The sequence below is a fragment of the Homalodisca vitripennis genome, chromosome 2 (genome assembly GCF_021130785.1).
Source record: "Homalodisca vitripennis isolate AUS2020 chromosome 2, UT_GWSS_2.1, whole genome shotgun sequence".
Taxonomy (NCBI): Eukaryota; Metazoa; Arthropoda; class Insecta; order Hemiptera; family Cicadellidae; genus Homalodisca; species Homalodisca vitripennis.
In genome coordinates, this window is record NC_060208.1 from 195,217,779 (window position 1) to 195,289,867 (window position 72,089).

At 31.2% G+C, this 72,089-nt stretch overlaps 1 protein-coding gene across 1 annotated transcript; it reads left to right on the forward strand.

The window, feature by feature from the left end:
• Positions 1-19,503: 19,503 nt before the first annotated feature.
• Positions 19,504-51,690, forward strand: LOC124355951. The gene is made up of 3 exons (XM_046807100.1): positions 19,504-19,720; positions 39,457-39,545; positions 51,523-51,690. Exons 1-3 carry the CDS (start codon positions 19,504-19,506, stop codon positions 51,688-51,690), a joined length of 474 nt encoding a protein of 157 aa, XP_046663056.1.
• Positions 51,691-72,089: the final 20,399 nt, after the last annotated feature.

The following is a 72,089-nucleotide window of genomic DNA, read 5'->3' on the forward strand; positions in this document are numbered from 1 at the left end:
CAATAACATTTAATCAGCTTTATAAATTCATAAATAATTCATTGACTGAGCACAGTAACCACTCTAAATCAGGTAGGAACACATATAATTCCAAATTATTTTAATTCCAATTTAATTTACTGCCTACTCATGAATTACAACCCTGGTAAATGTATCAGTCGTTGTGAGTCAATTTTCTAACTAAAATGAATATCTCATAAGATGGTTCATATAATTTTTGCAATAAACTACGTTGTTAAGATATGACAACTTCGAAATTGGCCCTTCAGTTAGTTACGTAACGCTTCGAACAAACTGTGTAGCTTTTTATGAATTATAAATTAATGAGAAAGTCGAAGAAAAATTAAATTTAGTTAATCTTTTTATTTTGATTTTTGCCTATCGATTGGTCTCAAAGCACTTGGGAGAAGATTGGAATGCAAAAAATAGAGAAATGTCATTCGTTTATAAGATTCAAGTTGAAGTGTCTAGTCAAAACCATTTAATCAGTAATTTTAATTAATAATGTAATCGATCCTGTTTCTACAAAAAATATACTTTACTATCGATTCTCATTCCACAACACTGAATCATTCAGAAGAGTCTTTAGTGTAACCTTAGTGTTTAGCAGAACGCCGGCCTTTAATGTAAAAGTGTAAATTAATCCCTAATTGTCATATAACCAAGTCAAATTTTTAACAATTTTCTAACAGAAAAACACTCATTTCACCACCTTTAGCATGCGGGAGGTTGTAAACGTGAAATATAGATCTCGGTCTAACACAACGCTTCCTGGAATCGGTACACTATCGTGCTAATTAAGTAAATTTCAAATCAGTTTTGCCGGAAGTTTAAACGGTTCCGGAAGCTATAGCTCGAAAACTACCTTGACAGGAGCTTCAGATTCAATTACGAACTCCTCTTACTTGTGACAAAGTGAGTCGTGTTCAAAACTTTAAATCCTAAATCTAATAAATAATTAATTTCTTTAATACGGTGGCGTTACACAATATGTGAAGTGCATAAGGAATTTATACATTTTATTTTTGTATGTTTACGTTATGTTCTTATTACATAATCAGAATTATTTTATAGTTTTCTTCATGTATTAATGGGAACGCAACAATTAAACCTTTTTACGATTCCTTGTCCTAATGCACGAATTCGTTAACAGAATTGGTAAATGAATATTGTACTATGGCTGTGAATATATTTACATTATATTATATTTTTTATATTTGCATTGAAATGGGTCCATTTTAAAATTAACTCAGTTTTATTAATCTTAAACACCATCTTTAGTAAACAATAAATAGCTTTAGAACTGCGTTTTACGTCTTAAAAGTAATGCAATTTATTATACAATAATTTTATAATATTATTGTTACCTGATCTTAGTTTTGAGCACTAACTCAAAAAATATTATGTTAGTGTGACGTATGAGCATTATAATGATTCCTAATAATTAATAGATAGATTTCAAATAAATCTGTTTATGTATATATATGGTCTTATCTAATATAAAGCTTGTTAACACAAAAACAGCGGTAAGTATTAATAGATCCAGACTAAAGTTTGTACAGAGTTAGGATGTGTACTTAGCTTGAATAAGTTCGCTAGCTAATATTAACAAATTAAATATTTTACGATGACGCCCATTATATTAGACTAGAAGACAGAACAAAGAATATGATAGCATAGTAGAAGGAATTTTGAACGCTATAATCATCATAAATTCTTGCCGATTCACACTAAACATGGTACTAACATACTACTTACACATTAATTTAATAATTTGTTAATTCTTTCTCAAGCTTTCAAGTATCGAGTATTTACATTTATGTATGTTCTTACCTGTTCTTTGATGCCATGTAAGATTTTCATATTAAGATCGACAAAGTATATAATAGCATTTTAGCACTGAGAGATGAGATAAGGGAAGAAATCGTATATCATTGTGACCTGCCCAGCAGATATAAGGAGCCACAATGATAGTAATGTCCAGAAGAGAGTAGCGGCGCGGCGGCAGGCTGACCTGCACGCGGCGGATCACATTGTAGAGGTAACGAGTTTTTGATGAAGCTCTGCTGGTCATTAAGGAGGGTAATAATTCTCTTTGTTAGATTATTTCTACTATTATACGCAATAAAGGTTATTTTAACGTGTATGATACTATATCTTTTTTCCTGTTTTCCTTTACAGTGGTTTCTATGTTCTTTACTTTAATGTTATATATTAGTCTCATGAAGTATTAGATGTTACATAATAATTATCCACATATTATGTTAGGAATAACTTAATGATTTTCATGGCAACAACAACGGGATTTTCCAAATGGAAGGGCGAGAATATGGTTGAGTACTTGATAACTTAATTTAGTAATTTAGACCCAATAATGAAATTTAATTCTTCCAAATGAATAAATTATGTAATATTCTTTCCTAAAACTGCTTTTGGTGTTTGCCTCGAGTGTTACATGAAATCGAAATATTATAAATTGTTTTGCTTTATTGCTTGAAATATTATGTGTGTATTTATAGTTAAAAAAAATAAAATAAAATAACCTTCAAACAAAGAATATATATATATATATATATATATATATATATATTAATAATTGAACATATATTAATATATATAATTTGAGTTTTAGTATTAATAAGTGGCTTGATGTTTGTGTCAGTCATAGCTACACGTATCAGTCGCACAATCGCATAGGAATAAAAAACAATAGTAAGAAGTCTTTAATACAGTTGTTCCGTTTCAGGTAACCTTTATCTAGGAAATGATTCTTAATAATCTGTCACGATAATCGATGTATTGGATTTTGATCGCTGATATGTCCAGAATGTCCTTTTAAATTCGTATTGTTTTGTTATAGCATTGTTATATTAATGTAATCCTCTGACCTTCTAATCTGAATCAACGCATTAGTGAAAAATACAGTCCAGGAAATAACACCTGAACAAGCAGCATCACGATGAACGTAGTCCTCCATGCCCTCTTCACCACACGAAAGTAGGCTATTTATTAATTAATGGCAATGAGAAACCTGGAACAGTGTTAATGTAGAAGTCTTGCTTAAGTTTGGCAACCCTAAGTAGGTCTAAATCTAAGAAGAAATAATTACACAAACCCTACAGGTGCCACTTGCTACAAAAAGTATTAATATATAAGATTTTTATTACGTGTCAAATTTAAGACTGAACAAATGAGGATTTGATAAACTACGTGTTGAACATACCAATCGAGGCTAACTGGACGAACATTTCAAGTTGTAGGTATGTAACGGGTTTCAGGTAGGTGTGAAAAGTGTACAACACAGAGAAATCTGAGTAAGAAGCGAGTGAAGAATACAAATCACGAACGTAAAGTAAACAAAGTTGTCTCTGCTCTCGAAGTTTGTTTGTAATTATTCGCAGCGCGTTTGCAATTACCGCATCCTTTGTTTTGTTTAACTAGAAACAAACTTGTTTATAATTCGATTAAACTAAAATGTTCATCAGGAACTATGAGATCAATCCGAGCTATAAGAATATCATCCGTGTAAAGGTATTAAAGTTATGAAATACATTGAAATAACACGTTTCATTAGTCTTGTACATGGAATTTAAAACTTAAATTTCTGCTTTATCTTAAAAAATAAGTATCATGAACAAAGCATAGGTAGAAAACTCCCAAGGCGTATCAGCTAGTGTCATTCAAAAGAATAATATAAAAATTTTACAAAAATGCCTAAAATATAACAAAAATTATACAATACATGTTATTATTTGATTTGGAATGACTAATTTTGTATGTGCTTTGTATTGTTTTCATATGTAACTTAAATTATATTTTAGTCTTAAATAAACATTTGTTTACAACAACAACGATTCTTTCAACCATGAAAGACAGTAATGAAAGAAAATTAGTTTTTAATAGGCTTTTGTCACTTATCAATATAAATTAATAAGATTTGGTCTTCTTAATCACTACATATTTTAAAAATTTTCGAGTCGTTGATAATGAAGACAATATTTGGGATTTAAAATTTTAATCAACAATTTTATATTGGAGTAAATATTTTTTAAACAGTTAATACTCAACACATTGAGAAATTGTTTTTTGAGATGGCTGTTCTAGATACAAATTTAATAGTGTTTAATAAACGCAAAAGAAAGCTGTCAGAATCATTTACAAATTAAATCAAAGAGAGTTGTCTTCTGGGAGCTTGGATTACTTACTTTGCCTAGTCTCGATATTTTCCACGTCGTGTTGATACTGCCGATTCAAGTGTGTCTTACTTCAGAGTAGTGACGTACACCAATATGGAACTGATGCCGGGACAACATCACAGAACTACTGTTTTTGAATACTTGCCATCTCAAGTTGGTGTCAGGCTAATCGATAAGCTCCCTGAAGAGATCAAAACGTCATGAACCTCCAACAATTTAAATCTGGACTAAAACACCTCCTAGTGTCTAGGGCATTTTACTCAGTTCACGAGTTTGCCACTGGGATAGTCTTCAGTAATATTTAAGAAATAATTTTTCAAACTACCCTCTTGATATCCATGGGAATTCGGCCACAATCGCGAAACCGGCGACAGGTGTCACTCACATAAAGTTTAATTTTAATGTGATATTTATCTATTATTTACTTAAAATTAAATGGCTTTAGTTATTAGATTAGGTCTTTTATTTTGTATATGACGCTTGCAATACAATTTTATTGTTAATAGTTTCCAGCAATAAAGAATATTATTATTTTATATTTTTAAGACATTTTTACCTCTGCTTATTATATATGACTTTACTTTTAAAAGTCACTGTAAATTAAAAATAATTACCTAAGAAACACATTTAATGTATATTTAAACAAATATTGTAATGTATATATCAAATTTCAATAAGTTTTTTGTATTGTTCCTCTATTAATGTTATTTACTACTTAAAAATTTAATATGGTAAAATTTTATAAATTAAAATCAAAAGTTGACTTCATTGAAACTGAATAAAATAGCAATACAGTTTGTATGTGCGTATGAAATTATTCTGATAAATATTACACTTGATTTGTTACCACGCTAAAAAAGTGCATATAAAATATATTTTAATTACACTTTTCTCAGTAATAAAATAACGGCCCTATTTCTTTTTAGTTTAAGCAATATTGATACTCTGCATTACCCATTTCAATATGAAAAACTCTCACTTACGCAATACTTTACTTTTAGGTTAGTTTATACTACTTTGGATAGCTTATGAGCTTTCTTAATAAAATTATCACGCTCAAAATGTAATGAATAATATTATATTATTCTGTAACATTTTGTACTGTATAGGTTAATGTGATTCAAATAATACTTTAGACTTTTAAAAAGTAGTTTCTCAACAAGTGATAATTAATTAAATATTTAATATTTTTTTACTGCTGATGTCGGTTACTAAAATATTTATCTAAATTAACAGACTCAATGAAATATCTTATTATATTTCAGTTAGTAGAATCCAGTATTAATCGTATTAAGTTAAGGGTTGGCTATAAAGCTAACCTTGGTGGTACAGTGAAGTTTAACTAATGCAAAAGCTTCCGTCCTTAGTTTATTGCTTCAGTTTGGTCGGTATGCGTGGTTGTACTGGGTTTACCTTGCCTTAATAAATATACTCGTGTTTCTACCACATAAACCGCTGTCTCTTCACGTCTTCCTGAAATATCAATTCGATCTTCTGTATTTAGATGGCAGGCAAATACGGTATTATATAGTTTTTGAAAATATACCTATTTAGTATACATACTTTAAAGTAAAATATATCAAGTGTGTTAATTAGATATACAGTGTTACTTATTAATTGTTTTAACTATAGTTCGCCAACAGACCACCACTAATTTATAAACTTATACATGTACATTATTTTCAGTAAATAAAATAAAATGTACTTCAAAGTTTAAGAACGCATAAAACATAAGCAACATTGACATTATTTCTAATATTTGGTACTAAGAGAATAATTGGAATTTTTATCTTAGGAAAAGTTGCGAAGACATGCAAGTTTTTTCCAAGCAACAGAACGAAACTGTGATATAATCTCATTGAACGAACGTATTATGTAAGGTTGGTCTGAGGAAGCACGGGAGATTAACAAAGTTTCAAGTTCCAGAGGAAGTGTTAAATGACGTCATTTGTTTCGTGAATAATAACGCTTACTTTTACAAGCCCTCCCTTTTCACCCGAGGTACTTGAGTTTCAACCATCCCTATCCTTTGTCATAATGATTATTTATTTTGTAATGTTATCAGTTTTGTGATGGCCAATAACTGTTTTAAAATATTGGGTGTTCAGGTTAGAGGTATCAAGAAAAAACTAGCACTTGAGCTTAAACAAACAACATTTTATTTTCAGACAACCATGCTAACATTTTTTTAAATAAAACAAAGATTTTACAGAGTAAAGTTCAATGTAATCACCATAAATCATTCTCACGCGGTCCAATCTAAATTCAATCTCCTTTCATGTCTCCGTGAGCATTCTCACGATATGCCCTCAACTGCAGCCACAATCCAACTCCTTAGTTACCATAGAATCTTTAAAGAATAGGCTACCCCGATAAATAAAACTAGAAGGGTAAGATCTGGCGATCCCACTGGCCATTTATTAGTCCCTCTCCTACTGATAATACGGCAAGGATATGTTTTGTTTACAGAATCCCGAGCATCATTGTGGTAGTGTGCTGGAGCACCATCTTCCTTGAATATGGTTTCTTTGAACTCTTTTCAGTTTTACGAATTAAAGTTCAAATAACGTAAACGATCTGTCCCACAGTAAGATTAACTTTGAAGTCTATGGGATTTGAGGAAGTTATATATTTGTACTTTTCAAACACACACTATACATTTTGTCGAGGCGTTTTAAATATAAGAATCTTACAACAGGATGCAGTCAATGGTGTAGATTTTAAGTCAACGTTAGTGCTGTAATCAGCTGACCTCTCAGTGAACGCCTAATCATAATTAGGCCGAACTCACGTCAATGGCTACGTTGTTGTTATGATTAACCCTGGAGGGATAATTAACCCTTGGTGAACTAAAAGCGGACTACCTGGAATACTGAACCTCTCCTGTCATATTATGGTACACATTTAGTGTACTATAGGTAACATCATGTTCTAATGTAAAGGAAGTACAGTACTGTCAGTTAAGTTTGGTTTCGTGAAAAGATTGCATGTTTCCTAATTGGTTGTTTTTTGGCATTGTGCAGGAAATATGAACGGCTCATTAAACTTTAACAGTTTTTTTCCATACTTTCATTTTGTGATACAAATCTCAAAATATATATTTTATATCACTAATGGAGTTATTTATTTCGTAATATCACTATCCCTAGCACAAAAATTAATACAAAACTAACACTGAACCAATTACTATTTCGTAAATAATAGCCATCGAATGCAAACTTAAATATAATTTAATGTGGTAGGAGTAATAAGGGGTAAAATGTAAATACATTTAAAAAATTATTTTTTGAAGAAAAACTGAGACTTACGTAAAAGCATGGCTAAATAACTAAGACATTATAACTGTTATTAGGGAATATAAGTCAAGTCTCTTTAAAATAATAGTAGATAAAAGGCTAAGAGAGAAATAGAGGCAAAGTACCACATAATCATATCCAGAAATATATGCCTGTAACAACAATGCAGCGTGATGTTAGGGATGAGTCCACATAACAAAAATGACACCAGTTACATTTTCCCAGCGTAATAACCTGTTCCTTGCTATGGTTTACTATTTTATTTTCATTTGAATTACTGTGTTAAACTTTAATAATAACAATACAAAAACTTATTTTATTTGTGATTGACTCAACATTTCATTTTCTTTTATTGTTACTACCTGTTTCTTGTTATTAGTAGTTTTAGTGATTAAGGTTTGAAACGACTTAAAAAAAAAACAAAAAAATGTTATAGCAGAATTTGAGATACGTTGCAGAATACATTATGGCATTCAAAGTCATTAGTAAGGCGATATTTCTAAGGGTACACAAAAATGTTTCTATAGAATAATTACAATGCCAGTTAGTTTATTAAACATTTAAAAATAATATATAATACGAAACCTTAATAACATTCACGATAAAGGTTTTCCAAACATACTACCAATATCCATATAGGTCAAAACATTACGAAAACGGAGGAAATTATTTATGAATCAAAATTCCAGTTCCTATAGCAAAATATTGCTTTGATATGCATCCTAATTCCTGGTGAAATGTTTTACAAACTATATAGACAAAACCTTAACGATTTTTGGAATTTAGGTATAATCTTAGTATTGAACATATGTTTAAAGTCATAAAAAATATTCCTATACTTAGAATGAATTTTTAAAGAAAATATCTAAAAGAGCCGAAAAATCCAGAGGTGGAAAGAAATAATTTTGAAGCAGAATGATTCCATAGCCCATATACTTCCATTTATATACAGTTAATATTAGTGGCTGTTATCATATACAAGCTGGCATATTCCTGATATTGTGTGCATTTAAAGGAAAATCAGAGACCTTAATGCTGTTTAAAATGTTGCGTTTTAGCTCTCAGAGATTAAAACATGTCATAGTCTGGAAACTTCTACTTGTTGGAGCCTCTTCTTTGTTAGATTTTTTAAACAGCAGATTCTACCTGAGGTTATGAGCCTGGTAATTATAAATGCTTTAAGATGAGAGATGTCAGGATTGAAAGCTACAAAAAACGTAATAAATACATAAGTAAGCATATAACACTAGAACTGATAACCAAAGGCCTGAAAATCCCGGCGTTCTAATTAATCTCTCGATTAAAAAAATATATAATTAATAGATTTAATAGAAATCCTTTCGTTTCCAGAAGTTTCTAAAGGTCGTGTACCTTCCTGAGGATACGATAATCACATTCCTAATTAATTAAAGGTTGGTACTTTCAAAACTTTAGATGGGGTAATTCTTGTTTATGTTAATCACCATCATATAAGTAGACCTGGAAGCTTATAGCAGTCGGATGTTGTCAATAAACACCAGGAAGGTTCTAAACTGGACTAGTCAACACAATGAATATGTTCTACCTAGATTAACACTGGTAACTAATTGTTATTTTTTCGTATACCAAATGTAGCACAACACTTAAGAACAAATATGTTATTCAAAATTCAACAAATGTTTATGCATTTTCTTTGTGAATTACTATTTACGATAATTACTCACACTCGTGAAAATACAAAGATAACTGAAATAAAGTAAAATAATAATTTAAGAATCATATGCTGCAAGTTTTTGTGGAATAATTTATAAAAGTGTTTCACGTAACAAAGTCCTAAAAGGTCAAGTCATAAAATTGTACAATCGACAGGAGTTGATATGAAGTGTACTCCCAAGGTACCATAGTGGTTCTGTTCGGTTTGCCCACAGCAATTTCTAACGTGTCTTCAATATTATGTATGGCACATTGTTCTTCATTGCTCTACCAAACTTACGTTTTTTTTTTAACTATCATACTTTTTAATATAATTATTTTTATGAATTACATTTGATTCACTATCTTTATATTAACTTTATTTATTTCTATATAAATGAATATGTTTTATCTAAGAAATCTTTCTTAGAAATATGCTTTTCTCATTTGCACAACTGAGTATTCTTCTTTAAACGGACATTTTTAGATTTTTAATAATTTATAAAAAAGCACCATCATAATATTGGGCTTGTTAATACTATAAAATAAACTGTTAGTTTGGTAAGATACCAGTTATTTCAATGAAATATTTTATTTTAACCTCAGCTCTTGTTCACTTGAAATTTCTCTCGGAAAATATTAGTTTCATAATATATTACATTATAAATAAAAATATGATTTAACTGTTTTGGGCTAATGTTAAAAGCCAAAGTTTTAATCCATCTTTAAATATCTGAAATTTTATTTGTAAAAAAACGTTTACCTAAAATATAGGTAGAACAATATTATGAATAGACTTTTAACTTTACGTAGCAAAAATTAAAACAAAGAAATATAACCATATGGAACGCAATATATAAGAACCAATACATTTGATGAAAAGCTTAAACAGAAAATTAATTAATTTAAAAATCTAATTAAAAATTTAATATAAACTTGCATTTTTTATATCTGTCACTATAGTACACCTTATATATTTATTCGAAATTTAATAAAATGTAACTAGAATTTATGGAAATAAAATAACTTTAACCTACAGTGAAATCGAATTTAATATGAAATCGGATTCTTAACATGTTTAGGAAATAAGAGGGAAATGTACTTAGAAGTCAGTCCGCATAATAAATTAGAAAATTTGAATAATGTATGCTTGAATGTCGAATATTTTTTTCAGGACGTCGACCAAATTATATTGCTTGATGAACTATTCACGACACGATGCAGGCATCAATAACGTTGTTGGATGTGAACTCAGAACAATTAGGAAAGAACTCACGAAGTGCTGAACAACGTTCATGCCGCGGAACATAATTGCGTAATGGAACGTGACGATATTCCCGCTCATCTGCAGCTTTTCACACTAGATAATTTCATTATGTCTCTCAGCAAGGGCAATAACTAACTTTTATTATACAACAGAATACAAGCAAAAACACATACATACACACACACACACATGTTGTTTTGATTGGTACAAGCCAAACATTCTCAATATATATATATATATATATATATATATATATATATATATATATATATATATATATATATATATTCTGTTGGTTATTATTTCATTGTCATTTCTTAAGGATTATGATTTACTATACAAATATTCTAACAATTAGGATAAACGCGTACCGGGACTAGGTGAAACTTCCATAACTCATTTTATTAGGCTGTATATATTACTATATATATATATATATATATATATATATATATATATATATATATATATATATTTTAAATTATCACATTATTGCACTCATTATATTAAAACTTTAGTTAGTCTGACGTTTTTAAACTATGGAAATTGTTGAAAATTTTAATTATAACAATGTATTCAGTGAAATATAATAAAATTTATTTAAAATTTAATTTGATGTTCACAGATATTCACGGTTGACCTCGCATTACAGTTCGTATGGCTGAGTGCTGCGCGCCCACTGCACACTGTCACACTGTAAGTACATTTTGTTGTGTTTCAAAATGTTAAAGTCTGCAATTTTTATGTTATATGATAACAATGTTAGAACAATAAAAGTCTAGATAATAACGAAATACTGTTTTTTATTAACCTTTGACAAGATATATCTAAAAATGCAGGCAAAAGATTATATGAGAATTTTAAGACAACTTTTAGAAACGAAGGTACGTGCAAATATTCAGGTTATTATCTTTAATTTCAAGGTTTACCCCTTTTTTTATGCTAAAATGACAAGACTATACGTAAGTTCGCACTTGATATATATGTGAACAGATAGTAAGATAGACAACAGGTAAAAAAGAATTATTCCATCCCCTCAATTGAGACTTCGCCAACGGTCAGCTAATAAATGCTTAAAGTAAATCGATAAAATTTGTGTTTGTTGTTTGAGCTCCATTTCTCGCATAAATAATTCAAAAGAAGGATTGCTATATATACTTAAAAAGCTGATTAATCATGCTGACCTGTAGGTCGAGTACACGTGTATTGATGTTGGAATACGTCTTATATGGAGTACCACAAGTTTATATATTGTGCTTTTACATATTTTTTACTGTACGTTATGAGTAATAATTAAAATTATAGAAAATAACAATATCTTAGTCTTCATACCAAATATTTCTAGGATTACAGACTAACTTATGAGTAACTTTTCAAAGGCTCCGAGAGACAGTCTTCGCTTACGCTCAGTCCTCTCAGAAATTATAGCCATAGCGTACCATTGCATCATCTGTCATGCCTCATCTTAAACTGACACTGATTCGTACTCAAACCGATTTAGAATTGCTTATCCCAAACGAACATTACAGTAATTTATTAGAAATACATCTTTTCTGCTTATTACCTACCAAAATATTTATGAAATAAATAATATTTTTTTATAAAAATTAATAATTTTACACCCAAATTAATTAATATTTAAATTACTCTACAATACACTAATAACATTAAATTAGCCACATTAACGAAACCTATCACTCGAGTGGCTGTAAATAGTTAATTTCTGTCTGCCTGTCCGCACAATATTTCAAAAGTAAACTCACCGGTAGATTGAAAATATTTGAATCAAGCTTCTTTTATCTTTAGGTAACACTGAGTATAATTATAGTGCATGTAATTCCATAAGACATGCCTGAGCGCTATCGAATACGTTTACGTTGCTCTTAGTAACCATAAATTTAATTTGTAAATTACCTGGGTGCCGAAGATAAAGTTTGAATATGTAACATATTAAAAGGTTTATCAGTAGCTTAATTACCTCAACACACAAAAGCATCTTTTGATGTCTAGAACGAGTTCTATTTTGAGACACTTTCCACCATGGAATTTGGCTGAATGTAATTAAAGGCTATCACTCAGCAATGTGTCACAATGTCCAATTTTTATGATACGTTGATGTAAGTATCTTCAATATGATTGTGTTTCTGGCCGGAGCACATCTGAAGAAGGAAATAAACTGTTGACTAACATTTTGTATCAACCTCAACGAAGTCTATTATGTGACACATGGTGTGGAGTACTTTCACTGTATGTTTAGTAAAATATTTAATCATATTCATTGGTTGTAATGTATAGAATTGTCAGATAGTAAGAAATATAATTCACTAAATATGTAAATCGGTAAAAGAATATATTAGTCTTATTTTTTTTTCTTTCAGAAAATGTGAGACAAGTAACAATACCATTAGATAGCTATTAATAGTACTATCAGGATTGTTTAAATAATCTCATTAATAATTACGCAGTTTCTCACTGGTTGTATGCTTATAAAAATAAAATTTACTCCCATACATCTGGATTATTAGCTGATTTAGGGATGACCTTATAGTAAAAGAAAACTTATAAAGATACATAAAGGAAAATAACTAATTGTTTATTATTAAAAACGATTGATGGTTAGAGTTAATTCATATAAAGCACTTCGCCTTTCACTGATCCTGCCGTTGTGTATTACTAATTCAGCAAGAAAACCAGTACATTTGCCATCGTTCAGTGTTACAGTACAATAAGTAGCAAGATAACTGACTAGTATCGGAAGTTTTTCACGTTGTCAGAGTTTTAAATTCCAAACTCTTAGAAATCCTTTTAACATGTGAAAACGTACGGATTGTGTCAATGTTGATTGAATCAGTTTTCATGAAGAATTATATTCCTACAAAATAAAATATGCATTGGCCACTATATTTACGTGTAATAGACCATCTAAAAAACTGTACGAAATAATTTTGCTACTTACAGTTTTTGAAGTATGAAATATAATATTATAATTTGTAGTTAAAAAAGTTTAAATTTAAATTAATTTATAATTAAAACGGCTAACTGTTATATGTCCTGTTTGTTTCCACCACATTATTTTATTTCATGACATAGGCTACCTTGAAAACTTTATGATTGTTTCTTTAAATAACTTCGATAGTAAAACCTTCTTGGGAACACAAATTAAAATTGTATTGCCTGATATAAATTTGTCTGCCTTAGAAAACATGCGTCTTCATTGTTATAATGCCAAGAAATATAAATAAACCGTAGGCCTTCTTATTTCATTGATTTTAATCGTAAAATATAATTAGCCTTTTCCTTTATATATTTAAGGCAAGTATATAATTCCTGATTTTTATCATTTGCAAATAATTAAGGGAATGGTTTAGGTATTTGTTATTTATAATTGGCATCATTAAATAAGTAATGATGGAAAAAGTAATCTTTACAGAACAATAAAGACAAAGGGTTCAAATTGCCTGTTCCTCACATTTCTTCTGTAAAAGCCACTTAGCTCAGCCGTTGCCTTGCAGATGTCTTTTTTATTGTTTTTATCTACATCTTGACCAATCTTCAATCTTTCAGAGAAAGTTCAATAGCAATTTTATCAACATTAAATAAACGATTAATAAAGTTTGTTAACATTGATTTTTAATCTATGATACTTATCTCGATTAGGTTGTAAGTACATTAAAAAAATAAGTTACAGAATGGTTAAATTAGAGAAACCTTCGATATAATTAAAATCAATTCCATTTTGTACAATTTACGCAAGAACAATGAATCTACAGACGATAATTATTTTTACTAGTATCATAAAACTAGAAAGGAGACTAAAATCTGCAGTTTTCAGTATTTCTTAAACTTGATTTATTTTCAATTCCGTATCTGACGGTTGGTCTTTGAATGTTTTAAGCTAAACAATATTATAGTTTTTTAAGCCTTTCAGTAAATCCTTATTTTGAACACTCATCCAAAACAGCCACTTTACTGAACGATTTGTTCTTATTAAGTATTCATAAAACGAATTAGAAGATTACGTTTGCTTCTTCAATGTATATTTGCGCCTTTAAATCGGCCAGTAATGATAATTCTTACCAGTGACTAGTAACTCGGAGTAACTGTGGAAAATAGTTATTAAATATTTCTTAAAAATAACAAATAAAATGATTTTTTTTGTAAGTAACGTTAGCTTGTTATTACGGTGATATTGTTTTTGACGTACTATAAAATTAAATTCATTACCTTTAGTTACTACCTTATTTCTAAAAATTTACATTTGATCACAAGTAAGAATTTGAAAGAGTGAAATATGTTTGTCTTATTATAATGCCTAAATGTTAATCCTCTATCAATTACGACATAAATAAAGTGATCTATAATTTGGAATAGAAGACTTCTCTTAATTAAATCCAGAGATAACATATAAGTCTATTTTCAGTACATTATATTGTAGTTTTTTTAAATTGTATTCTTGTTTATTTGTAGATTAATTGTTGTCTAAATAAATATTACATTATTGGCATACATAAATGGCACAAGGTGATTTGTTAGACATTTGTTAGAATGCACCGTAATATAAAATTCTCTTAAATAAACATGTCCATCAATTTGTCTCGAACTAAACCTATTTTTCAGAATCAATACCAAAGCGTGCTGTAAAGAGACGATAGATTGGAAATAATACGTCAGGTGAAACATCAGCGCAATTACTGATGTAAACGTAACATCAATGAAAGAATTCAACGGTGCATTTAATGTTCTGACAGTCCCCTCGTTTGCCTTGATATAGCTAGCGTTTGTACGTGTAGACCTGGACCAATTAACCATGGAAGTAGTAATGTGAAAACTCACTGAGAGAATTCAAGCATTATTCACTTTGGATAGTTGAAACATCTTCAATACAGACGAATGAAAATGTCTTGAGTTAGCTGGATATTTTAAACCGAATTAAGTTGTAAAAGTGAAATATTTTACATAGAATAACTGAATTGATTCATTATTTGTACTATCAGAGATTCATCATCTTCTCAGTGTTAAGCTCCCACTAGGAGCCGGTGAAAAATCTCAAACGAAAGGAAACGTAAATTAAATTAGTGTAATTTTCTAAAAGGTACCGATTGTCGAGTGCGCAAAAAGGATGTTACAAAGAAGAATACAATATTAAATTAAATACAATAATAAAGGGTTGCTGGTACTTGTTTCGACTTTTTTACTACGGATATAAAATATTTCCTACACTCACGATAACGTATTTATACTTAAATTGAAAAATAATAATCTGATTTGTTTAATGTTTAATAAGGTGCCCAAGATGGGAGTGTATCGACATAGGCTGGCAGCATTGCAAACTGTGCATTTAGACATTTAGGCACCCTCGTTTCACCCGTTCCACGACCGCTCTGAAAGATCTTAAAACATTTGTCTTTAAAAATGTCTTCACAATGTATTATATTGGATTTTCTCTAAAGCAAACCATTTAAATTTTTATTGTTATAAAATTTATCCTTTTCTTTAGTTAGGTATAAAGTGTGTGAACTTGTACAGAGCATTATTTTTATTTATTAATTTTTTATTAGCCTAATATTCTTGTTTAAAGATTTTTCCTTTGTAATGAAATTTATTGCATTTTGTTTAGTTTTATAAAATGTCAAAATATCTATGAGGATAATTATTGCATTTGTGGCTATCGTATATATATATATATATATATATATATATATATATATATATATATATATATATACGATAGCCACAAATGCAATACTATATATATATATATATATATTATAATATATATATAATTGAAATATTACATAACAATTATTATTACCTGAGATCGCCATACTTTAGTGTTTTGGTCTCGTTTGTAGGGCTAATTAAAGGAAAATTTCAGAGGTATGCATCCAATGAAGTCTGCATTATTACCGTACTACAATAAAATACATATTTCTCAACAAATTGCTCTTTGAGATGATATATTTTTATGCTACATAAACAGTTTTCGATAATAATTTTATTGCCATTTTTATTATTGAAAAGTATTAATTACTCAATAAATTGTTCATATAATTTGAAAACTAAGATATGATTTATTTTATGATTGTATTGCTTGTATAAGTGTTTTAACATTGTACGTAATATTGTGTCACTAAATGTTTATAAAAGGTGATGTTAAAAATATTACAATGCAAAAATGTTTTGCTAATGGAAGGTTTTACTATTAAGATATTCCCTTACATTACCTTACCAGAAAGAGTGCAATAAATAATATTAAGTTTACAACACAATTGAATAACACACACACACACACACACACACACACACACACACACACACACACACACACACACACGCCGGGATGGAGGACAACATCGACAAGATCAGGAGGACAACCAAAATGACAAATTGTTGATAGTTCTTGACAGAAAGAATGGGGACAAATTGGAATCACTGCAAAGGAAAGTGAAGGACTTACTGGGCAACGAAGCAGTAGTAATTGGCAAGTCGCATGAGGTAGTAAAAGCGGCCCTGCAGAAAGCAGCAGGCAGTGAGTCCACAATAACGGACAAATTGCATAAGATCGTTACGAACTGCATACAAGGGGACCCAAGTAGCCTCGGTCAAACTACCAGAGAAAGTCGCTCAAAAGGTCATGGGCGAACGGGGCAGAATACGTGTCGGTCTGGTGAATTGTCGAATAAAGGAAGTCATCAGACCGACAAAATGTTTCAAGTGTTGGAACCCAGGGCACATTGCCAGTATTTGCCGTAGTCAAATTGACAGGTCAAACAACTGCCTAAAGTACGGCCAGGCATGTGACAAAATAGCCAACTGCACGAAAAATCCGCGCTTTTACTGTGCGCCGAAAGAGGCAAAGACCACCAGCACATAGTGGGTAGTTACAAATGTGTTGTCTTTCATGAGAAGAAGAACAAGAGCAGCACTGCCAGAAGAGAATGAAAGGATTACAGCACAATTTAAATCATTGTGAGCTAGCGCATGATCTGCTCACCCAAACGGTCATAGAGATGAAGATAGATCTGGCCATTGTCGCTGATCCCTACACTAGACTCAAGACGCAGGCATGGATGACAGATCACAGGTAAGGGCTGCCATCTGGTCATGCAGAAATCGGACCTTTGAGGACCAAGTCGACAGCACGCAAAGGTGGTTTATCAGGGCCAAGGTTGAAAATGTACACTTTTACAGCGTATATGCTCCTCCCAGTTTAGATATCAACGAGTTCACGGATTTACTTGATAGACTGGTCGTGGATGTTAAAGAGCACTCCCCCTACGTGATAGCCGGGGACTTAAATGCCTGGGCAGTGGACTGGGGCAGTAAGAAAACCAATACCAGAGGAACTGAGCTGCTGCGAACGGTGTCCTGCTTGGACATGGTTTTCCTCAACAGAGGGACCACGCCGACTTTCGAGACGGACAATGGAAGCTCCATCATTGATCTGACCATAGCCAGCTCTAACATCGTCAGAAGAGGGAACGACTGGACAGTCCACGACCTTTTCAACGAGAGCGACCATCGGCTCATTAGCTGGACAGTAACAAGAGAACCAGCAAAAAACAGATCTCCGCACAAAACGACGAACCTCCGAGGATGGAATACCAATAAATTTGACGCAGAACTATTCCAAGAAGCATTCAATAGTGAACCCATTGTCGCTAACAGCGCACATGGGGAAACAGAAGAAGTAATGCTCAGAGTTGCTCTTGCCTGCGACGCCACCATGACGCGGAGACGGCCAAAAAACGAACACCCGCCGATGTACTGGTGGAATAGTGACACTGCCGAAAGTTGCCAAGAAACCATTCAGGCAAGAAGAAAAGCCACGCGAGCTAGGAAAAAGCCGAACTATAGAGACCTGAAGGAGTCTCATAGAGCAGCGCGACTAAAGCTAAAGAAAGCGATCAAAAGCAGCAAGGCACATTGCTGGAATGAACTGCTTGAAGAGGTGGACTGCGACCCATGGGGCAGACCATATAAGGTGGTGTTGAAAAAGGTGAAAACTCAGTCACAGTCCTCACCCACTTGCCCGGACTTGCAGGATAGGATTGTCACAAATCTTTTCCCACAACACTCGGAGCTTGAGATCGGTGACCTCAGCTCAGAGCAACACCGCTGATATCATTAGAGGAGCTAAGCATCGCGAGTGCAAGACTGGGAAACAAGAAGGCTCCCGGACCTGACGGCATCCCAAATGTTGCCCTAAAAAGTGCGATAAAGCTGGCACCGAACATGTTTCTCCACATGTACAACAGATGCTTGGAAGAAGGCTACTTCCCAGACAAATGGAAGCTGCAGAGGCTGGTTCTTCTCTTAAAAGGGAAAAAGTCACCCTATGAACCATCGGCCTACCGTCCTCTCTGCATGCTTGACTCAGCAGCCAAGGTCCTCGAACGGATCATGTATGCGAGAATAGAGGTGATGGCTGAGGGGCACCTATCGGACAGACAGTTTGTATTCCGCAAAGGAAGGTCAACTGTTGATGCTATAACCTGGTAGTAAACACAGCGAAGGAAGCCATTTCAGGAGATAGATGGAAAAACGGCAAGAAACAATACTGCGCAGTAGTGACGCTGGACATGGAGAACGCGTTTAACTCTGCGAGGTGGGACCGAATCATGGAAACACTCGACCAGTTCGGCATCCCAAAGTACCTGCAAAAGTTAGTGGCAAGCTACTTCACAAACAGAATTCTGCAGTATGAGACAGATGATGGAATCAAGAGATACAGGGTCACTGGAGGTGTCCCACAAGGCTCGGTATTGGGACCGCTTCTGTGGATCATTATGTACAACGGCCTACTTAGATTGAGGATACCAAGGATGGTAACGTCCGTCGCTTTTGCAGATGATGCCGCCCTCGTCATTGTGGGAAAATATCTGGAGGACATCAAAAACCTATTCAAGGTGGTATTTGGTAAGTACGCCGTCTGGATGAATGAACAAGGACTCAAGATTGCCAAGCACAAGTGATAGTGCTCATTACAAGCAGTAAAGAGCTCGAAACGATTACGCTGCAAGTTGGTGAGCACGAGATCGAGTCAAAACCCTCCATCCGTTACCTTGGGGTGATGATCGATGCACGCCTCAACTTCAAATACCAAGTTGAGCATGGAAGCACTAAAGCAGCAGCTGTCAGAGGGGCATTATCCCGTCTCATGCCAAACGAAGGTGGGCCAAAACCGAGACGACGAGCCCTGCTAGCGTCAGTAGTTACATCGATACTGACCTATGGCATTGCCATCTGGGCAAGTGTACTAGAACTGCAGGAGTGCCAGAGGATGATACGTATGTTGGTAACCACATGGACCAAAAATTCATAGGCCAAGATCGAGCCCGGCACTACGTGCGTAAAGAGCATGTTTTCCTCTCTCTCTCTAAAACACACACACACATGAATTAAGGTTATTAAGGATATTGAATAATAAGTTGCGGCTGAATGAGTGGTGCTGTTCCACTATAAATGCTCACTGTAGAGCTCTTCTTCTTCAATAGCTCTCATTAGCTCTCAGTGGCGAGTAATTTTAATATGTTAATGTTGCATAGTAGAAGTTTTCTAATCACTGAGTATATCGTCTTTTAAAATTATTTTGGACTTTTTGGTTTGATATTGATAATACAAGCAGACTCAGATATTCTTGAATTTCTATGTGACTAATAATATGAAGCGAAATGTAAAATAATTATATTATATGCCTCTGAGAAAAGAAGACGACATTGTTCCTTATATATTTAAAACATTTGTATGCTAAAAATCTTGCATGATGACTTTAACAATGTTCATATCGTTGACAGATGCTATTAATCTCCTCTCCTCTGTATTTTCAAGAACATTTATGGTTATTTTCTAAAATTATATGCCTCATACATCATTTTCTTACGATATAAGTTATCTAAACTGCTGTTAGGAATATAATACATCGCATATAAAATTCAAATTCCAAGTAAATACCGTATACAATTGCTATTATTGACCTATCCGGAATATATCTGTATAAGAATCCTTGGGTAACACTTGTAACTACAATATACATATCTTATGTTACGCAAAAACTTTTAAATTTAAATCATATCACATAAAAAACACGAAAGATTGGTGAAGAGGACAGACACAATGTTTAACTACACGTGAATGACGCGGCTTGTACCGGCTTGTTCTCTGGTTCACCTTTAACTGATTCTTCTTATTATCTTCATTGCACTTCCCACCCTACTTTGTTTTCAGTTTCCTGATTCGTCTGACTTTCCCATATGTTACATTTGTATGGAATTGTTCAGTTGTAAGTTTACAATGACACTTACACTTTACTGTCTCTCATGTTGACAAAACTATAGTGTTGGGCTTCCTTGAAAAAACTTGATGTAAATTTATATATTGCAATTCATTGCCTGTAATGAGCCGTCCTATCACTACCATGCGGACAAGTATACATTCTAGATACTTCATTTCACGACCGATTTATTTGAAGGTTTACGTTCAAACATATGATTCTATTAGGTTCAAATATGTAAGGCGCTCTATTTGTATTATTATTACACACTGCATTGATCACAATTACTTCTAACAACCAGTATATAAATGTTTGCTAATCGTGTGTGTGTGTGTGTCACTCAGGTTGCTGCGTCAACACTTTCAATACCTTAACGTTCTCCAAATATTTCGAATTGCAGAACTATCTTTTACCCGGGCAATAATTTGGTGAACTAGAAGTCAGGCTAATGTCCTTACCTCAGATCTTTTAACAGAACTGAAATTTCAATTACAATCTGTACAGAACCACACATTTCCCTGGTTTCATAGTAAACAAAATTACTACTAGAGATGTAAACATACACAACGATCTACTTAACTCCTTGATAAACCTCATTTCCTAAATCGACTTATCCTCTAATATAAAAAACCCGTTGTGTTTGAGGCCATTCCCAATGGATCATGCAATCCCAAGGGCAATTATGTGCTATAGAAATATATTATTATAATCAGCAGAAAGTAGTGATCTATAATAAGTTAAAACTAAAATAAAAATAGGACTTTTATATTTCCTACTAGTTAATTTGTGTATAACTTTTATCAAAGGCATTTTTACAGTAAGTTAAATGTAACTTTAAATTTTGAACTAAATATTTGATATATTTCACGAAGTCAGAAAATACAAGCATCTGGTATCTTAACTATTTTGCATAGTTATCAAGTTTAAGTTTATTTACTCACTTCTTTAATTATAAATTATAAACCCTGGCTTTCATCTTTTTGTGTTTGTTTTCATGTGTTTCTTGGTTTACGAAAACCTCATTTACAAAACCAGCATTTACAAGTCAAAGGCGACACGACTGTCTGTATGGCTGACTGAACTCTAATGAAAGCGTTAGTGTTCTGATCACGTTATCTCCAAGCACGGTGCGATGCGGTGTGACGTCAGAGGGGAATGTTTAGTATCACGAGCTTCACTTTTCCCTGAGAATTTAAAAGTCAATATTTACAGACGTTTTATATTGGCTTTACACGAAGAATAGTCGTAAATTATTATAAATCTTTTAAGTACTTTTTTATTTTTACGACAATTCTTTATGGCCACAGTAAAATTGTGGTAAATTTATAGACATTTGTTACTGATCGATAATTGCTGTATTTAGTGAAATAATAGTTTTGTTTGCAGTTGCTAAATTATTATATTATAGTAAAATAACTGTGGAATATATTCATCAAGGAGTAATTATGTTGCAAAGAGTGAGCTATATGTGTTTCCTACTGGAATAGTTTTTTATCTATATATTTACCACTCGGATCTCAAATATTGCCCCAAAATAAGTAAAATATATATTATTATAAAGCATAAGTAATATATTCAACGTATTATGTATTTCAAGATCTATTACTGAGAGTTACAGTATGAACTAATAGATCAAATTCGTGTAGATTTTCTATTCGAATAAAAATAAATTATAGATAAATTAAGATAGTTTTATTGGATTTATGCATTTATTTTTCTACATTCGCTTTCACATGGGTGATGTTGTAATAGCAAAGATTTTACTCAGACAGCCTGATGAAAACTCAAGTTTTAATCGAGTTGTGAACAAGTTTGATTTTAGTCAAACAAAACAAAGGATGCGGTAATTAAAAACACGCCGCGGATAATTGCAAACAAACTTCGGAAGCAGAGACAACACTTTGTTTATTCTAACTTTATGATTTGTATTCTTCACTCGGTTGTTACACGGATTCCTTCGTTTTGCACATTTTTCTCCAAACTCGTTCCCATTTACTTAACCACACTTGATGTGATATTCCCGTGGTTCCTTAATGAGGTTATTCATAAGTTTAATGTGAATTATTTCCGTCTTATGTGAAAATTATCTTTTAAGAACATTGCTTATAGTTTTAGGAACAGTTAATTTAGGCTATTTTACTGTCACATACATTAAAATTAGTATAATTATATTATTTTTGAATAGCCATTATGGCTAGAGTTAATTAGGGAAGTAAAAATAAACATAAGCACAATAAATAATTACACACAAATTTAAGATTATAAAACAAGCACGTTCCATGTTCCATAATATTTCTATGGGTATAGTGACGGTACTACCGATAATAATGTTTATGTTAATGTTAATAATGTTTAAAACGTAAGAAAGCTTTCTTCTCATACATATTTTTGGTCATTCAGAAGCGAGGATACCGCTTTTATGGTGTCAGTATGCTGATAAGTCAAATCCGATATTTTATTACAGCGGGCTTTCTTGCAAAGCACAGATCCCATTCGTTGTCACTGCTTGCCGAAGAGTTATTGTTAAAGATTTTTATGTAATAATTAACAGCAATTAATATAATAATATCCTATTTACTTTAAACTATAGATTTCCATTACGAATGAAGTCAATTCATACAAGTTTGTGACTTGATTTTCAATCGAGTATCATGACTGTTATACTATAACTTTAACCAAAATTTAAATAGCAATGATAATATTATGTTTATTTTTAATGAATTTACGTATTATTGAGAGTTTGTATTGATAGGACTTGGGCAGATGGTTTTGTTCTAAATTTCAGAAATTGAAAGTTGATTTTTCTATTTATATCACCGTTTAAATTATTCCCTAAACTCAATTCTCGAAAACGAAGCAAAGATTTACAGCTAATTCTGGCGATGGTCATTTAGATCTGAAGTGTCTGTGATTTAAAGAGATCGAATTTGTGAGCTTTCACTCTAGCGTTAGGAAGTATTGTAAATTGTGACATAGAGATAATGTCACTAGCCCGGAGTAAAATATTAATACTGGATTCTCTTTACAAGCGAAGTACATTAATGTAACTGTTACATATTTAGCTTTTTATGGCCAACTGTGGAGATGAATGATAATGAATTAAATAATATTAAAATGTGACTTTACTCCGTATAATTGTATAATGAGTATTAGAAAATCTTATCTGATTTAGACCGCATCTACTGCAAATACTACAAAATGAAGAACCTGTGACAGTGAAATATTATTCTCAAAAATATAAATGCTGGATAATCAGGGATCCAACATTTATAAGGAAGCAGGATTCTTACACGTTTTCCAGGAATGTGTGTGCTCGTTAACCTTGGACAAAAATGAATACATGAACAAACGCCAAATATAGCGTATATATAGTTGTATCGTGACTATTACGCCAAAGATATGTCAGCATGACAGGTATGTATATACCTCCGACCAATTATCAGTAAGACCCAGCTATTGACATACAAAATACCACATCTATATGCCACAACAGTTAAATGGGTTTATGTCCCACAGTGGGTAACGGACAAAACATGACTCGCTTTATCGGTCAAATTCTTCCAATATAAACTAACTTTAAACAATCTCTAAGTGTTCTAAATATTAAAAGCCTCATATAACAAAACAATTATAATTAATTATAGATTAATGATCAATAAAGTTCTACAATATGCTAAGCACATTTGTATGCACTTTTAATTGTCTGCTTTAAATAAAATAAGAATTCTCGTATTTTATTAGATTATCTTCAACTGTAGTAATGATGTAAAATAAAAATTGTAAAGAAAAACTTTACATTATATTTAAAAGATATTGTAAGCAAATGATAAATCAAAATGTTTATATATTGTTTGGAGGGTTTGAAAAAATATTATTCTTTAACTCTAGGGATCAAATCGTAAATACATCAACAAACGAGCTTATCATATCATATGAGTCACATAAGACTCTTAGTAAATATCAGTTATCTATAAATATCAGTATAAAAATGGTATTACAGATTGCAAAGACATCTTGTTTTTTTCGATAACAGTGGAATTTTGTATCATACAAAAGATACTGAAAGGATCTTTGTGACAAAAACCTTTTCGAGAACGGTTCAAGTTAAAGAAAAGTGTGTCAGCATTTTAGACCCAGTTTGTGCGATCCTGTTTTAGTCCTTTTGGAACCCAGCAGCATTGCCAAGCAGACATGGAAATTACTTCCAGGTGATAATGATCTACTGATTATCATTATTTGAAGCCGATATTCAAGTGCCTTTCGTAACACCACGTATCGAGAATTGTCATTGGATACGTAACTATGAGCGTTACCTGTTTTTACTTGGAATACCTTTTTAAGCTAAGTATTTAATGTAGAGTCTACAAGTGTGACATATGATTGATAATGAAATTAAATTCAAGAGTTTATTTGAATATTTTACATTTAAAAATCTAATCTTATATTTAAATTACTCGTATTAACTGTAAAAATAACAATTGTCACGTAAACCATAGTCTGCAGGATTTAGAGCTGCTAACAAATGCAAATGATAAGGGCGATACTGCAAGCGATCAGTAAAACTTTCCAAGAAGTCTTCACTGAAAATGCTAATTCAAGACTAGTCTTCCGAACTGATTTGTGTGGGATACGTGTGAACGTTTCTCTCACTCGCTCAACACTGTCTTCATTAACTGGTGGTCGTCCCGTACCCTTCCCTTTGCAAGAGCAGCGAGTATTTCAAACTGATAATACCATATATGGATGTCATTATCACCTGGAGGATCACATCCGAACTTTGTATGGAACGCACGTTTAGTAAGTGTGGGTGTCATTCTTATATTTCCGTATATAACTTTCAAACCGATTTTCTGTACTAGACGATTGAACGCGAGACGTTAATTCTGAACGAGATTGGCCAGGTTTTTAAGATCCTTATTAAATCCCCAAACACTAGTACAAAGCACATAAAATGCTGACTAAACGATTTTAATAATTCAGTGATTAACACCTTAACAATGGTTGAATATAAACTTACACTAAGAAACTAAATATTGTTTGAAGTCGTTGGGATCTCTGAGTTTACTTTTCTTCACTTTATCATACTCATAGCGTGTGCCTGTTCTAACATTAGAGGTATAAAGGGACTATTACGAAAGTAATGACGTCATAACAGTGCCGCCAACGTGACGTGAGCACCATACAAGCAGTGGCTGGTGCATTACTACATGGTGCACTTGTGGTCTGTTAATAAAACCTCTCTTGTGAAAACTAGTTAGGAATCTTCTCACATGTTTCATTCTCCTTCTTCATTTATAACAGAAATAGTCGTACAACTTTTCTGTAATTCGTTAAACTTATAACATTAAACTAATTAACACAATGTCTGGTTATATCTTTACAATAGCAATTATCTATTAAGATACATCAGTGACATCCTCGTTATGTACTGCCAAACAGGTAAACTTCCAAAACTGAAGTAATAAATTTCTCTTTGCATAGAACGATTTAATAAGTTATAATTATTTCCTTATATATTTACAGCTGCAACGGAATAGAATCATAACGTAACAAGTACCGAATGGTTTAAGGTTACTCTTTGTAAATCAGTAGGAGGTTGTGATCTAGAAAACTTTTCAATTAGGCTACTAATACTTTTTACTATATTGACCTTAACTATTTTAATAATGATCTCATCGGCTAAAATAATCTTAACTGTGCGTTGAAATACATATATAAATATCTAGATGTGCATTGGTACTAAATCTATGTATTGAAATATTACTAGTTCCATAGTTAAGTTTAGATTTGTTACTCTTAGCAACTTACAAAATGAGAAACTGATTATCCTTTTGTACCTACCCCAGTAAAACCGTGGGATACACCTTTTCTATAATTTCTAAAGCTTATAAAACAAATTTTTCCATTTATATAAAAGTTCTACATTAGATTTACAAAATTTAAACGTGTTATAATCAGATCAAGGGTTTTATATTGCAATTTACATTTTAAAATAACTTGTACACAATTATACAGAGATGTATTATCTTGCATAATTTTTCTCTAGACTTCCTAAAAGATTTCCAAGGACTACAGTTTCTTAAATTAGTAGTTAAATGTTGTTTTTCCATTCTGTAATGTTTTAATGTTGCCTTAATGGGTTGTTACAATTAAGTATTTGTCTGAAAAATTTACTATATATTTTTTTCTATTACTTTATCAAAGAAAAGACATAATTATCCAATAATTTTATTTTTATACACGATTTATTTCGACATCAAAAATGCCATTGTCAGGTGTGAATCAACAATTGAAATAATATACTTTACAATTTTAAAACAATTATCAGCTGAATAAACCTTGATACAAGATGTATTTATTATACTATATAGTTTCTTAATATCAGGTTATAAATTTCCTGTTAAATTTTAGTTGTAAGACTGACATTATAAGATAACATTATTGTATATTTTTTAGTTTATGAATATTTCTTTACTCTGTATCTATCAATGAATTGAAAGCACTGGCTTTACTTAGGGCCCTTGAACTTTATTATCATGCATTATTAACAGCACAAAGTCTTAAATATAAACTAACAGATAAATAGATTTCCATAACGATCCAATGAACTAAACTATGCCAAGTTAAAAGGCAAGACTTCGTATTAGTAGGCAAATTGACAGGTTATAGTGTTTAAAGTGACGCTATTAAAGTAATATAAATGCATTAGTATTAACATTCTCATCATAGTGCTATATATTTACAACTAATTGAACTAATTATATATATTAAATAAGGGTTTTCTAAGAGCGTTTAAGTTTTAAACCGAAAAATGGAGAGATCCCTTGAAGAGCAAAGAGAGCAATTCGTTATAAGATATTCCCTTTGAAGTCTAATGGAATTACAAATGTCTCTCCCTTACTTGTACCATCAGTATCTGCTATTTAAACGATAACTTTTGTTTTATCTTTCTTAAGATACCCGGGTAGCGGGTACTGCAATAATGTATATAGTTATTCTTAATATTCTTAAAGTAAAATTTGTTTTCTCGAAAAGTCACATAGTTAAGTATATCCTTAACACAAAAAATTAAAATATATGCACGATTAAATTATGTTACTATTGGAAATAAAGTTATATATTTTCTTTATTCGAATTTGAAGTAAATAAGCATTCTGTAATTTACACGTAATCTGATTGTTTTCATGTTTCATGGTAAAAACACATTTTGAATATTGTCTGATGTTTACTTTAATATTAAATCCTAGTAGTTGTACTTCCTAATGCTTCTTTACTGAGAATTGGTTATTACCTGCCATTATTACAATTTTGGGTACTTCTGTTTTGAAAATTTGTCTTATTACAATTTCATTAAATTAAAAAAGAAAAACACGGTTCTTCATACTGTAACATAAGAAAATAGTAGTATATTTTATTAATGATTTTGTATAAACTAATAATATAGCATCGGTACAGATCACACAACCATTCTTGTAATGCTCGTTAGCTGTCCAGGATATCCCCTGATTGGGTTTTGTACTGAATAACGTATTATAATAGTTTAATTACGCTCCCACTGAAACGAATGATGTTATGTTACTAATAAATAACTGACTAATCTTTTCTTGATGTGATACTACAAATATATATATATATATATATATATATATATATATATATATATATATATATATATCATATTATCTGTGGTTTAAATTTTGTGTGTTCAGTACAATATGATGGCACTTTCTGAGTCTATATACTACATAGGAACTTATGTAAAAGATATCCAGGTCTTTCAAAATTGTTGCCTTGACTGTTTTGTTTTATGATGTAACCAAACGGTTGTTTTCATTTTAAAAGTTTTGGTATTTGATTTGATTTAAACTAAGGGTTTGACGGTATCTACTAGTATACGTGTCAGACTTCATGATTTACATATCCCATTTTAAAACCTTTATTCCTAAAGTTGTGTTTTAATCTATGAAAAATCAAATTACTTATGACCTAAGAAACGTAGTAAATGAGCACAAAAATCGGTGGTGCCAAGTTGCATAAACAGGAGTTGCGGAATAAAATCTGTTATAAATCTCAAGCCTCGAGCACTGAGACGACATTCATAATAGATGACTGGAGACATCTAGCCCCCTAGGTGAAAGTATCCAATGACACCACTCTTAGAGTTCCTGAAAGTTCCTAAAATGAGATACAATTAAATGCAAGTATTTGAATTTATATCAATAACTTTCATTGAAGTAATTGATATAACTTCTAACAAACTTCTAACTTCTTACCTCTAACAATGTTTAGAGGTACAGCTATCCAATTGAATCTAGCCATAATTTTTCACCTGTTTGAGTATGAAATTTGTTAATGGCTTGTTCAGCAGAATTAAATTTGTTATGGAATGAAAAGTGCTCTAAATAATTACCTTAATAAGCACCATGTACCATATGACATATGTCCATGTATACTTAAGGAACCTGTTGACTCCCATATTGGAGTCTACATGACCTACTAGAGGGTGAAATTTTTGTTCACTTTTTCATTCTAAGTACGGCAAAATGTTAAAAATGTTCAATTTTTGTTTTTTACAGTTTCATATTTCAGGTTATTTTTTGAATTATTTGTTGCAAATTGTATTAAAATTCCATGTCAGAAACTATTTAATGTAATTTTATAAGTATATACGACACATCGAACATTTTAGGTAACCAAGGAAAGTACCAAAAGTTCATTGCTTCAAATGAACCGTACGACTACTCAAAACATTTCCATCGCTCTCCTGTCATTATGAAAACAATAAAACATATTTTTACTAACCCGAGTTTACTAGAATTGCTTTAAAAATTTCTCCAAGGTAGATTGCAGAATCTAAATGAGTCTGTGAACCAAATAATTTGATTTCCCAAAAACCGCTTTCGTAGACATACATACACTACACCTAGGAGTGTATGACGCCATAAATTCCTTCAACAATGGAAATATTGCGATGCATGGTTTTAAAATACCTAGGAACGATAGTTGGACATAACTTTAGTGAAGCAATGAAAAAGCTGGATATTACTCGCTTTCAAAAAGCCCAGCGCATGGTTTCCTATGTAGCCAAAAAGTGCCTAGCCAAGCTCGGTCAAGTGCTAAAAGAAAGCTGGAAGACAATTAGGAAGACTTAGAGCATCCTTATAACCTCGATTATAGCGCAGGGTGTCATTTAACCTATGCTACAGGTTAGTGAACTCACTTCTAAGCATATGCTTGGTTTTTATCTGCGAAACTTAACTGTCTTTCCTCTTATATACCTTTTTCTCTGGATCTACTCATTAGATTAGGATGAAACAAAATTAAATTTGTACTCTAAACTAGTACATAGAGAGCGCAAGTCATTTAAAAAGATAACAAGTCTGAGTAAAAAATAAAATTTGTTATAGTTTTGTCAAAAAGTATATATAAAAATATTTTTAAAACATATTTAAATGTTTTTTCACTCTAATTGTTAAGGGATGTCCATATAATATTATCCTATAGTTTGATTATGAGAGGCCAAGAAGTTAATGAGGAAAGGTACACAAAGTTAAATAAATTAGCATTAAAAGGATCGGCCGTACCGAACCCCCTTAACCAAGTGCAGAAAATCAAATAGATTGCATTATCTCCTTTGATAAGCAAGTACAGCTACCATTGCGTGATGATAATAAAGATTGAAGTCTATTATTTTAAGTGAGATACATAGGTCGTTATTGTCACACACATTTAATTTACTAAAGATATAAAGCGATTATACATTTTATCAAATTTAAGTTGGGCTCATGTTAAATATTTTCTTTACAACATCCACTTAATTTTATTGCGTTTATTAAAAAATTTAAACAAATTTTATAATTTGAAACTTTTTTATTCAATGTAATAAAAATAATACACAGAGTTATTATTCAAAGAATAGTATTAATAATTGTTTGAATCGTTTTTATTAATCCAGTGATTTAATTACAGTACAATTTTGAAGGTATCCAAGATATAGTGGACAATATAAATAAAGCAAAACCACTATTGTCACTCAGTAAAGATGAAGTAAATAATCTGTGCCAATTCTTTCTTGATTTGTGATAATCCAATTATCTTCGTAACATAGACACGCTCTTTCAAGAAAGACCAAATGGATTTGAATCTTTGTAAACGGAAATATATATGAAATACGAACATATTCGTTAGGGGATTAAAAGTTTCAGTTGGGCATTTGAATATGTACTTTGAGATTTCTAGGAATTTTAACATGCATATATTTAAGTATATACAATTCTTTGGATCACATGCATGGACATCAATTAATAAAAACAGACGTCTATTTACAGGGCACAGTAGTATTTGATACTCAGCAATGTAATAATATAAATCACAGACACGATAAAACTACACAATAAAGGCATACTCTTGATGAGCACTCCACAGCAGATAAGAGGATACTTTATCGGTACTCGTTATCGCTAGTCATTGTAAACATCAAAAATTTATATTTACATTCAAAGGTTCAAAGGATCTTCGCTCTCGCACAATATAGGATTTTAAATTTTGTTGCCATAGCCTCGTTAACAACGTTTTGATATAAAAGGTTGAATCGATTTTAATATCGACAGACATCCAATTAGTAGCATAGCATTTTATTGTTTTATTATTAGGTTTTCACAGACCTACTTCCTAGTAGACCGCTTTAATGATATCTTAAACAGGCTCAGAACTGAACGTTGGCCAGACAATGGAGAAACTTACTGCTCTATGGGAAGTGATATATTATCATATAACCGTTTCACTGCAACGTGTAAACCTTTACAACAGCAATAAGCCATACTGAGAACCGTAGTCGGCAGACAACGTAGTCATGGGGAGTTATGTGTTATTTTGACAGTTCCATTGTCACGTGTGTTAATAGTGGACATTACAATAATATTAAGGTAGTCTCAAATACGCAGATTGTCAGAGGAAGAAGCAGACTAATAGTATTTTTGTATTCGTATCCCGTCAATATTTACAGAAATTTAGCAACACAACCAAAATTAAGTAATTTAAATAGTATTTGAAGCAGTAATATCACCGATGTGTTCTTTAATACCGAATATAAAGCTGTGTTTAAAATAAGCAACTTATATTTTTTTATGATAACTTAAATTAAATGTTTCAATGTTACTTTTCATGGCTGACAGATTTATTACCTTATTAAAATATACAAAAGTCTCATTTTACTATAATTGAACTATATAAATCGATCTTGAAACATTAATACATCTTGATCCATTCAAAACTCTTTTTCTATGAAAGATTTTAAGGCAAGACAGACTTAATACAAGTTGTGGAGAAGTGATTATAAACGAAAGACCAAGTTGCATAAGTATTGAAAAAGTTAGGGTAAACGTTGAATTTATTTTCATCGATGCTTACGTACATTTCTCACTCTTAAATGATAAATATGACCAAAATATGTACTAATTGAACTGAATTGATCTCATATAAATGATATATGTGGTCAGTATACTCATCCTAGTTAGAAAATACATTTTAAACAATAAATTAGCAGTGTGCTAAATGATTGGAAGTCTTGACCCACAATTTATGTAGTGTAACTTAAAATCAGAGATAATGCACACAAAGGAGGTTGAGTATGAGATGGTTCATCATCAGGAATTTCATCTCTACAATGTAATTAAACAGAATTCAAGATACAAGTTCGTTATAAACCTTTGTTAATCGTTTATTCCCTTGCATCACAGTGTCTATTACTAGGAACTGCGATGCACACACTAACCTTGGGCAAGAACGTCTGAATATTAATGATTGGAGTTTTTATTAGTAATTGATAATAATAAGTACTTTGGTTACTGTAAAATGATAATGTAAAGCAAATTTCTAATCATTGCTTTACTTGAATATAAATACTATTTGTGAAATTTCTCGCTTTCTCAGGGAACATTAGCAATGAAATTATGATTAATCACGTCGTTGAAGCAAAGAAATTTATTTTCCTTTAAAGTTTTATAGTTTAAGAAATATCAAAAAGCCTAATTTACAAATTATATTTTGTTCCATTATATGTAAAATACACGTTTTGTTGTATCTGTTCTCACACTTTGGGTTTTCCTACAGGATTTTAACGTACACCATATACTACAGAGGGCCATTTGAAATAATTTGCATATTTTTAACAAAACACTATGGAAAGCACAGAGGTTTTTAATCTATATTATTTTTCGTTAGTTAATATAATAAATTATAAAACATATAGTTAAAGTAAAGTACAGTTGAGATTAGTTCCTAATTTAAAACATATAAAAGATATGTTTTAACAACATATATAAAAAACATACATAATATATATATATATATATATATATATATATATATATATAAACATATAAAAAAACAACAAAATAAAACTTTTTCATTTTATTGGAGTGTTTGATCATATATTAAGCATATAAAAGATAAATTACAAAAAGATTGATTTATTAGATAACACCAATTCTTTATAAGGAATTTTAACTGCGATTAGTATGAAGTTCTTGTTCATTAGTCAGTTACGTAATAAGTTATAAATCTGATAATATTATTGGTTGAGTATTAGTTTACCCTATTAAGTGGCTGGACAAAATTACTTTATGAATAAGATGCTAAAAACTTTAGATATTTAAGAAAATTCTAAAATTTCTTTTCAAGCCAAGAGGAATGTGTATGCCAATTTTTCTGTGATATCTGGAAGTTGGGGAATCAGTGATGAGCGTTTGAGTCGGGGAATTTCCTTCTACATATATAATGCTTTATAACGGGCGACCAATATGTTGGGAAACGGTTCGGGACATCGAAAAAATAAAAAAAATTATACTGAAGATATGTCCGAGAATGCTTAGTTTTTGCCTGTGGGTCCGTATGTATTTTTAAAAATAGTATGAGACATAATGTTAAAATTTGGTACACATAATCTAAAATTGGTATACTATAAATGTACAAAAGAATAAATATTTAGTTTATTATTATAAAAATGGTGGTGGCTCAAATTCTTAGTCAAATTAGATAAAAACTAAAAGTTAGTACCAAGTAAATTGAGGGTAGCTGAAGTTGCTAAATTAAGTTTTTCTCAATCTAGTCAATACTGGATTGATTCTAATGTGTAAACAATGAAGTGTTACAAAGACACTGGATTCTAATTTGAAATATGTGTTATTAAGTTCATAAGGCTGTTACATATATAAACAAAGTAACGTTTTCTTTCAGTACTTAATACTTACCCTAATTTAATTTTACATGCAACTCATTTGTGATACAAAATCTAAATACCAAGTATTATAAAATTAAATAATTTTTTAAATTTAGGCTTAATATTAGGATAAAAAATAGTATTAGACAAATATTTAAAGTCGAAAAAGATGTAAAGAAATACTTACGAAGATTCAGTAAGAAATCACACATTTTTTGGACGTATTTTCCATTGAATTTCTATTGTTTTATACCATGAACTATCAGGCCATGCACATATGTAAGTTTCATTCAGCTCTAAGACAAAATTTTGGTAATGAATGCATGCCAAATCTAAATACATAATAAGTTGCTTAAAAAAGAGCGTAGCATCAATAACAAATTAGAAAAATTTTTCTTGGTTTAAAAGTTGAAAGCACAATACATGAATAAATATGGTATAATATCTTGTTGTTATACATAAAATACTACAAACATAATTATACCTATAGAGCACCAATCTTCTATAAAAGCATAAATTTGCTTTATTATTATTTAGTTGTTATTTAATAATACATTAAATACTTCCACCTTTACAATATATTACAAGATTATATCAAGAAATTGGATTTAGTTAGAATTTAAGTTGTCTTGTATTTGAAATTATATATATATATATATATATATATATATATATATATATATATATATATATATATATATATATATGAGGTCTCAAAAAATTTATTTTTCATTAAAACTTCAAATTATAGATTATCTACGGTTGTTAAGAGTCAAATGAAACTCTAGACCTCATATCGCGCTGGGTCGGTTACATTTAGTGTTTGGGTATGAAGTTTCGAGTGGGAATAATAATTGTCGTCACTTTTCATTGCAAAGTTTATATGAAACAAACATTTTCTACCATTTTTAAGTGTCTACTCTGCCTTACAATTCTCAGTATGAAATCGCTAAAAATGAAATTTCTGTCTCAGTTATAATCCATTTGCATCCCTCATGCTTATCGAGGTATCGTTATTCTCAATTTTACTCCCGAATCGAAAATTTTGAAGCGCAAATGATTCAATTTTAAAGCAACTGCATAATTTACTACACTACTGGAAATTCGATCTGCACAGACGATCCACCCAATTGTGTGTTTGTTATCCATTTAAAGAGACAATACATGAAGACACAAGTTAGAACCGAGAAAGCACCTGATATATGGGACAGGACGTTCTGGGAAGCGGGTTCACGCAAACGCGATTCCAGTCGTTGAGTTATGACTCGGTCCCAAGCACTTTGCCAACAGTGAGATCTGCTTCGGTAAATCTTTGTAATCCTTCAAATCTGCCTTCCTTCCTCTACAATAATAAATTACTTTTAAATTTGTGCTTTCTGAACTTAAGCGGTTTTTCATTTCAAATTAAACGTTTCCACTAAGATGCGGATTCCCGTGCTGTTTAATAGAATGCTACACACTAAGTATTTTTTTTTTATTTCCATGTTGGCCAGAAGCAATTTGTAGACGATTAAACTATGTGAAAACACCACCTTTAAAACTCATAGATTCCTAATATAAGACTTTCAGGAAGCTCACATTTATAAGATTAGCCGAGAGGTTCTGCTTGTATAGAAAATAAACAGTAATATTACTGTGGCATAGAATTAAATATGATCATACATAAAGAGACTGAAAATATAGTACTTACAAATTACAGAGGTAACTGTATTTGTGGTGGCATAAAAACACACTAAAAATATACTAGTGCTAGAAACTTCCCTGATGTACTCGTATTTAGAGAACTTGTATTCTAACCAGCACTGTTCTAGCGAGAAGTTTTATGCCACTTACTTAGTTTCTGATGATGTGCAACGGCTAATGGTTTACTTCTATCTACTCTAGTAATGCTCTTTTAATGGTTAGAAACTTGTGAATGTAACGACATTTTATGTTAGTTTTGCGGTGCTCTATGTAGCGTAACGATTATTACAACTAAGTATGGTTACACTGATGACCTTACCGCTTCCAGTGTTAATTAGTAAGGGAGTTACACATTTGGAGTTTGTTAAATTAACACTTTTGATCAGATCGCAAATTCAAGTTGTTGAATATATTTAAAATCTAACGTTTCTGTCGAGAAGAGTGTACGCTTTGTGAACTCACCGAGAAACTGCTGCTGACTGACTCTTGGGCGATTTTATGTTTCTTAGTTTGCAGTAGACAGCCTTGTTTCATAAGTAATCCACCACACCCCTGGGTATCAAGGGCCTTATGATGGTTTAGTAACCACCGCAGTATATCGATTAGGACCCACCACCGCAATAGTACTGTTATGTGCATACAATATCATTACTATAACTGCAAAGATAATGAATGGCCTTCCTAGAAGAAACAAATAAATAATAATCAATACATATTAAATGAAATAAAAAAATATTAAGTTAATTTATTTGATAAAAATTTAACGAAAAACTTATTTATTAGGCTCAATGTAAAAAATCTACCTTCCTTACAGATTAACTACCAAACTATTAGCTCAAACAATCTGTAGCTTTAGTTTGATTTACCTTTTTGAGTGACTTAATTAAAAAATTTAACGTATATTCAATGGATTATCAAAAAAACATAATTAAAAACTACAAGATTTTACATTTAAAATTTAGAAGCTTCTTTAATTAAAGTGTTTTACCTAACTATTAATAATATACTCATATTCATACATTTATTCTAATTGTAGTCGGTATGATATGGTGGCTTGAATAAATAACAATGAAAAAAAAATTAAAATTAACAGGCAATTAATAATAAGAATGATATAAAGTTTATACGACAAGAAGTTTACAAGAAATACTAGACAACGTAGAATGCCTATTTAATATTTTAACATATTGGCACTGTAACTATGGCTATAATGAAGTTAAACAAAAACCAGTTCAATTATAATTTCACTAAAAATTGTTAGTTAAAATTTTGTCTTTTCTAACCATTAAAAGCTATGTGCTGTAACAAGAACTGTGTGTGAAAGCGCCGACACGTGGGTATCTAATGGCACGAACTGTGTACTCAATGAGTTATAAAATTAATTTAAAACTGCCTCAATCTTACTAAGAGCCATTACTTCAATGCGTCACATCCTTTGCCTCATTGGTTTAAGAGAATTAACGCCCTTTTATTGAACTGAGTTCAATTGTTCTTCTGTAACCATTTCGCTACACGTCTTTAAATATTGTCCAGATGTTTATCTACGTAGTATCTGTTATAGTAGGGAAGTAATATTTTATTGAAATATTTTTTTCCAATATATACTTGTCAACAAGAAAACCAAATTTAATTTGAATTTGTAATACTTTATAAATCATAAAAAGGTATATTGGTCACTAACCACGTAAGTATACCCAACTAATTTAACTTAGAATTATGTAATGAAAAATAATAATTAGTAGAACGATTAGAAAATTAAAATATGAAATAAATATAAATCAATTAACAACTTTATAGCATCAATTAAATTGTTATGAAGCCCTTAAAAGTCAGTGATAAAACATGTAACTGTTCCTGAACACAGAGATAGATAAAATAGCATATACCTACAGATGGAAGTGTTCCATAAGTGTTTATAAATAGCCTATGTATGTATAAAAAATATATTTTTTATCATGATAGAATGTTTTTTATTGTGTTTCATTGTTACTTTCTCTGTTTTATAACTTATAAGTTTAGAAGGAATCTGGACTGTTTCTATCAAATAGCTCTATGATTGGGATACATCTAAAGAACTTTCTGAGAAATACAATCTCTCTTAAAGTGCTCGCGTGGAAACCCATATCGTTATGCAATACTTTTTGGACTCAACTTATTTATTTTCATTTTTTAATTTAAGTTTATTTCTGTGTCAATAATTTGTTACAAGATGAATATGTAATCTAGGACAAAAGAAATAAAATTTACTAGTTAGAAGTATATTTCTTATGTACGCAAAGCCATAGAAAGTTAATCTTCAACTATGCAAGATTACAACGTTAGTAAACTTACACAGTATTTTACGAAGTAATAAGTTATATTTATCATTTCAATAAAAATCCCTATCAATAAAACAGGAATGCAATATAAAATTTGTCTCAAGTATAATCAGTGAACTTTATAATATTTTCAGTAATAAAATAATTCCCTATTTTATATAATGCAGTAAATATGATCCACATGTTCTATATGATGTTATTACCTATTTTTTAGAAAATGTGAATACTAGTAAAACTTTAATAAGTATTCTTTTTTAGAGCTGTGTAATTGCTAAAGATTTATTGTGTATAATGCACTGGTGTTATAGTTGCAACGCTTCCTCTACTGGTCAGGAGTACCAAATATAATTTTCGTTATTCACTGAAGGGGTATACACGATCATTAACGACGGTCATTAACATAGCTGAGTTGACTTTATTTCTAAATTATGCGACATGAGCACTTAACTCGCCCTTTTCTATTACATTTAAAATGTACTTTTAACTAATTGATTAAAACCAAACTAAGCACTTATATATATAATTATTTTCATAATGCATTTTCTTAATACTAAAACTTTAATTAATATATACAAACAAATGTAACTAGATCAGTTAATATTTCCATGAATCTTTTACAAATTTATATATTTTAGATAAATATTATAAGGTTTAATTTTATATTAAGATTTTCTATTCTACCTCAATCTTTCTTTTGTATTAGTATAAATATTCCATTTACAGAGTTTTAATAACAAAGTATTATTTTTAAAGTTTGTCACACTACATGAACTAAATTCCTCTTTTTAAAAATTAAACACACATGTATACGCATAGATATCTAACTTACCGTAAGTTGTGGTAATACAGTAGTAACTTATAATAAGCACACATTTATCATTGTATACTTTTTTAATGCTTTTCAAAATAAAATATTAGTTGTAATCTAACCGAGTCCAAAGTAGTTGCTCTCAGAAAAACTTAGTGTCATGAAATACAGCTCTCGGTTTATGAGAAGTACTGAGAAGAATCGATATACTACATTGCTAAACCAGTAATTTTCCAATTAGTTTCGCGGAAGTCTTAGCGGCTGCAGGATACTATAGTTCACCTCACTTTGACAGTCGCTTCAGATTTAATTATTTTAGTGTGACAAGACAAATTAATTAATACATTTTTACTTTTTTAACTTTACCTTTATCTTTTATCAAATGAAATTAATTGGTTGTGTTTCTCTTCTATCTGAAGAGTGCAAATAATGCACGATGTATAAGTGAGTATTTGTGTTTAAAACGCTATACGAGTTTTAGCTAAAGCATACCTTAGCTATTTTCTCTTATTTAATGTCTAGAGGTGTATTTCATGATTTATTAAGACAATATGTTATTCATTTTGTTTCTGTAATTTTTTTTTTTTATTATTAATGATCTAGTCGGTTTGTAGATCCAATAATCAGTAAATATGATCCACATGTTATATATAATGTTATTACCAATTTTTTAGAAACTTTCTGTAGAATAATAAAATCTTATATCACTGTGAACTGCCCAGCAGATATAAAGAGCCACAATGAAAGCAATGTCCAGAAGAGACTGGCGGCGCGGCGCCGGGCTGACCTGCACGCGGCGGATCACATTGTAGAGGTAACGAGTTTTTGATGAAGGGCTGCTGGTCATTAGGGGGATAATAATTCTCTTTGTTAGATTATTTCTACTATTATACGCAATACGGGTTAATTGCAAGTGTGGGACACTGTTACATCTTTTTGTTTGAACTGCGTAAACCAGAAATCAGACTAAAAAAGAGTTTGAAATCTGGTAATATTCTTAACTGAGCCCAATAAAAGTGGTTTAATTTATTTTTGTATGCCTGTCTGTATATCTGCACACTGTATTGAAAAGAACTGGTCTATACGTTAGAAACTTTGTATGAAATAGCGTTTTTATATAGCCTACACTAAGTTTAATGATGGTGCATGATTTAGCTCAATGTAGCATGTCATTTTTTATTTCTTCTTATTACTAACCCTAATTTTAATGAGAAAGATCAGAATAAAAAATGTGTAAACAAGCCGAACATACGGTTATGAGATTCTAAAATGTAACATATAACTGTGTATGTACGTTACATATAGCATACATACCCTAACACATACAAATCATGTTTTGTTGACTAGGTTTGTAGACTTTTATTATTTAAACACTGCTATTAATACCAAAAGTTTTGAAAAATATTGAGTGTGAGACTTAAAATTTTGCATAAAAATTCATTTCTACATAGGTTTCTGAGTTCTATGATGGTGAAATTCTAACCATTGTATTTGGCTCAGCGTTATCGAGAAATAGAGATGAAATAGAGATGCTGATACAATTTCTGTTATATCTGCCAAAGGGATTTACAATTTCTTTTTGGTCCCTTTGCATGTCTGTAGGCCTATATGTGTCTGTAGGACATCTCGTGAATAAAACAAGCTATATACTTGAAATTTTTTAATGCGACGTCAGCGAAGACTGTTTAAGCGACATGTTGTGTGGCTTACTCTTATCTTGAACTTAAAACACAATAATAGCTTAAAACTTAATCTTAGTCAGTACTTCATCATTCGTCTCCTGAGTGGTAATGATAAGTTCAGTATTCTGCTGTAACGTCAAAATATACGTTGTTTGGAGAGAGTCGAAAGTTAAAAGTGATCTCTTGCTAGAGTTAAAGGTTAGTCTTATATTTTATAGATTTAATATCCTCAGAATGTACAATACTTATCATTTACTCTAGTTTGAAATCCAAAATACTTAATCTTTGAAATCAGAGACACTTCAGACGAAAGTTACCAATAAAATAATTGTCCCTAATACGTTGCTTTTTTTAACAGAATGAGTTTTCGACTGTATATTTTATCCTCATAGAGTAAGAGTAATTCATCAACAAACATCATAAAATATGAGCTAACAGTCAGAAGAAAACCATCTAGCTAAGACTAAGAAGCAATAACACTACAAAGGTTCAATAATATTTTAAACTTGTGCGAAAGAACTAAGAAATCGTATCATTGTTGTTTAAGGTTTAACTAACGCCATAAAAAACCTAATATTCAATCGCAAATCAACTTACACACTTGTATGACAGTTTATAACCGTAAGCAGTGTATCATTGTGGATATATTTAGCAGAATATATCCAATAGGATGTTATTGTGATGTAAATGTTGGTAATTGTTATTGAATAACCTATACCTTTAAATAACATAGATTTATGTCATCAGTGACAAGGAATGAGATCTGTGCTTTAAAAGAAATGTTTAAAGCCGGCTTTAATAAAATACTGGGCTCAACTTATCAGGGTATTGACACGACCAAAGCGGAAATCTCATATTCTTCTAATTCATCAAAAGAAATTGTCGGGAGAAAGCCTTCTCACATTGTGAGCTTAAATATTATTTCGTTTACTCCTATACTGCAGCTAATCCAAATACCAAGACATTGTGAAGGCCTGTTTTTCAGCCTTCATATTTCATAAGTATTTATGATTTTGAGATATATTTTTACTTTTGTAATTAATTTTATGATTGCAACAAAAAAATAAATACTATTATATTTATTTTAGTTGAAATATCTACATTTGTATATATAAATATATATATATATATATATTTATATATATATATATATATATATATAATGTATATATATATATATATGTATATATATATATATATATATATATATATGTATATATATATATATATATATATCTAATATACTATACAGCCGCATGTGAAACTGACTGACTGACTGACTCACTGATATATAGATACAAATTCTAACATAGTTCTAGAAGTGCTGGAAACTTGAAATTTGGCACGCAGGTACCTTTCACAATATGACCCGGAGGAAAAGTCTGAAAAACCGGACTTTTTTACTTTTAAAAAAAACCCCTCAAAAAATTCCTCAAAAATCGCGCATTCTTCACCCCTGCAGGCATTTCTTGTAAGCCTGATAGCGGGTGAACCGTTGGAGCTAGCTTCGATCTGACGAAAAATCGTCAGTCAGGAATGAAGTGAACTACAAGAAAGGTCCAGTGACTTTTTGTCCTATCTCGTGTGGTTAAGCCACAAAACACGGAAATGTTTGACATTCCAGAGATTTTTTCGCTTAAAATAAAGTTTCGAGCCCGATAGTGGCCGAACGGTAGGTCGTAGCTCAAATCTGATTGACCCAATCAAATTAGCAAATTACGTTATCTACAGAAAAGGTCCAGTGACTTTTTTCACTATCTCCATTGGTTTGGCCGAAAAACGTGATTATGTGCAATTTTTTTGTAAATTTTACGTGAAAATTTTGATTATGGGGTCGATAGCGGCGTAACCATTGGTCGGAGGTCAAAATAAAACAAAGGTTAGATTTAGGAAATAATGTGATCTAAAAAAAAGGTCAAGTAATTTTTTACTCTATTTTCATTAGTTTGACCGCAAAATGCGATTAAGTTAAAATATTTGGACATTTTCGCCTAAAAATTTACATTCCGGGCTTGATAGCGTTTTTAAACGGTTGGTCGTAGCTCAAAACAAATTTTTAACAGGATTTATGAAATTGCGTGATGTACAAAAAATTTTCAGTAACATTTTGCCCTATCCTCAACGGTTTGGCCGCATAACGCGTTTTAAAGTATTGATTTTTATGTTTTACGTGATATTTTTTAAACTGCCCAGTGCAGTCTTTTGTCCTATACTCTGTACTGCCTAAATTATAGGTCGCTTACAATGTAAGCTCTTTTATTAAGTAGTGTAAGGACTTCAATTTTGAAAATATTATATATAAATATTTATAATTACTAATCCTAAAAGTTTCTTTGTTTACTTTAGGTTTTATTTCATTATAAATCTCTGATTTTAGCTTTTCTAGGCTTCTGGAGCAACGTCTCCTGATTCCCAATGGGGTATGTTCAATTAGTTGTTGTAAGTTGTTTAAATAAAACAGGAGGTATGGGTTCAAGGAGATCAAATATATGTGATTTTAGCTTTAAAAATAAAATCACACTTTATGTATAACAAAGTTTACATTGTTGAAATGATTACGCTATCATTAGACGTACGGTAAGTGTTAAAAAAGTTATACCTTCGTTATTTAATTATACTTATTTATTAACTTGTTTATATGATATAACCGTCAAAATGTTTGTGATAAAAAGCCGTAATATTTATGAATAAAAAATTGCTTACAAATACCCGTCATATTGTCTCTTAATATGGTAATATAATAAGAATGTTTGTATTAAACTGAGACTGCAGGAACAAAAATTGTATAAAATAGAGTTGTTATCTCTACGTATTTATAATTTAAAAATAAAACATTTATAAAACTATACAGACACACAGACGGTAAACAAAAAGAGTTAGACCATTCATTGCACCTAGTTTTTGGCCCGTGTTGTTCAATGGAAAAATATCCTAAAGTTTGCGTTAAAATCTTGGTAGTTACATCATGTATAAAACACACAATTTGAAATAATATAATACATTTTTTTATTACAACTTATACATAATTATAATGTTAACACGTTTAATACTACATTTTATATAATATTGAAATGTGTTCAATAATAAACTATTTTACATTAATGTAGGCCTATATTTTCCAGCCAAAATGTAAACCTTCAAATGGAAGGGAAGGGATATACATATTTAAAAAAATACAATGTCTGTTAATTTGTATTCGATTAATCTATAAAGGTTTTTAAAAATTAATAGGGTATTCTGGGGATTATTTATTACTATGTACTATGAGAGATAATTAATTGTTGATTTCATAAAATTTATAGTTTGACTTACAAAGAATTATTATTTTTGTACGAATATAGTTGTCCTGATTTTATTTACAGATTAAAATTGAGATGAAAAAAACATAGCTGTTTATAAATGAAATCGTTGAATAAATAAGGGAAGTAGAAATTTACTATTTAGACTTCACTGAACAAAAAGGACGAGACAAAAGGTTCAAATTGCAGCTTGTTCATATTTCTTCTGTAACGACCCCTTAGCTCGGCCGTTGACTTGCAGATGTCTTTTGTATTGCTTTATCTTCCAGCTTTCTTTGTTAAAGCTGCACCATTCCTTAAGAAAAATCAACGTGTATGATCAGTTATATAATATTATCAATAAACTTCACTGATATTGATTTTCTATGTATAGTTATAGATTAAGAACGAAGTCCCATAATAAAGATTTAAGTTGCGGTCAGATCTCAACCGGTTATTGTCACATTATGGACAAGATATACGGATCGGTATATTATGGAGAGGTTTGCTTCTTTATTGTTGATTCATTCGTGATGAACTTCTTAAAATCATACAGTGACTGATCACCGATTTATTTCACTTACTATTTTATTTTACTCTTAAGGGTTCCTTTTTAGCTCGTTACTCAATATTAGCAGCTATACGGCCTAATTTAAAATGAAAGTTGACTAATTAGTTCGTGAGCCAATTATCTGAATGGATCCTCGATTAATTTCCTCTTAAAGACATGGAATTCACAACTTATTATGATTCTTCTTAGCCCAAATTATATGATGATCTCAATTTGCATTAACTGTGCTAGGTTATATTTTACTTTTTGGTTTATCTTTTTCTTGTATTTATTTTTGTTTTCTTATTTATGATAATGAACTTTTTGTCCAAACTGTGCATTCTCTGTTACATTTTATCACAGTGTGTGCAAAACACAGTGTTTAGAATGCTGTGTGCCTTTTTGGTAATTTCCATTAAACGTGTTATTTATTTTAATAGTATATCTAATGCTGTACTTTATACTTACGCTTGCGAAATAGTATATTAAAAGCACAGAAGACAGATATAAACGCCATTTCATCTCTATTCCATTCTTTGACTCAGGAACAATCCAATAGTGCTTGACACATCCGATTTGAATAAATTACAAAATTAATAAAATTAAATTTTTTAAATTAAAAAAAAACGAGTATGTAACTCATCCTTTGTCAACTGTTTTATAGTGGTGTATGCTGGTTGAAATACTTCTCGATTTGTATTTTCTTTTAAAAAAACCATAATACAGCAACATATCAAAACAGCTATTATTCATATACTAAGATAAAAAAAGGTATTCTGTCTCTGTTAAACTACATAATAATTGTCATCATAGCTCTAATATTTCTGTATTTACAATTTAAAAATATTAAAAAATCTGTAAGATTTTATAAAGTCAAACATTATTTTAAAAATCAATATTAATATTAAAACGCATTTTATAATAAAAAATTTCACCGTTTTAATAAATTTTAGGAGCATATTTTATAGTTCCGAGATTGAAAAAGCCATCCTGTATTACGAAGCGCACGTTGGGTTACGACTTGTAAATTTATCATAATTAAAAGTTATCTTTTTCATTTAAGCAAAAACATTATCTTTATCTTTGTATGTGACTGTATCGAATCGTAAAATACTGTAGATCTATTCGTATATACATAGATAATTATCTGTTTTTGGTGGAGTTCTTCAGAAGTGTGAATAACTGTAATTCTGTGAAAATATGCAACACCATATATTTTCTGTTTGCTAATCAATGTCTGTCCGCCATACTCCCAGGTTTAAAAAATTATAGAATTTCAATTATTTTGATACATTTATATCTATATTAAAAAAAGTAAAAGTGGAAATATATTTTTTTACATTACGAAAATTTGAATGTAAGGTGATGTAATCTTTTCCTTGAGTATTAATTTGAAGTGAAATGGGTATTTAAAAATAAAATTTAATAACATATAAGATAACAAGTTATTTTATATATTTTAGGTGGTTTTATTATTATTATAAATTAATAACACTCGAAACATTTCTAATATAACCTTAAACTCTGAATAAAATTACATGTTTAATTTCCATATAATTTTGTGTAAGTTTAATTACCTGCTCTAAAATTAATGTGTTTAATGTTGATCTAGTTTTATGAATTTGTAGCACTTTTTGGCGAGTTATTAGAGAACATTTTATTTATTTATCTCAACACATAATATTATCGTACGGACCAATTATAGAATAAATGTTAGCTGAAAATGATGGCAAAAATCGGATACTGTATCTGGTGGATTATTAGCAAAAGAACTGTTGTGAAAGTATCACCAAATAAAAGCATTCAATGCATTTCATGTTCTAACAGGGACGATGTGACAGACCTGAGCCAATTAACTCTGAAAGCGATGGTGTAAAGCACTCTGTTTGATATGATTTATATATTATTTATTTTCAGAGATACATTAGAACATCAACGATACAGAGTATTAAAAGTCCTGAATGGGTGTATAATTTTAGATGAATTAGTGTGTAAGAGTGAAATATTTGATGTGAATAAGCGACATTAAATTTTACTGATTCGTGCCCTTGATGAGTGAAGTTGTTTATAGTTGCAAACATATCCATAATTCGAGTAAAATAATATATAAATCAGTGACTGGTAGTGAGTTAAGGAGGGGTATAAAATTAACGGAGGCAATAATAGTAAACAGTATATAAAAATGAAAATATAGCACTTTTTAATTAATAATAAATAAATTGGAACGTAAAAATATTTCTTTCCTCTTATTAATTACGTAATAAATAAAGAGTAATGCATAATATCATATAACATAATAACCTGAGTTGGTTGGAGTCTCGGGAAGAACACAGGTGAAAGTTGTCAGTATATTGTTATGTGTTAGCAACATGTAAGACGACACGGTAAAGTTATGTGTTGGCGTTAGTGCAATTTAGACGCATTGACCCGCTCCACAACTACCACCCTATGAGCCGAGAATCAAATTTACATTTCGTAAGTACACAATCTGGTTTCTTGAAATCGACAGAAATTTTCTCTATGACATGTCTATGATTGTCTGTATTTAATTAATTGAAATGTTAATTATACTAAACATATTGCAGTACCGGATGCAATGACCCACATTTAGTAATTAATACTTACATTACTAGCGATACATCGTGGTTGTTCATCATTTCTTTAGCCCGCCGCCATTGTCGTACATCAATTTAGATGGAGAATTTGATAATTTATTGTGAAATATTATAATTTTGTTAAGTTCTTAATTAACCTTAATTTCATATTTAATAAACATAAATTTCAAAAATAATATTCGTTATAATATACATTTTTGAGGGAAAAGGAGTATACTTTGAAATATATTGTTAGGGTTAATTATACTTTCAAAAAACACACAATCTTATAGTTTTTATTTAAAATCGACCTGTTAACAAAGTGTTTGAGCAATAAATCTTACAAGACTACCATGGTGCATATAATCAGCTTTCAAAAACACAAATCATGCAGTGAATATCTTAAATTTGCTTTTAATTGAAAAAGAACAAACCCATGCTTTTCAAACTACGAGAGCAGCCAGTTGGGACATTACTACACCATCACTAATTACTATTTGAAGAGATGTATATCTTTGCACATTATTCACTCGTTATAGGCTCAGATATTCTAAATCACCAGATGTGATGTAAACTGATATCGCCATATAGATACTGAGATATGTCTAAAGATCATTTATGAATAATCATAACACCTATCTCCGCAAACCACCCACGTATTGCTGGACTATACCTACGAGGTTCATATCTTGTGTCACAGGGTAACTCACTATGTACCATACGTCAGGAATGAATGCATGAGTAAGAGAGACCAATAAAAACATTTGATTTCTAATACAGTCTTGTCTTCTATGTATTCAATGTTTATGGTGTGATGGTTTATACATCTATTAAATTTAATTTCTTAACGTGATATTTAAATGAGTAAATGAGAGAGATGATTTTATGATTTTCTTTAAAATAAAAAATGTTTTATATCATTGTTGCATTCCATTGATAATATTATTATTGTGACCCAACTTTAACTTTACGTTTTTTTCTTCAAACTTCTCAAATTAAAAAAAGAATATGAGCATAATAAAGCAATTAAGTTTCGTAGGAACTTACTTGTTTGTGTATTGTCATACTTAATTAATGAAGAGTATGGGCCTGTGATTGAAGTCACCTAACCTCCAGAACAGGTTAAGTAATCAATATATATATATATATATATATATAATATATATATATATATATATATATATGAAAAAATAAAAACGGTTCAGCTGCGGAACTTAAATATGGCTTTCGCTTATTTTAGAGTAGTCCTAATTTCGATCAAAATCCATATACTTGTTTCATAAACCCTTCCAATTAATTTGAAACTATCTCTAGCTTCAATTATGTTTTCCCTGGCTTAACATGGAATTTCCAGACGAATAAAATTTAAGGAGACAAACTATGCAATACAAAAATTACATTAAGAAAAAGATATGTATGATTAAATTAATACATAGATGCAAATATATAAAATCGTTCAAGAGAGACAGAACAATGCCACATAGAGACTGACAATAGTTTGTCTATTATTTAATAAAGGGTTTGTTGACTTTAAGCTGTAACCTTTTGCAGACTTCTATTTGTCATCGAACTTGATTATTTAAGGGAAAACAAAGGTTTCATGTAGGGACATCTTGATTACAGTGAATGTGACATGACGTGGATTTATGTTAGAGCAATAGCAGAGAACTTTATTGCGCCGCGCGGCACATTTTTCACGGTGACATTTAATATCTGGGGCTCGCTCCGTGAAACAATATTTTGTGATATGTATAGTATTCCCGTGTGAAATGAAGATATGCTGGTAACAGTGCTGATGAACTATCTCACTGATATACACTGAAATGACAAATCTGATGGACACACATTGTGAAATGTATGTCTTAGAGCGTATCAGTTTATCAGGAAAGGTTATATGAAGAGGTATTTTTAATAATAAAATTTGACTTACCTAATGTACGTAATAGTTTAAAACGCTTTCACAAGATATATATTTTTCCCCATGAAACAATTCCAGTGTAAACTTTTTGGCATACTAAATATTTGTATACTATGTGCACGTTACCCCGTAAATCGTAATGAATGCCATTCTTAAAAATCTGTTCACAGAAGACCACAATGTATAAAAACCGGAGTAGGCTTTTAAGTTTACATATTTCTTTAAATCAGAGACACTTTGCAAAGGTAAATTATCTATTACCATAAACACTGATCGCATAAACATATTACAAAATAGCTATATAAGCAGTATTGTACAATTAAAGTTAAAACATTACGAAATACTCACTATGTTTTCAATTATTTAAATATATTTTAATGACATGAAAATACAATCTCACTCGCAGAACTAGTTTATGCTTACTTATAACGAGATTATGCTTTGCTACAAATAATATATAGGAGGAACGTAAAGTTTGCAATTACTTTAGTTTTGATAATATTTCTTATAGTATCAATGCAAATTAATATTTCATGTTTACAATATTAAAATCACGGAATAGAGATAGTTTAACAAAGCTAAACACCAAATGTAAAATATTTTAAGATTATTTAAAATAATTGTAAATGTTAGTTTTGCTTATATCATGAAAAAAATATACATGGTTGAAATTAATTCAAGGCAACACTAATATGAAAAGAATTGCAAAAAGACAAAGCATATTTTTGATGGAAAACTTAAAGGAATTGGTTTAACTGCTATTATTTAGAGGAGCGACGAGAATGACGAGGGAAGGAAGAAGAAAGAAGAGTTAAGATAAAGGAAACCATCCGTCATAGTTCATTTCAATTTCCTGTTACGATGTGCTTTAAAAGAAGAAGGTTACCCCAATTATTTAAATGATTATATAATAACATTGATAAATAAAAAATATTGATAAATTTAATGAATAAAAATTATATTTAATCTAAATTATACTAATCATTTTAAGATTGAAGTAAAGTAATATTTACATATTTAACGACGTTTTTACTAGTAAATTTACACACAAATGAGTTAAGTGACAGCAACTGTAAAACAAATTTATGTAAACCCTATAAGAATAATGTTAAACTTCAAGCACTCTTAAGCCTTTATTTGTAGTCGTAGAATTATGCAGTTATGCCTTTTTTAACCTCTTTTTCGTGGTTAAAATGAAACCGGTATACAGACGGGTCTTACATTTAACCTTCACTAGCTGTTGCATTATCTATATTAACAGGTAATTTTATTGCAGGAATAATTATTGGAATAGATTTAAAGGATAAGAAGAACATGAGGTTGGTAAGAATTATTGAAAAAAATATATTTTAGTACCTAGATTCCTTGACAGTAGAATAAAAAAATGTAACAGAAAAAAGGTTGGATATAACAATTTATTTATTGTAACTATTTATATTTGCTGTAGAAATGTGTTTCGCGAACAATAGTTCAACCAAAACATATAGAAGCAGTGACTTTACGTTACAGGTAATGTAAAAGGGGTAAGGGCTTTGTTGAGTTTTCTTTAACATGCTAGCTGAAATTAGTGCTCACTATTGGTTAGTTGGAACCTAATTAACTACTGTTCTGTACTAACCGGTCATCAATACAGATTGTTAACACCAAGAATTATTATAAAACATGATTTATATGGTTATAGTTTCTATTCGTGGATAACAATTATAATCTTTGCAAGTACTTGAAATTAATTATATACTTATTTTTGCATACAAGATATCCAAGAGCGGCACATGACTAACCGCAAATCTCGAGATATTGTATGTATTGGTATGTCTGGTCTATTGCAGGGGGGTTCTGTTGTAGCGATTAGAGCTGATCTATGTTCTGGCTGGTTAGAGCTGATTAGACCTGCTATGGCTGATTTTTGTTGTGGCGGTGTAAGCAGGAAAACTAAAATGATGTCATCATTGTAAAAAATGTTTCTGAGTAATGTCATTTCATTACAAGTGACCTAATTTGTTGCAGTCTAGCGAGTACCGAGTCAAAAGCCAAATTGAACTTGACAACTTGATCAAGTCCGGATGGTACTGCTCATACAACTTTGCTATTAACTTTGGACGTTGTACTCTTTATTGTCCAATGAGTATATGATATCTTAAATAATAACAATTTTAAATCATCATATGTCTTATTTTGTTTTCTGTGACATACAATAATTAACAGAAGGTGGACGTAAGTTGTTTATAGTAAAAATATGAGTATAGGGATAAGAATAGGGCTTGTTGGTGGATACAGTCTTGTAAAAATAATGAGGTTATCAGACTGTTGTTTACAATTTACAGTTTTTTCATAACCTGTTTGTTTCTTAGATGAAAACTTACATTTCTTGTGTTTAAACAATCCCAACTAACAAGGTTTTTGTCGAACTTAATTTATATACATTTTAGATAAGAGCTTAAACTCAATACAACCCTTGAAGAGGCGAACAGCTGGTCATATCTCTATTAAAATGAAGTATTGTGGCTTAGTCCATTTTTTTGAAGTGATTAATCATATAAGTTAATCACCCTTCTCAACTGAACTAAGCGTACTGTAGTGTTTTCAGGTAATATAATTCTTGGTGTTACAGCACGGTCTCCATGTTATCCTCCGCAATTCCAACCGTCAACAGTTTGAAGGAGAGTTTCATTAGATATAAAGTAAAAAATTCACAATTTATATTACATTTTTAAAACACATTGGATTAGTTTTCAGTAATTGACATTGATTTAACTTCAAATATTACAGCGCATGGTTGCACTGAGAGTGTTCAGTGGATATAGGACGATATCCACAGAGGCGGCTTTCGTCATTGCAGGAGTACCTGCAATTGTATTGTTAGCTAGAGAGAGGACAGAAGTTTATAATGGGATGAGAAAAGAGGAGGCCAGAACACAACTCAAGAGACAATGGTAGGATAGGTGGGGATCACCAGAGAATGAAAGTGGACCAGAAAGGATTACCCCTCACCCCCTACTGCAGCCTTGGGTCGTGGGTGGACACGGATATGGTTGCTTCCGCAGCTACCTACCACAAGATATCCAAAAGCCAAACTGCAGAGTGCTGGTGCTGTCATGAGCCTGATGACACAGCGGTACATACAGTAGGTGGCAGGCAGAGATAGAAAATTTGGGTGCAGCAAATCACTGGGGACATCATTGTGGGAAAAGATGTGGGAATGTGAAGGGTCGTGGGAGGTTGTAGTTCGAATGATTAAGGAAATCATAACATGTAAAGTTAGAATTGAGCAATGGAAATAAACCGACCCAGCAATGAAGCAATGAATTAACTGAAAGCTAAAAGACCCTGCAATAGATGAAGTAAGAACGGACTGGTGATCGCGAATCATGCAGGATGAAGATAATAGGGCGGGAGGGTTTTTAGTGGGTGCGAGCCTCACGTGCCGGGGGAACCGTCAAGGATAGGCGGGTACTCTCTAGGTATTTGGTAGAGAATTCCCCCTCCCCTTGAAACAAGGAAAAACCTTTAAACTTGAAATAAAGATATGCAATGACTCTCTTCATGGAATGTAACATTATTAAGAACTCGAAAAGGCCTCTGATTATGACACTTGGTTTAAAAGGGTCCTTGAGGCTTTAATATTTGTACCTAGACTCTTATTGGCCCAGTGCAGAATTTCGTTGAGTTTAGGATCAAAAATTTAATGGAGAGTCCGTCTGGTTGTAAAGATATAACTCTTGATAAAAACATTCTCTATTAGGATTAATTCTTATAATTAAAAACTGCCAAATATTTTTGATATCAAATATTTCTATGCTATTAAAAAATATTTTTTTGTGTTCAATAAGGGCTAGAAGATGAGAAATCTCTCATTGGACTCAATACTAAAAGGACCTTGGGATTGTTTCAGGTTTGACACAATATTTAGGAGTGGGGGCAGCGTCCTCTCAAGACACTATTAGGAGGGATAGCAAAAGTTATACGAGTATAATGTTCGTCGTATAGCATAATAATAATAGTTTAGTGTATAAGTAAAGTCATGTCACTTTAGAACAAGTAAAATTCAGCTCAGTTCCAGCCTTTCCGGTCAAAGTGGGGCAGGAGTCACCATTTCCCTCCATACTAGCCTTAAAACGGTGATGGAGCTCTAATCGCTACAACAGAACCCCCCTGCAATAGACCAGACATACCAATACATACAATATCTCGAGATTTGCGGTTAGTCATGTGCCGCTCTTGGATATCCGAGGTTATAGGTATCAGAATATGTGATACAACGGTTTTTTACTGTGCACATGTAGGTTCCACTAGAATGTATAAGCCAACCAAAAGTAAACCTTCCTTTCGGGGATCTATACATAGGTAACAACAACTGCAATTTCCACACAATATTATTATCTAATAAACCTAACATTCATGAATAAAATAGAAAAAATAGTATCAAGGGTGATTGAAGAAATGTTTTTATAATTATGTGAAAAAACTGTTTTCATATTTTTGGTAATAAGATACACAATGAAGTGATTGGAGTGAGAACTGATTTTTGCTGCAAGAGCGCAAGGTGTGCGGGAATATCGTCACGTTCCGTTCTGCAATTATGTTCCGGCATGAACGTTGTTCCGCACTTCGTGAGTTCTTTCCTAATTGTTCTGAGGCCACAGCCAACAGCGTTATTGATGCCTGTGACGTGTCTTGAATTGCGTGCAAAGAAATTTAATTGGGTTCGACATCTTGTGAAAAATATCCTACATTCAAACATACATTGTTCAAAAGTTAAAATAAACTTTTTCAAACTGACATTTTAGTATAATTGCCTCATAATTTTTCCGCTAAACACCTTGATTAGGCCACTTTATTAATTTATTTAAATACAATAAGAGAGATTAAGACGCAAAATGTTATGAGCAATATATTGCAATCAAATTGGATCTTATTAATCTTAAACTATCTAATAAAACTTTTAATGGCAGTATTTTTACATGAATTAGCACATTTAAAAACTGATATATACAATTAAGCCTCAGAATTTGGTTACCCTTGCTAAGCTAGTAAGGTACTCTTAGTTACCCTTCTACTGTATAAGCGGAAATACCAGAAACAGATTGATAATCTCAGCACGCGTATAATCGCATACTGAGCAAGTAAAGTACTGTTAGTTAACCTTTGCACGGTATGAGCGGATACTAAGAGCACATTTATTATCTCCCCAATTTATTTCAATTGTTCTGGAAAAACTTTAGCAAAGATATCGTAACATATTTGGAACGACATGAATATAATTTTTTTAAAAACCTATTTTAAATAGCTCATAAAAATATAGTAATTTTAAAATAGATAAAAATAAAACAAGAATCATAATTTTATTGAGTACTTTGGTTGAAGAACAGTGATACCATCTTGCATTCTAGAAAAGAAACTTTGGAAACTGATATGCTTTAAATCCTACTGTAAATACAACTTGAGAGTAAATGTAAATTTATCTCCTATCATATTCAGTGCGATTATAACTACATACTGTTAGACTTTGTATAATTAAAACAATTTAACAGAAAAATTAATATGAACTTATATATTAATTCTATAAGAAATGTCGATACTAGTATAGTGATTAAGTAAGTACTAATCTACGTTAGAAAATGTCATAAAGCATAAGATGGTCAGAATTTCACCCCGAAGACTGGCTTTTGAAGCAGTCGACAAGAAATACCCTAAATGAAATTTTGTGGACAGTTCTTTAGAACTAAAGTACCAACTCCAGCTCTAAAGAAACTATAAAGAATTATAAAGAAATATAAAACCCATCTTAGAGCTCTCTTTTGACAGAAATAGGCTTCTCTGATCTGTCGTATATACTTCCTTCATCGGGAAACTACACAAAATTAAGTACGAAATAAAACTGAGAATGAGGAAATTACAATGAATACAATTATACAATTTTGACGTATTTTCTTTGATCTTAGCAACACGGCAAAGTCAACAATGGCGGCAGATATATAATTTACTCTAAGAAAACGTGCTCATACAGGTGCAAAAACCCTACGAAATTGCGTGCGAGGATGCGGCTACTGCTAGTAATTAATGTAGTTCTTTGCACTGAAATAAATAAATTGAATCACTAGTAAAATATCTTCAATTTTCATTGAATTCATTCTGATTTTGGAAAATTAAAAGACAAAAATGGCTAAAAGAATATAAAGAAATAAAATGTATTTAATAAAATAACAATAACAAATGCATAGTAAATTTTTACCACCCTTTTTATAAACGGTGGAAAATATTAGTTATAAAACCTATATATAGCTTATATTTGTATATATTTTGCAAGCAATGTGGTTATATTTTATTTTGAAAAATGTATATTTGAATGTTTGAGTTAATAGCACCAGTAATTCTGAGCTATTACAAAATGACCTGTAAAATACAACTACAGTAAAGCTGAAGATGCATTTACCTTCATACCTTCCTGAAGTTGTACCTTCAATTCAAATACACAAATAATATCGTTTAGCAAGGGACTCCATTAAAGACATTCAGAATTAACTGCAATATTATGGTGGTCATTATAAACTATCCGCTTTATTAGCTGAACACTTGCATTCATTGATCACCTGTACTAAATTTGCTTTACCCGCTCCTCTCAAACATACGTCCAGTAAGAAAGTCAGTTAACTTCATAGGCCAGGATATGTATCATGATTTATTTATCAGAAATGTTGCCAGAAAGTGCTTCCTTTAAATAATTTTAATAACAGTTTAGGAATATTTAAAATGTTGAATCAGGTTGTGTACAAATATAGTATTACAATTATTTATCATCAGTCATAGTATGTAGAGGCTCAGAACAAATACACTGTTTTGAGCGTTAATTTGCAGAATTTAAAAAAATATGGTTTCTACAAAACCAAGATATATAGAGTGATCGTCACCCAGCCCGCAGACAAGTAAATTGCGGTTTCCTCAGACTTTCTCAAAGGTACTTTAAATTATATTTATTATTTTAACTAAGTACAATAACTAAAGAATATAAACACTGCCAGAATAAGCGGCAGTACTTAAGTATAAATGTGGATTTCATGAGTTATGAATTAAAACTCAATTATAAAAAGTTGTCTTTAAACAGAGGCAAAAAACTTAGTATCACATGTACAATCTTTCTAAGTTGTGGTATGTCCTAAGCTGCACTTCTGAAATCCTGTCACCAGGTATTCTCAAGCCTAAAAAAATGTTGCTTGCTTTCTGCCTTGAGAGGGGTTAAGCATTTATTAATTACGATACAAAATACTAAAGAGCACACCAGTCACAAAAATTAAAACTGTACCGTTTAGGATTAGTATGATCCGGTATCCTACATTTAAAAACCACTGGGTTGAACCAATAAGATATTCAAGTAATTAGGTATATTGTTCAAAACAATTAGTAAATATCTTTGTTACCAACACTTTTAAAAATATTTGGGTTATTTGATGTTATCAAAATGTTGGTTCCACAGCAAAGTAGTGGCTCCAAGAAAAGGTATCACTTTATTGACAAGATAAGGTATCTATTTATTCAATGCAGTAGACTACAATGATACATCACTATTCTATCAATAGCCTTGGGGTTTTTCATTGGCTTATACAGTTTAACGACCTTAAAATATTTCTCGTTGCACCTTAGTTGTTTAGATCGTTATTACAACTTAAGAATACGGTTGGTGAAAGAATACAGCCCTGTGACAACTTCTGTGTTGACCTATGACTATGCAGAAGTATAAGACCCCTGTGTGCTTACTTCCGACATTCAATAACTTTTAACCTAATAAAAACGACTCAAAACTATATACCAAACTGGAAAATAAATTATAATATTTAATATTTTTTTTTGATTTAAAACATACATATTTTAATTTATATGACAGATTTCTATAAATATAAATATTTTTTGTTATTATCCGTGTTTATGTGTAATTAACAAGTCAAAATTTTTTACTAAATAAAAGTATAATTAATTAAAAGAAAAAGTTGACTTTTATTCAAATTGAATTAAAATAGCAACACAGTTTTAAATAATGCGTACGAAATGAATTTAGCAAATATTACTGTTGATGATTTAGTATCACGCTAAATATAACGCGCATATAAAATCTATTTTAATTCAATGTTTCTCAAATAATAATACAATGGACTTAGTGTGTGTTTATTTTTAACCAATTACTCATATTTTTAAATGATGAATCATTTCAATATAAAAACTCAAATTTATGCACAATTGCACAAATTGATAACATTGTCGTGCACAAAGAGATATAATAAATAATAACACATTATTTTGTTTACCATTTGCAGGTTAATGTCATTCAAATAACAATTTAGACCTTAATATTTGTTTAAATGAAAGTAGGAGTTACTTAAAGATTCCTATTTATTTAATGCCCGTTTTGAGTTACTAAAATATTGCTGTAGATTCGACTCAATGGACATTTTTTTATGCTATTTCAGTTAGAATCCAGTCTTTTAAGTTAGGGGTTGGCTAATAAAGCTAAATCTTGGCGGAAAAGTGAGGTGTAACTAATGCAAAAGCTTCCGGCCTTAGTTTATGACTTCAGTTTAGTCGGTATGTGTTAGTTGTATCTGGAATTATCCTTGCTTTAGTATACTCGTGTTTCTACCACATAAACTGCGTGTCCCTTCCCAACTTCGTGGATTATATCACTTTCGCTCTCCTATATTTAGATTTTGTGCAAATGATGATATCAAATGTTTTTGAAAAGTACCTATTCAATCCACATTATTTAAAGTCAAATATATCGAGTCTGTTAGTTGGTTGTATAGGTTGTTAATTAAGTTTTTTCACTATAGCTCGCCAACAGACTACCACTGGTTTATAAGCGTATATTTGGGAAAGCCTACGTAAATAGAATAAAAATGTACTTCCAATTTTAAGATAGTACAAAACATAAGCAAGAGTAACATTGTTTGAAATATTTGGTTATAAGAGTGTAATTGTAATTTCTATCTCAGGCCAAGTTCGGAGTACATGGAAGTTTGTTTACAAGCAACAGAACAAAACTGTGATATAATCTCATTGAACGAAACGTATTATGTAAGGTTGGTCCTGAGGAAGCACGGGAGATTAACAAAAGTTTCAAGTTCCCAGAGGAAGTGTTAAATGGCGTCATTTGTTTCGTGAATGATAACGCTTTCTTTTACGGCCCTTTTTCCCTTTTCACCGGAACAACCTGAGTTTCAACCTTCGCTATACTTTGTTATAACGATTAATGATTTTTTTCATATTTTTCCACTTTCTGTATGGTAATTGTGAGAAGGCCAATAACTGTTTTAAAATATGGGGTGCTCATGTTAGAGACATCAAGAAAATAACTAGCACCTTGTGATAAGACAAATAACGTGTTATTTCTAAACAACTATTACTAACATGATATGAATAAAGCCACTACTGAATCTTAGTAATGTTCAATTATGATTACCATAAGTCTATCTCATGCGGTCCAGTAAGTATTTTATTCTCCTGGGAGCATATCTCTCAGTATCCTCTCAACTGCAGCCACAATTAAATGCCTTTAGTTTCCCTCTAGACTTTATAACTTTACATGGTATAAAAACGAAATCTTTGATGATTCCCCATATAAAATAAAATCTTCCAGGGAAGGATTTTTGGCGATCTTACTGGCCATGCAATAGTCCCCTCTCCTACCAATTCCAACGTTCAGGAAATTGTTTCCTTTAGATAATCCCGAGCATCATTGTCCTAATGTGCTGGAGCACAGTTCTGCTGGAATATGTTTCTAGCTTTTGGAAAATTAAATTTCAAATAACGTAAAATGTTGTATCCCACAGTAGGATTAACTTTTAGAATCAATGGATAATTGTTACATTTACGTCGAGTCTACGTTTGAACTTGAGGTACACACTATACCTTCTTTCGTGGCGTTTTAAACATAATAAATCTTACAGCAGGATATCTGCAGGTCATATAGATTTTAAGTCAACAGTAGTGCTGAAATCAGCTGATATTTCAATAAACAATTATTATTAGGCTGAATTCACGTTCGAGGCTACATTATTTCTATGATCATTCATTTAGGGATAATTAACGATAATTACGCTAAAAGCGCACTCACTGGAAACATACTTAATCCTACCTAGTAAATTACAAAATATTACTTTTAACTATACTTTTTCCATTTCCGCAACGAAGAACCATTAGAAAGAGTACTTTCGTAAAACCAAGTCCAAAATTGTAAAGCATTTGTTACAGAAAACAAACACTTATAGAATCGTTATCTTTAGCATGCGTTGAGGTTGTAAACGGAAAATACATCTCTCAGTCTATGACAACGCTTCCCTGGAATCGATGCACTATCATGCTACTTAAGTCATTCTCGAATCAGATTTCCTGGAAGTTTTAAGTGGTTTCCAGAGGAAGCTATAGCTCCCATTATACTTTGACAATAGCCTTTCAGATTCAATTACGAACTCCTATTCACACTTGATAAAGGGAATCGTGTTAAAAATTTCAAATTCTAAAGCTACTAATTAATTACTTTTTCTTGGCGTTTTTAACAAAATTTGTGCTGCACATAGGTAGATATACATAAATAAAATAAATAAATAAATAAATATATATAATATATATATCGTTTTCCCTTTTCCCTAATACAAAAAGAAAACCGTTAAAAATAATTCCAAATATGTAATAATAAGTGAACGTAAACAAAAACAATATATAATATGGATGTTGGATTTTTTTTAATATAATAATCCTAAATTCCTAAAGCAGGAATTCTTTAGCAGAGTAGGTACGATGACTTGTACCAGCTGTGGAAAGACACATTTTTTTTTTCCTCTTTTATTTCTAATTTGTATTGATATAGTGTGCATTTTTAAAGCTAATATAGTTTAATGATTATTCTTTTATTAGTTAGATATCAACAGAAATTGTACGTGAATACTATAACAGCCGTAACTTTTAATATTACCAGCAGTTTCATGCCTGAATTATAAGGAATATAATAAGCTAAGCAATTAATTTAATTCCAAAGCCAAAATTACAATAGCATAAGAAAATGTTGTAGAACAGAGAAATTAAGAACAAGGTAAGTGGCACAGTTGCTGTTATAGCACCGGGTTGACAGTAAGCCTGGCCATAACTTTCTAAGAACAAAAGCTAAGATTATAAAATGGTAGAGGAGCCGGAATGCTTCCAGCAAACCAAGTTTCGAGTTGTTCTTTAATGGAAGTATAGATAATACTTCATTTCAATGATTATTGGTGCGTTCATTGGTGCTTGCTATGAAATGTTAAAAGGAAATACCAATGATAAAATATTATGCTGTAGTAAATTTGTATACGAATCCAGTAATCTGAAGATTGGATTACGCTTATATATAACAAATCTCAGACATATTAAAAGGTTCGACTTTAATAAGGGACGTATGTTATTTTTCATACCAAATCAAAAACTTCAATATTCAGTAATTAATATTTACTCATCTTATCCGAATTATCATAAAAGGAGACTTGAACTGAAAGAGATGGAGGTTAAGGATGAAATCTGTATATCATTATGAACTGTCCAGCAGATATAAATGAGCCCACAATGATAGTGATGTCACCAAAGAGAATGGCGGCGCGCGGCGCCAGGCTTGACCTGCACCGCGGCGGATCACATGTGTAGGAAGGGTAACGAGTTTTTTGGATGAAAAGCCTGCTGGTCCATTAAGGGAGAAAAATGATTCTCTTTTGTTAGATATTATTTCTAAATATTATACGCAAATAAAGGTTAAATTTAAAAAACGTGTTAGGATACTAATATATAAGTTTTTGTTCCTGTTTTTTTTGTATGCAGTGGGTTTGAAATGTGCTTTAATTTTACTCAATTAGTCCTCAATGAATAAATTCCATTACCCAAGTTTCCATACTAGAAAATGTTTGTTGGAATCTGCCTCATGTATTGACTTAATATCAAAAGATTAAACATAACTAGCAAATTGAAATGGAAACTCTATATTTAAGTTAATACAAATAAATTAAGTTTACATTTTAGTTTAAGGGCGAACATTTTTTTAATATCGCTAAAACTTTTCTGCCAAAAGTAAAGTTTGTGTGAATTATGCTATCTTAATACGCAATGAGAGATATAATCATCACAGATTTAAAAAGCAATTATTATTAATTTCATTTTTTGAAAGGAAACGATTTTTAAAAACCATTTTTCTTACTCTTCAAACTTTGAATCCCCAAAAAAGCGCGTCTTAACGAATAGTTACATTTTTATGATAAACTTCTTTGATTTTGAAGTAAAAAGCGAGCTTTGTGTGCTTTTAAAAGTTCAAATTGGTTTCTCGTTTCATTTAAAAAATGCCTATAAACACACAAACGAGTTAAATTAATATTTCACACGGCAAATATAGTAAACAATAATTGAAATATATAAAATGATTTCTATGTTTCTTGTTATCAATTCCAACCAAGAAGAAGGATAAAGAAATTTGTAATAGTTTATTTTATAAATACGAACCATCGTTATGAACTGGCTATCTCACACAAATTGCATGAATTGTCATCCGCAGTTTTTGTCCTAGTCGTTTTAACTCCCAGTAAAGAAGCCAGGTAATCAACTATTATTACCTCTGAGGAGAAATTTTCGTTAAAAGTGTAATCGTTAGTATTTTAATCTTTAGCTATCTAAATACTGTGTTTCATCAAGTCGAGGATTTTGTAGTTGTCTCATGATTGACTTTTTTTTTTGAGTTATGCAACACGGTCCTACGTTGTGAGTGCCGTAAATACGTTATAAGGACCTTGTCTTATACCCCCAAGTAGAATAGTAATGAGTCCTTATCCATCTCAGGATAAAAAAGCATATATAGAATTGAAAACATAAACTGTCGTTAGAGGTCAGGAGATACACCATAAACCTTTTAACGGATGGCCGTAGATCCTTACATTACCCCCGTCCGCCAAAAACGGACAAACATGCAATACAAAATCCGGCTACTTCTTTCTTATTTAAAAGTGAGAAACCCCAGTATATGCAAACCCTAGGTTTAAACTCTGATCGATCATATGAAACTCACCACCAATTGAGGGTAAAGTGGACGGTCATCTCCAGTTGTTATGTATGGAACGGGTGCTAAGGTAGGTGGTAAAGTGTGGCGACACAGAGGAATTTTGGAGTAAGGAACGAATGAGGAAACACAAAACAAGAAACGCTAAAATAAACAAAGTTGTCTCTGCCCTCGAAAGTTTGTTTGTAATTAATATAATTCGCAGTCCAGGCGCGTTTGCAATAAATTACCCCCCGCAATCCTTTTGTTTTCTTTTAACTAGCCACCAAAAACTTGTTTATAATATGAACGTCAATTAAACTAAAATTTTTCAATTATGACAAGTAGAGAGTTGCAAATCCTAGATATTAAAACATCCCCATATTAAAGGGTATTTTAAATACAATAAAGTTAAACTATTTATCAATAGGTTATTATACTGTCTCCCGATTTTAGCGTAACCATAGACTTTCATCGGAAGTCTCCTCAACCGCAACAGCGAGGTCTCGGAGGCGCGCCCCCTCCCAAACTCGTGAGGCAAAGCAATATAAAAAAAACAACAACAACATGCCACTAGTGGGCAGAAGATGAGACATAAGAGAGTACAAAATTTGCCAGTACATAATACTAAGTCAAATTAGGTGGCAAACCATTATTTTACCCAACAAAAATACAATAAACTGGCAGCACCGACGGTTGCACCGAGTACCTTACCAAAAACTAAATAACAAAAATAAATAGAATTCCAATATTGACAATTACATTAATTAATAGAAATTTTAGGTATATAAAAAAACATAATAAATAGAAATTTGGGTTATATTAAATAACATAATAAATAGAAAGTTTGGTATATGTCTATAAAATAACATAATAAAATAGAAAATTTGGTATATAAATAACATAATTAAATAGGAAATTTTGGTATATAAATAACATAATAAATAGAAATTTGGTATAATAAATAACATAATAAATAGAAATTTGGTATATGAAATAACATAATTTCAGGTACGGCATTGTAGTAAATATAAATTTTTGAACTGTTAATTATTATGAAAACTGGAGGGAGAGGAAAAGATTGTAGAATTTGTAGGCCCCACCTATTATTAAAAAAGTAATATTTATTGTTTCAATGTACTAAGCCAAAAATAAAAAAAAAGGATTTAAAGCCGGATTTTCGAAGGAGGCGGGGGCTTAGTTGGCCTCCACGAATCCGAATTTTAAAGATGAAATCCTTCCCTAACCGATCATGTCACCTAAAACCTAAATAAATACTATGGTTAAACTTAACACTCAGGCCCTCCTCCAGATTATAATATCTGGCACGCGCCTCCATAAAACCCGATCCTCCTCAAGGTCAGTAAAAGAAGAAGGGAAAAAACATTTTAGCTCCAAACCTTGTTCAAGATGAATTGAAGCACAAGACAGTTTCAGTTGGCAGGACGGTACCAGTAATCGCGCTGGCAGGGCGCGGGACATTCAATGTTTGGGTTACCAGTGTTGTTACCATTGAGCAGACTCGCCGCACCAGTCCCATGTTGACGGCACTCACGGGGGACCCTATTGAATGCCAACATAACCCAGTAGATATTCAGGTAAAAGTTTAATGTTTATGTTAATATAATTATGTTTGGCACAAAGTAAACTATAAAAATGATTTAAATTTTAACAATTCAAAATAACCATCTGTAAACTACCAGTACCTTTTAAGTATCAAAAGACTATTTCCCAAAAATAACTCAAGACACCAAGTATTATAAGTATACACTACTTCGGTGACAATATTAAAATATTACATACAAAACAAATTTTCAAAATATTTAAACATTTACTTATAGGCTAGAACAAGCCAAACTAAATTATTCAGACCTGGTAAGGAAAAAAATTTACTTGTAAAAATAATTCATTGGATTTTATCATATCTGTAATATTTAAATTTGTTAATGTAAATTTATGTTAATTTACAAATAATAACAGTACACATATTTCCCAAATAACAATAATGTAAAATTCATAATCCAGAAACTAAGACTAAGCCTTTTCACGCTACTAAAAAAGCCAATAAATGAATTAAACAAGTAAAATAGAAATCATGAATGTTGCCCACCCAATTTTATTGGAAGCACGCACCGCACACAAAAACACGAGGTAACAAAATTTTGCAAATTCTGTACCCGTCTCGCTTAAACCTAAATAATAAGACAGAAGTGATTACTTAAATAAATAATTTCCGTTCGCCGAACGGAATCAAATTTAGAAAGCACTGCGCAAAATAAAATATTTAACTGGCATAGATAAATAAAATTAAACAAATTTAGAACGTTTACGAAAAGCACAGGAAAGAACACTTTGCCGACAAGAAAACGTACACAAGGAACACAAATTGCAAAAATAACTAAATAAACTACTTTTAACTTATGGAACGAAAAAAATATATGTCTGCGTTGGGAGAGAAACAAACCACCGAAAAACTAAGTAAGAGAGTGAGAATAAAGCAAAAAAGAATTACCTGCCGAAAGTCGAGAACTAGCCAGCCATGGACATCAGGACGACCAGTTAGACAGCACGAGATTTCACGCCGCCCTCTTTTTTTTTTGCCGGAAAAACGGGGTCTGGACCGCTCATCGAATCAGTGCCGCTGCCTGGTAATCAGGCTGGTCGGTAATCAGTCAAGGTCAAACCCACCTGAACCTCGACCAATCAGTCCATCCAGGCAGAAAATAATCAATACGGTGACGGAGTCACTCCCACCCCCGACTGACAAAAAGAGTCCGAGGTGGGAAAAAGATAAAAGACAAAAAACTATCCAAACTGAGCCCCTCCCCGGCCTCAATACATGAAATTAGGACATTTCAATTTAAAGAATTATCATTTAAAAGTTATTAATATGAAAAAAGCGTAAGTAGAAAAATTGTTTTTCCCGAAATTTTTATAGAGTTTATTTTAAGAAAAAAAGGTTAAATAGTGTAGTTGCCTATTGACAAATCTGCACTGATTGACTAGGTTTAATTGTTACATAAATATAAAATGAAAACCAAAACATTTTTAAATTGAAACAGTAGTGATTTCCTCATGACTCCTTCCCTAATTCTACGTAAGTGAAGTCCAAATCTGTAAGTATCTCAGAAAGCGTTACTAATAGCAGTTGCCAAGTGGATAATAAGGTATGGGTGGGGGGGGTTGTAGGATTCAAATCTCTTTAGTTGTTCAGCATGACAGTAAGTAAATTTTGGAATTGATATATATAATTATATATATATAAATATGATATATATATATATATAGATATATATATATCATATATTGAAATATATATATATATATATACTCAATACAGATTGAGCTGTAGTTTCATTTCATTCTCGTTTGTGTGTGAAGTAAGAATTTGGTTGCTTAGTTTTGGTCAATCTTGATGAAGGGAATTAATTTTCTTCCTTTTTTCCTCAGTCTGTTGGTATTCCAGGCGAAAAATTATTAACCATTAATAGTAAGTATAAATCCACAAGAAACTTTTTGTTTTTCCACTTGAGGGAGATACTTCAGTAATTAAAATTTTTGGTCGTGGACAACAGTAAAGGTACCACTAAGTCAGACAAACGATTAGTTGAATAGGGTGCTTTTTAAAAATGTAACGATCGATTTGAAAGCAGTGGATGGTGTAAAACAAACACCAACGAACTCTTCACATCTACCACTCCAGTTTAAAAGTTGTCTCATTCCCTTAGTGATATAAAGATTCGTCAAGCAATCATCAACTGTTCACAATGTTCAGGATGTTTGTAATAATACGCGGGGGGAGGGGGTGGTTCTAAAATAAATTACGAAACGTATACCGAAAAATCCACCCATTCCAGCAGGAAGTCCCCTGTCATCACCCGGACTTCCCCACAAAACCTAAGATTTTTCATGGCGCACCATGACACTAAGATTGGGAGCAAGCAGGCAAATCATGCAAACATCTTTGTATTGGATGATTATACGATGATTAACCCTTTAAGAATCCAAAGCAAATACGCCAACCGCTTACTTTGACACGGAGGAACATGCAAAAATTATCTGCAGTATTGCATGCAAACGTAAACTTATTCTTTCCATTTTGTGATATTACGGTGAAATTCCCGAGAATTTCTGCTAAAAACCAGTAACCATTGCAGATGAATTAAAAAGAAAAAATAATTTAGAAGAAGAACAACCTTTGAGACAAGTTAGTACCATAGCGCACGTATATAGTTACATAAGTTGGTGACAAGATAAATTATATTATTAATGATTTGATTCTTATTTAATAAAACAATATAGCAAAAGTTTTTAAATACCAGGATCATCATTTTTAATATTTAGTGGTAAATAATTGAAATGGTTTATAAAACATTTTTTAAGAAAACACCATACGCACAAAGAATAACCACTGTCAACACAACATGCAGTAATTAGTAACATTACATTCTTAACCAAATATTTTAATAGAAATCACGTTTATTTCTTTAATTCCTATAATGAAAATGATCTTGTTTATAATAAAAAATAAAAATACACCACACACGCATACACACAACTTGTCATTAATATTTTACTGTAGACACTGCCTACCATGGTGAGATCTAGTGACTCGAAGTAGCTGACAAAAAATTGTTTATCTTTACAATAAATATAATTTTCTTTAAAATTTATTTTAAAAATATTTGTGGATGTTTGTTTTGGATTAAATCAATGTTTTTGTTTGATTGCAAGATCAATGTTAAAGTAGGATTGCAAACAAGATTCAAAAATCCAAACAGCTTAACGAAATTTAAATAATAAATTTAGTATGTAGTAAACAATTACCCTCGCGCTTTGAAAGTAATCTTTCATTCGCTTTAACGGGGAAATTTATAGAGAGTCAAACCCTTTTTCAAATGGCCATTGTAAACCATCCTTAGATAAGTGATGGTCACTGTAAAGATTATTCCAATAAGTATATATGATTTTATCTTTTCATAATAAAGTATTTGGGCCCTTAGATTGAAAAGAGAAACTGGTTTTTATAAGTAACTTTGAAATTTTAAATTGAATTTCTCTTGTAATAATTCTTAAAATGTTATTGATAGGGTCCTACGATTTCAGTAACAGTTGACCTATTGGCAGAGCATACAAAATATTGTCGTAAAGGGAGACAAAAGTCGACAGTCTAAGGCTTTTCAGGAAAACAAACTAATGATGTAATAAGTAAATGGCATGTTATTCAAGTTGATTAAAATCCTCAATTAAAAATCCCCTATATAAAGAAAGGTGTAACTACCTGGAGACACTGTTATATATATATATATATAATATATATATAGATAATATGTATAATATAATAGCAAAAGACATTTAATATCATCTGGTTAAAATGTGGAAAAACTACTATCAATGTTATTGGTAGTAATGAAATGGGTGCCTTCACCACTCACCTCACTCTTTCTCTCTGAGTGTAATGTCCTTTAAAATTAATATCACGACGTGCAGAAAAAACTGGACCGATAGTGTTTACATATTTACATAGATAGTCTTAGTTCTTCGGGTTAAAATTTATATTACGAGATCAACGCTGTAGGTGCTTACACGATACTATTAATTATCTCCCCGGGAAATGAAGGTCGAATGGGTTTTAAATGTACTAGAACGTCTTCCCATTTCACAATATTGTAGCCCAATGAACTCCTATTCTGTTATCTTTTTAATTTTCCTTGAAGTACAAAAATGTATTATTTTTGTCCAGCATTAACATAGATTTAATATTGAAAAATAATTAAAATAATTTGTAATAGCCATTGCCTACATGAAAATTGCAAAATGTGTGTTTTTTACTTCTTTAAGAAACTACTAGCGATAAAAGAAAATATAGTAACTTAAGAAATTTACATCTCAACATGATTACATACGAATGTAAAATAATTAAGTACCTGGTAACACACAGATTAAGGGAGGTGACTAATATAAAGTTTTAGGAACCATTCGGAATACTAATTAGCATATTCACTTATGTTACTCACCACTGAAAGCTAATGAAGCAGAAGAGCCATTCATTGGGCACTTATGGTGGTGCGGCCTGCCTCTCATTTATAAAGGTTTTCCTCCACACAGTCATTAGTTTAAAAGTAACTTTTCAATAGTCCTGATTTTGATAAAATGTTATCACTGTTGGTGCGTTACAGCCCAAATAATTATAATAATATTATTAAATACAAAAGTGACTTTTTGATTGTTTTGGTTTTGTTTTATGTTGGGGGTTCACGCGTAAACTAATCTACCGGTTGCACTGAATATGATTCCTTTGAATATGAGTATTATTATCTAAAATCCCTATGGTTTTAGTCTTTAAATTATAGTGAAAAATCCCCATCTTTGGTCTCTAAAGTTTTTGTAATAAAATTGAATGAGTCTGTCAAATGTAATACAATGTTTCTGTAACATTGCTTATTATTTTCAATTTGTTTAAATTTACTGGTTAATAAATTGTCCTAAAGAAAATGAGCCACACATTTTAAATACTATTTTAATATGTCCATGAGATTAAGTAAGTAGTAATCTACGTTAGCAAATGTCCTACAAGCATAAGATGGTCAGAATTTTAACCCCGAACACCTGGATTTTGGAAGCAGTCGACAAGAAAAAAAACGCTAAATGAAATTTTGTGAACAGTTCTTTATAACTAAAGTATACCAATTCCAGCTCTAAATATTCTATAATATATAAAATCCTAACCGATGTAAATTTTAAAGCTCTTTAAGCTCCATCTTAGAGCTCTCTTTTTGACAGAAAATAGGCTTCTCTGATCTGTCTTATATACATCCCTTCATCGGGGAAACTACACAAAATGGAATAACGAAAAAAACTAAGAATGAAGACAATATAATGAATACAATTAAAAAATTTTGTCGAATTATCTTCATCTTAGCAACACGGCAAAGTCAACATTGGCGGCAGATATATAATTTACTCGAAGAAGCACGTGCTCATACAGGTGCTAAACCTACGAAATTGCGTGCGAGGATGCGGGTAACTGTTAGTAATTAATATAGTTCTTTGCACTGAAATAAATAAATTGTATCACTAGAAAAGTATCTTCAAACTTCATTGAATTCATTTCTGATTTTGGAATATTAAAAGACAAAAATGCCTAAAAGAATGTAAAGAAAATAAAAAATGTAATTAAGTGAAATAAACAATAACAAATGCATAGTAAATTTTTACCCACCCTTTAATAAACGGTGGAAAATATTAGTATAAAAACCTATATAATAGCTTATCTTTGTATAAATTTTGCAAGCATTGTGGTTATAATTTTATTTTGAAAATGTATATTATTCACCCCCCCCCCCCCCCACCCCCCCCCCCCCCCACCCCCCCCCCCCCCCACCCCCCCCCCCCCCCACCCCCCCCCCCCCCCACCCCCCCCCCCCCCCACAATTAAATAAGGGTTTTCTAAGAGCGTTTAAGTTTTAAAACCGAAAAATGGAAAGATTCCCTTGAAGAGCAAAGAGAGCAATTCGTTATAAGGTATTCCCTTTGAAGTCTAATGGAATTACAAATGTCTCTCCCTTACTTGTACCATCAGTATCTGCTATTTAAACGATAACTTTTGTTTTATCTTTCTGTTATACTAAGATACCCGGGTAAGCGGGTACCGCAAATAATGTATATAGTTATTCTTAATATTCTTAAAGTAAAATTTGTTTTCTCGAAAAGTCACATAGTTAAGTATTTCCTTAACACAAAAAATTAAAAATATATGCACGATTTAAATTATGTTACTATTGTAAATAAAGTTGTATATTTTGTTTATTCGAATTTGAAGTAAATAAGCATTCTGTAATTTACAGTTAATCTGATTGCTTTCATGTTTTCATAGTAAAAAACACATTTAGAATATTGTCTGATTGTTTACTTTAATATTAAATCCTAGTAATTGTACTCCCGAATGCTTCTTTACTGAGAATTGGTTATTACCTGCCCATTATTACAATTTTGGGTACTTCTGTTTTGAATATTTGTCTTATTACAATTACATTAAATTAAAAAGAAAAACACGGTTCTTCATACTGTAACATTAAGAAAAGAGTAGTATATTTTTATTAATGATTTTGTATAAACTAATAATATAGCATCGGTACAGATCACACAATCATTCTTGTAATGCTCGTTAGCTATCCAATATATCCCCTGATTGGGTTATGTACTGAATAACGTATTATAATAGTTTAATTACGCTCCCCACCGAAACGAAATGATGTTATGTTACTAATCAATAACTGAATAATCTTTTCTTGATGTGATACTACAAATATATATATTTATATTATATATATATCATATTATCTGTGGTTAAAATTTTGTGTGTTCAGTACAATATGATGGCACTTTCTGAGTCTATATACTACATAGGAACTTATGTAAAAGATATCCAGGTCTTTCAAAATTGTTGCCTTGACTGTTTTGTTTTATGATGTAACCAAACGGTTGTTTTCATTTTAAAAGTTTTTGTATTTTTGACGGTATCTACTAGTATACGTGTCAGACTTCATGATTTACATATCCCATTTTAAAACCTTTATTCCTAAAGTTGTGTTTTAATCTATGAAAAATCAAATTACTTATGACCTAAGAAACGTAGTAAATGAGCACAAAAATCGGTGGTGCCAAGTTGCATAAACAGGAGTTGCGGAATAAAATCTGTTATAAATCTCAAGCCTCGAACACTGAGACGACATTCATAATAGATGCCTGGAGACATCTAGCCCCCCAGGTGAAAGTATCCAATGACAGCACTCTTAGAGTTCCTGAAAGTTCCTAAAATGAGATACAATTAAATGCAAGTATTTGAATTTATATCAATAACTTTCATTGAAGTAAATTGATATAACTTCTAACAAACTTCTAACTTCTTACCTCTAACAATGTTTAGAGGTACAGCTATCCAATTGAATCTAGCCATAATTTTTCACCTGTTTGAGTATGAAATTTGTTAATGGCTTGTTCAGCAGAATTAAATTTGTTATGGAATGAAAAGTGCTCTAAATAATTACCTTAATAAGCACCATGTACCATATGACATATGTCCATGTATACTTAAGGAACCTGTTGACTCCCATATTGGAGTCTACATGACCTACTAGAGGGTGAAATTTTTGTTCACTTTTTCATTCTAAGTACGGCAAAATGTTAAAAATGTTCAATTTTTGTTTTTTACAGTTTCATATTTCAGGTTATTTTTTGAATTATTTGTTGCAAATTGTATTAAAATTCCATGTCAGAAACTATTTAATGTAATTTTATAAGTATATACGACACATCGAACATTTTAGGTAACCAAGGAAAGTACCAAAAGTTCATTGCTTCAAATGAACCGTACGACTACTCAAAACATTTTCCATCGCTGTCATTATGAAAACAATAAAACATATTTTTTACTAACCCGAGTTTACTAGAATTGCTTTAAAAATTTCTCCAAGGTAGATTGCAGAATCTAAATGAGTCTGTGAAACCAAATAATTTGATTTCCCAAAAACCGCTTTTCGTAGACATACATACACTACACCTAGGAGTGTATGACGCCATAAATTCCTTCAACAATGGAAAATATTGCGATTGCATGGTTTTAAAATACCTAGGAACGATAGTTGGACATAACTTTAGTGAAGCAATGAAAAAGCTGGATATTACTCGCTTTCAAAAAGCCCAGCGCATGGTTTCCTATGTAGCCAAAAAGTGCCTAGGCAAGCTCGGTCAAGTGCTAAAAGAAAGCTGGAAGACAATTAGGAAGACTTAGAGCATCCTTATAACCTCGATTATAGCGCAGGGTGTCATTTAACCTATGCTACAGGTTAGTGAACTCACTTCTAAGCATATGCTTGGTTTTTATCTGCGAAACTTAACTTAACTGTCTTTCCTCTTATATACCTTTTTCTCTGGATCTACTCATTAGATTAGGATGAAACAAAATTAAATTTGTACTCTAAACTAGTACATAGAGAGCGCAAGTCATTTAAAAAGATAACAAGTCTGAGTAAAAAATAAAATTTGTTATAGTTTTGTCAAAAAGTATATATAAAAATATTTTAAAACATATTTAAATGTTTTTTCACTCTAATTGTTAAGGGATGTCCATATAATATTATCCTATAGTTTGATTATGAGAGGCCAAGAAGTTAATGAGGAAAGGTACACAAAGTTAAATAAATTAGCATTAAAAGGATCGGCCCGTACCGAACCCCCTTAACCAAGTGCAGAAAATCAAATAGATTGCATTATCTCCTTTGATAAGCAAGTACAGCTACCATTG

What these genes read in the sequence shown, in the direction of transcription:
- LOC124355951 (XM_046807100.1), top strand. Translation starts at nt 19,504, where the DNA reads ATGATCGATGCACGCCTCAACTTCAAATACCAAGTTGAGCATGGAAGC. An exon ending in GGAGTGCCAGAGGATGATAC is followed by an intron (nt 19,721 to 39,456) that starts GTATGTTGGTAA and finishes ACTGCCCAGCAG; the next exon opens with ATATAAAGAGCCACAATGAA. An exon ending in CGGCGGATCACATTGTAGAG is followed by an intron (nt 39,546 to 51,522) that starts GTAACGAGTTTT and finishes CAAATATTACAG; the next exon opens with CGCATGGTTGCACTGAGAGT.